The sequence below is a fragment of the Falco cherrug genome, chromosome 2 (genome assembly GCF_023634085.1).
Source record: "Falco cherrug isolate bFalChe1 chromosome 2, bFalChe1.pri, whole genome shotgun sequence".
Classification (NCBI taxonomy): domain Eukaryota; kingdom Metazoa; phylum Chordata; class Aves; order Falconiformes; family Falconidae; genus Falco; species Falco cherrug.
Genome location: NC_073698.1, coordinates 86,529,241 through 86,601,329, shown reverse-complemented (window position 1 = coordinate 86,601,329; position 72,089 = coordinate 86,529,241). Strand labels below are relative to the sequence as shown.

General features: G+C 39.5%; 1 protein-coding gene across 5 annotated transcripts; it reads right to left on the bottom strand.

Annotated features, from left to right (window-relative positions):
- Nucleotides 1–15,635: 15,635 nt before the first annotated feature.
- TAB3 (TGF-beta activated kinase 1 (MAP3K7) binding protein 3) lies at nt 15,636–63,393 on the bottom strand. 5 transcript variants are annotated; one of them, XM_055702013.1, is made up of 8 exons: nt 63,168–63,388; nt 35,514–35,704; nt 31,385–32,519; nt 31,067–31,144; nt 27,765–27,925; nt 24,457–24,550; nt 22,797–22,880; nt 15,636–20,189 (listed from the first exon to the last, which is right to left on the bottom strand). In XM_055702013.1, exons 2-8 carry the CDS (start codon nt 35,613–35,615, stop codon nt 20,041–20,043), a joined length of 1,803 nt encoding a protein of 600 aa, XP_055557988.1. In that variant the 5' UTR covers nt 35,616–35,704; nt 63,168–63,388; the 3' UTR covers nt 15,636–20,040. The 5 variants fall into 5 exon arrangements, 4 of the variants coding, with proteins under 4 accessions (XP_055557988.1, XP_055557986.1, XP_055557989.1 ...); XM_055702011.1 differs by adding an exon at nt 51,668–51,748 and having other exon boundaries at nt 31,067–32,519; nt 63,168–63,387; XM_055702014.1 differs by lacking the exon at nt 31,067–31,144.
- Between the last annotated feature and the right edge of the window lie 8,696 nt (nt 63,394–72,089).

The following is a 72,089-nucleotide window of genomic DNA, read 5'->3' as shown; positions in this document are numbered from 1 at the left end:
AAAAAATACTCTGCTTCTGCTCTTTTAGTCAGAGAATTGTTTGTTGTGTCTTTTACACCTGATGGGTTTTCCCAGACAAAATAGGGAAAGTTCAATATCTATAGTTTCATTTCTTATCAATTTGGAAAGGTGATTATTTCTGTTGAACTTTTCCAGAGATGACAGGGCTTCAGGTAGGGATCTTTAGGCAGTAATTATTTCTGATAGGAAGACAATAAATGGACTAGATATTTGCTATTTACTTTGATATTCAGCCTTGTTCTAAATACCTAATCATTATGTTTATGAGACAAAGTAACCTCTGTGTTTTGGCACTAAATTTTACTATTCATTCTCTGTTGTGCCTGGACTTGTGTCTACAGTAGCTTTCTCAATGTATATGGTCTGAATTGTCAAAACAAATAGATTGAAAAGGGTGCATTGAAATCTGTTGAAGGTGTGGATAAAAAAAATGCTTTTTCTTACTGAGAGGAGAACTGAGCACATGAAGACCAAAGAGACTTTTCCCACTAATACTCTTCACTGAATTTCCATTATTGCAAAGTTAGTTTAGTGCTGAAAATAAGAAATGGCACTCATGATAGAGCTTACTCATTCCGTATTTTCCTGTAAAATAAAATTAGCTTCTATAAATAAATAAAACCATACGTTTTAGTCTAATACCTTTTTAGTCTACATTGTATTCTCTTCAGGTACTATAATATAGATGTTTCAAGAATGCACACTGAACATTGAATCCTGGACATCAAGGTTATTGCATTCTCATAAATATTCATGTAAAGTATGTTAAGGATTGTCATACATCCAAACTGGTACTGGGTAGTTCTCAGTAAAATGTGTTATGCAAATCTACCTTGTTTTAAGGAGAGTTATGTGAATATGATAAATTCAGCTATCTTCAGATGACTTATAAAAACAGTAAGAAAAGAGCAGTGAAAAAAGGATGTCCAAACCAGCTTGGTTGCCCTGTTAAGGACTGCTGCCCAGGATTGCTTGTGTTAGTGGGTCATCCTGTACCAGCCAGCCCAGCTCGGCAAGGTGCTGAGCTCCCCAGCTGCCACCACGATCACTGGGAAGACGAAAGACATCTGCACCTTACAGCTACAAACCCACAGATAAAAAGGAATAGCAGGTTTTCTCCGAGGCCCACAACAGAATGACGATGTTCTGTGAACTATAGAAGTTTCAGTTAAAATAGAGCCTGGTGCCAGGTTTCCCCACGCTAATTCAGGGGCAGCTTCTTGAACACATCAGACCGCTCGAGGTCAGTCCCGTACTGCTGTGCCTTCCGGCACCGGCACCTGGACCCCGGCCAGCCGCTGGGGCACCCCGGCATGAGCTGTGGCGATGGGTGCACCCTTTCAGCAGATGCTCAGGCACCCCGCTGAGTCAAGGCTGATAACACCTCGCTCCGGATCCTGGCACTAGGACTGGTCTGAGTACAAGGAGATGCTCTGCAGCTCTCTCCTCTGGTGGAACATTGTACACAGGTCTTGGTTTTAGATCTGGGTTTGGTGTTTTGTATTGGTTTTTTATATAGATCTCATTGCAGATATTGTTTTCTCTTTAAATGGCTGTAGGGAAAGCATAGTCTATAATATTTGAGGCCCATTTTCATACAAAGTCATGATCTAGACCTCATAGTTTCACAAGCAGATGAAATAAGACAGCTGTTTATTTCCCCAGATGCTCCAGTTCAGGGCAGTGGCACAGAGGGCATGCTTGTGGCAAACTGGATTTTGGCAGATGTTTTGGAGGAAGGCAGTTCTTTCTCCCTTTGTAGCTGGGTTTTGAAACATTCCTCTTGTACCTCACCTTGAGAATTTTTACTCAAATCAGTTTTGTGCAGGGGGCTCTTTTTCAGTGAAAAATGTCATCGCAGGCTTGATATTTAAGTCATAATTTTTTGTGAGCATAAACTTGGGCACCCAACTGTAGTAAAATAATAGGTCAGTTGATCCTGCTTGACACCGGCTTAGTCCAAGCAATCTCACGGTTACTTTTGACTGCGTTGATGCATATCCAGTGTGGGGAATAACTGGGTTTGAATGGACTGAAGGCAAACATCTTTTACATTGCTCTTCTGTACTTTATAAGACATTCCATGTACCTATTTTAATTTCATTAAACCTGGTGAGGACCAGCTAATGCACATTGTATCTGTCCTCAGGGAAGGTTTTATTTTCTTTTACCTTGGTACACATTAATAATGGTATGCTTTGTTTGTTTCTAATTTTGATGTTCCAAGGGATAATTTCTTTAATTTCCAAGGCTTTTGTTACCTATATTGAACCCTCTCTTTAATAAGTTAGCACATGTAAATCAAAGTAGTTAATTCCTATTATACTGGATTTCCGTGAAGTATATTTCCCTAGTAGTACCTAGAAAGTTGATGCAGGGTTTTTTAACCAATACTATGACTTATTCACAATTATTTCATTCAGCAGTTGTTTAATGACTTGTACTAAGGTAAAGACTGCATAGTATTAATTTTACTTTATATGACTGATGAGGAAAAGAGTAATGATGTTTTCTTGTGTGGTGCCTCTGATGTCAGGGCTGGGTTTACACCATGTGCATGAGAGTACGGATTCAGCTCCTGGATCCATCACGTGTGTGCTGTGTGACTGTGGACCAGCCGTGCCATGTTTGTTTCTGTGATTTGCCCTTGAACTGGGGAAAGCCGTAATGCCTTGCTGCTGGCGAAGAATATTGTGGGAATGCGTGGGCTTCGATGCTGTCCTCTTGGAGGCCAGCTGCTTAACTTCTCAAAACCATTTTTCTTTGCTTGTTAAGAAAGTTACCATTTCATTATCCCAGCTCAGGATTAATGGAGCTGTTTGATGAGTCTGGTAGGGTGGGTTGTGAGAAAGGGAGGGAAAAATCTTTCCTGGTGTTCCTTTTCCTTATGTCTTATCTCGGCTTTACCGAGAGCCTCAGCAGCACAGCGCTGACCTCGAGAGGGCTACAAAGCATGTTTGTACTTGCTAATTTTGCTGCACCTGGTGAAGGACTGATGATATCAGCATGTCTGCTCAGCATGGGAGTTGTGGCACATGGATCTTGCTGAAGCTTATGTAAAACTGACCACTGCACCACTAGAACAATGAGGATGTCATCCTGAGATTCATCCATTGCACTTGCTAGACCGTTGCCTGTCTGTGAATCTAAACTCCTTTTATACAGTTACATGGTCAAGATGCACTATATCATATTCCAGAAATTTAACTCCTTTATATTTGTTTTTTTGTCAGGATTTGTAATAGGAAGCTTTTGCTGAGTGGCAACTTCAGTGTTAACAAGTATTGCAAGCATTGGCTGGGCATGGTTGATAGATTAATACCTGCTGCAGTCTCAGATGATGAGAACACAAACGCTATAGACATCATAAGCACAAGAAGTCAAATTCCAGAAGACAAAATGTTGGTTTCTTTTCAATTAGAGCTGCACAAGAAAATAATAAGTGGTGTTTCTGTACCCTCTGTTACCCAGTCTTTAGGCTGGTACACCTACGTCACAATGATCAACTTGTCAGGTTTCTCTAGGCACTTACATGATCTTCTACCTATTTTTCCTGAGCAGTCTGGTTCTTTTAGGATGTAGGAGCATGTATTTGGGCATTTGTAGAAATGCTGATCAGCTTCAGACATCTTCAGAAGCTGGATGATGCTGCAGAGCAGACTGTGTGAATTATTTCAGTGCCTAAAGGCTTCAATACCTTCAATTACTTAAGTGACTTTGACCAAGTAAATCTCTGGAGCTCTGGCAAGCCCTTTCCAATTCAAGAAATCTTTTACCAAGTTGTTTAGGTCCTACAGCTCACTGTGGACAGTGACATGAATATGGTTCAAAGCTGCATCGGTCAGGGAAGATTCAGGCTGGACGTTAGGAAGCTTTTCTTTACAGACAGGGTGGTCAAAGCCTGCAACAGGCTTCCTAGGGAGGTGGTTGGTGCCCCATGCCTGCCAGCGCTTAAGAGGCATTTGGACAATGGCCTTGACAACATGATTTAATTTTTGGACAGCACTGAAGCGTTCAGGCAGCTGCAGTAGATGATCGTTGTAGGTCCCTTCCAGCTGAAGTAGTCTATTCTATTCTACAAATCAGCAAAAGGAAGCAGCACTGGCTGTTGGGCACGGCAGGGGAGCCAAGAGTTGCGCTTCTTCACCCAGAGTATAGAAAAAGCGCTCAGCCCAGACCCAGGTGCCCTGCTTTTGCTCAGAAGGAGCCTTTCCCCAGGGACTTTTTTCACTCATGAGGTTCCAAATCTCATAATTACCTAAATATTAAAATATACAAGAAATCAAGCTGCTAGTTCTGCCTGGCAGCTTAGTATGTTACCAGTGTCACCTCGCATCTTGTCCCCTTGGCAATGCATAAGTAAACCTAAATGGCAGTTGTCTGATCAGAAGAAAAGAAGGGAAAGAAAAAAAGAAAGCCTGACCCCACTTCTGTCTGTTTGCTATTTGAGGTGAGCAGCAGGAGGGCTGAAAGGACACAGAAGCCAGAGGGAGGCCCCCATGGCCAGGCAGGGTGAGCAGGGACAAGGACGGTGCCTGGGGTGTGATGAGAGCGGCACATCCCCGTAGGGAACTGGCAGCACCTTGGGAAGAAAGTGAAGTTTTCTGGGCTTTAGCCAATTTGTGAGTCATGAACTAGTGGTAACCATAGTTTCAGAAACGCTGTTGTGAGGCCAGACTAACAGACCACTTTGTGGTTGGTCTTGGTGTATGCACATGGGAGAGGACAAAGGATGTCACCTCCAGATCCACAGGGCCAGGAAAAACAAGTTTTTACCAAGTATCAGAAGAGATGGTTACAGAGGAGACATAGGACTGGTTTCTAATTTTGTGTTGGAACCCCTTCTGCTGCTCAGGCAGTAAGGTAGAGCCTTAACATCGGTCCCCCCCCAGCCGCCCCCCCCCCCCCCGCCCCCCCCAGCCATTTCTAACTGCATCATGTGATTTTTTTCACACCTAGCCAAGGATAAAAGGCACTGTGGCATGTGGCAGAGTAATTCCGAAATTTTCACAGGGCAACATATCTGGTATTTTCACAAATCCCTGATGTCAGATTTCGCATTTGTTTTGGGGCCAGAGCATTGCCCCCAAGAAGCCCCTCTGTGCCGGCTGGCTGGCACGGCTGGGGCTGGGGGGGCTGCCCACTGCCGGCAGCAGCCCTCGCCGATCCAGCACCCCTCTTCTGCAGAGGGACAAGCTGTGCAGGTTTTCCAGGCAGCGGCAGCTCAGACCCTTTGACCGGGGCTTTGGATGAGGGACCACAGCTGCGGCCACTGCGCTGCTGCTGCCCCTGGAGCCTCACACAGGTGACAAGATGGCTCTAAATGGAGGTGGGGGCTGCTGGGCTGCTGGGCTGCGGCACCTGGGCACGGGCTGGCTGCCGGGAGTGGTGAAAGGACAATGAAAGCCACAGCTGTGGAGGTGGGAGAGGGATTTTTTGCTTTCAAACCAGAGTACAGTGGTTGTATACAAGCAGTGAAAGAAGGGAGCCTTCTTACTGCCAGCTCGTCTGAAATCAGCCCTCTGACTGCAAGTTGCGCTGTGTTGCTTGTATGGTTAGGTGCTAACACCTGGGTATTCTGCAGCTAACATCCAAGTGTCGTACATAATAATTATCTTCCTGAAATACGAATTTTTAAATTTGATTAATTGAGCAGGCTTTACCACCAGGACGTTTTTGGTTCAATAAAATTAAGTGTCTGCAGAAATTTCACTTAGCGTTTCTCTTCCTTACACATGCCTCATGGTGGTTAAACAGCTTTCTTCTAACTGTTATCTCTCTTTTATAGATTTAGTTTGGAGGGGTTTAAGAAATTAAGCACAATGCAACAAGTTACGTAATTTTAAAATTTACCATATAAGCATCCTTAAAAGAAAAAATATACATAATTATTCTTTATTTATAATATAAACATTGTTTATAATCGTACTTATTACTTGTTTCAGTCAAAACCAGAAACCTGTAGTCAGATGTACTAAGCTAGACCAAGAATTATCTGGCTATAATGCCATTTTTTACTCACCTGTTGGTGCATTTCCTGTTGTTTCAATACTGTAATGTATTTCTTATCATTTTAACACATGAATTCAATGCATGCAAGTGTACAGTTCCACCGGGACCGGCTACAAGCTATCAGTAAACTGGAACATCTGTTATATTTGTGTACCCACACACACATCTACATTACCAAACAGCCTGCTTACAGGGCACGTAAAGACCAGTAAAACCATCAATATTTTCCTATCAGACAATAATAAACCCAAACCAGATATAAGTACGCATCTTGTGGTTCATATCATGGATTCTCCCTTTGCAGTAGTTTTTCTTTTCTGAATTCAGTGATTTAACTGCAGTTGAAAAACACCACAGCAATTGTAAAACTCCATATATTGGAAGGTGAGAAACAATAGCAAAACATTCTGTTTGGGAAGTCTGTGCATGACACCCATATAATTTAAGATTAATTCGTATTGTTGTTTTCAAAATCTGTCATGATGATAAAACTGACAGCTGCATAGCAGGTTGTAACTGCTTCCCTGTCCACAGAGCTCCTGCCCTTGGCTCCTTCTCCTCCTCCTGGAAGATATGGGTCACTGTTTCAGTGCTCGAATAATACAGTTGTTCTTTGTAGGAAATGGCTGAAATCTTTGAAAAAGGCTTTGGGATTAAACCTGTCAGTAATTCTGTACTGCAGTGTGGGAATAAATGTAACCTGCTGGCTAAGAGGTACCTTTTAAAGGAATATCTGGGGTTTTACCATCTTATCTGTCAAAGCTGATGGGTAAAACTAAGTCATTTAGATTTAGTGGTATTAGCACACCTTTCTACAGAGTTCAGAGTTAGTGCAGCACAGCAGACTGCCTTAGCTTTTTGGTTTTTAAACAATTAACAAAAAAAGAAGGAAAGAAAAAAAAGTAATGGGGTTTTCAGTGATGGTGTGACATTTAGAGCCTTAACCTAGATTATCTCTCTTCCTACAGCATATGAAGGGTCTTAATCTGCTGTAGACTTTTCATTACTGATTTTTCAAATGGTGGCAAACCAAAGATAATATACCATGCGCTTTCTACTATGAGCTGAGCTGGTCTCCCACGTCGAGTCTTAGCCACAAGATACATGAAATGCTTATGGCTCCAAAGCATTTTTCCTGCTTGCAGGTGATGGCTCAGTAAGTGGTTATTCTGCTGAGTGCCAGTTCACCGGGTGTTGTGTAGCTGGATTGTTTCAGCATGTTATCTACTGACACTGCAATAGTAGTCAAACTTTTTTATTTTCTATAGGGTTTACAAAGCCTGAGTTTACTAAGTAGAATAATTAGTTTGCACTACATGGCCATCACAAAATTTTAGTGAAATCAGGCAGGTTTTTTATTGCATTTCCTTTAACACTGGACAAAGTGACCCGAGGACACAGCTGCACCACTGCTGATGCCACTGCTCGGGAGCTGGGTGCCGCAGCCGGCAGCAGCCACGCGCAGCCCTGGCTCCCTGCAGAATGCAAGAGGCTCGGGAAAAAGGTGAAGTCGGGTGTATTTCTGATAGTGTTTTTTTCTGTCTCTCCAGTGTCTATGTGTCTGGAGCAAAACAGAAGAGGTAAGGAAAAAAAAGGTCTTTCTGCAATATTTGTTTTAAATGAGAGGCAGTCAGACAATTAGGATGCAGACTGCTTCCCTCCTGCCCCTGGAACAGATAACAAAACAAAAATGTAATTGTTCTTCATCTTACTTTCCCCACTTTTCTACATCACAATAGATATATGACAGAACTAAACACAGGAAAAAATACCGTGCCCAGGGGGACTGTTTATAGACGAGGACACCTACAAGTAAAGGATTTTGGTATCATTACACTGTCAGCATTTCTTTGATCTGGCATGTTCAGGGAAAAAGATTTATTGTTATCGTGTTCTCAATAAGCCAGCGGCTGCACTTATGATATTTGCAACACAATCAGCACCCAGAAATTATATGCATGGATCCCCACTACTCTTGCTTCGCTGTTCTCCATTCCCACAGTCACTGCAGGCAGACATCAACAAACTGGGGTATCGCACACCTATGCTCCTTGAAGAAGCAGCCCGACGAAACAGGAAAAGTATTTAGTCTTAAGGTACAACTTACCTGATTAAAAGTAGGTGGCTTGTTTTTCTGTGAGTAGAGGGAAAGGGTCACTTCTAGGGTGAAACACATTTTATTTTACAAGAGACGCTAACACAGAGTGCTGGCTCTTCTCCGTATTAAAAGACCCAACATGAGTAATTCAGATATAGACTTTAGCCATGCAGCTCTCTAAGCTCAGGCGAGATAAACATCACTTTGAATGTCATTATTTTGTTTTACTCAAAAATTCCAGCCCAACCCTCTGCTCTTCAGTTGCATGTTACCTGTTTCATCTCATTGCCACCTCTGAGAAAGAGCATATAATCTCCTGCACAAACCCACACGTTCTTTTGCCCCTCACTGGTTTGATGAGTGTGTCCCTGCCTGGTCAGACTCTTGTGACTGAAGATACACTCAAACGACCATTTCAGAAATGACAGTGGCAGTTAAAGATGTTACCACAATTTTTGTTTCTGCAGCAACAGTGTATGCTACCCCCACCCAACTTCTTCTCTGGTGTGGGGTTGTAACCTCAGAAATGGTGCAGCCATCCCACAGCACCTGTCCAAACACTGGCTTTCTTTGCATTCATTGCATCTTTTTCGGTATTTTAGATAAGAATGTGTCCAAGGTACATGTTAACTCTTGGTAGAACGTTCACATTGGCACATGCCTGAGAAACATAAAATATAATAATAAAGGGAGGGGGAGATAAGGTTGTTGAGTTGCAATTTATTGCAAAATAATATTGAAAGGACCAGCTTATCTGTGCTTTATCTGACTGTCTTTTTATTGCCTTTGGGAAGAGTTAGAGAGGCAGTACCTTTATTTAAGGCAATGTCACTACTGTGACAATAAGGGACAACCACTAGTCACAAAGCTTGTCATCTGAAGTTTGTCAATACGGTAAGAAAACAAATAACTGCAAAAAATTGGAAAGCTAAAAACACAGTAAGGTTCAGACTGAAAAACCTTGGTTAGGCCTTCTCAGTAAGTGGGTAAAAAAATCTTTTTGTAACTGTGGTCTCATAACTGTTGTGCATCATCAGCGTTGCATCTCCAGTGTTTTCAGGTTGAAAGGAAGATGCTTGTAGTTCAAGTTTCCCTACTCTCTTCTTTCTGAGTGGTTCACAGAGTTTGAACTGTGAAGGATAATCCCTAGAATACAAAGTTAATCACAATGCCTTGAATACAGTATTTCATGTAAATAACTAAGCAAATGTAACAACATGTTTTTCTCTTGATGTCTTCACTATCACCTGACTCTTTTCACACCTGAATACTGAATATTATAAATAAATAAAAAAAAAACCCAACTGGCTGTAGTTCCTCACATTCTGTCACTAAAATCTTAATCTGCCAAAACATGCTTACTAGACCAGATCCATGTGAAGGATCCTTTTTACTTCAGCAGGACCTGCACACGCGGCTGTAGACCTGAGCTCCAACATACTCTCTAAAAAAGCAAGAGTCAGCTATGCAGCATTACAGGGGCACCGCCAGATGTCAGATGTCTTTAATGATAATACTTTGCACTTGGGTCAATGCCGTTTCAAAATGGGTAGTTCAGACCGGTAGCCCCAAAATCAGAGATTCTGGGAGGTGATCAAGATCATGAGAGGAACTGGTGTCTGAGGCGGTGCTGGGATTTCTGAACCCTAATGGAATGGCACAGGTGGTGGCCTCTTCCCATAAGAAACTGGCATGACAGGTGTATTAAACATATCTAGATTACACACACGCACATATCTGTCACACAGCAGCTCTTCAGCACTGGTCCAGTGACCTGCATGAGGCCAGCAAGGCCTTTGCCTGCAACTGGCAGAGTCAGGTGAAGAAATGTGTCAGCTTGAAGAACAGCTCAACTTGATAAAGGTCTGAATACCTGCAGAAGTTAGAAAGACCCAGACAGGACAAAATTCTTCTCTGGGGGACAGTAAGTTATTCCTCTGGATACTGAACAGGTCCCTCATTTGTCAGGGCAGAGAATTTCTTTCAAAGTGGTTACCCTCGTAGAACAAATTTGATGTCAGTAGAAATGACTGGAAAAAGAGTAAAGCAGTTATCTTTCACTTCCAGTTTTAAGTAACAGCTTTGAAAACTACTGGGAAACATTTACACACTCTGCATTTATTGCTGCAATAAATTTGCCTCCGTTTCTAAAGCCAGGCATCGCCACGTGGGAATTTCACACACTTGGTTATTTCTACAGCTCATGAAAAATCTGTATTTCCCTCCACGGTGGATTCACATTGCAACCAGAATACACTTAGCTAGCTTAGCCATATTTAGGATAACATCCTGCTGTTACTCTGTTGTCACTGGGATGATTATGTCTCTTGCCTGGGGTTTATGTGCTACGTTCTTCTGAATGACTGCACTGTCCAAAGTACACGTCTATTGCCCGTGGCACTGTGTTGCCAAACCCCGTAGGCTGATGGAGATGGGGCTGCAGCTGCTCCGTGCCCCCAGGTCAGACCAACAGCAGGTCTGAACGTGTTCCCCACGGGCACATGTACACACGTGGGTGCAACGCACAAACATGGATACGTATGGCTGGGCGCACAGATCCACACAGGCAGACACACTCAGCGTTTATGTGGACCCTGGATCCCCTCTCCAGTGAATCAGGATGGAGGGCTGTCAGCAGGAGAATACACGTACACATGTCCAGCATGGATCCCCTTGACAGCTGGGCTCAGACATGGGGTCTTCTCCAGGGGCTGCCCCAGGCATTGCCCTCCCCAGCTGCGGGCACCTGGCACACAGAAGCAGCTGTGTACGCTTGCACTTGCCTCCAAAGGCTTCTCAGTCTCCTTGTCAGAGGTAGGGTATCCACCCACCCTGATCAGCAAGGACTGGAGGTGTACAGCTTGGATCCTGATCTTATTTTCCATGACTCTAGCAGTGTGGGCACCCTGCCAGCGCAGCAAGCCGATTCCATTCGATTCCCAATAATGGAGAGAGTGAGGAGGGCACCAGGACACAGCGGTGCTGTGACCTGGGTGAGTGCAGGGAGCCTCAGCATTGCCACTGATCTAGGTAGATCAGAAAGACCAAGGAAAAATTACTATTGCTTCCAGTTCTAGACACCAAGAACGCATATAGCTGGGATTTGAAATGGTCAGCCTCTCATGAGAACAGAATTCCTGCTAAGGATTTATTAGAAAAAATAGACACTGTAAAGAATCAGAAAGAGTAGGGCTTCACAGCTTGGTCCCACTGGAGGAGGGGAGAAATCCAAATTTAGGGAGTAACTAGCAACCTAAGAACGAGCCCGTCAAAAAGCACATTCATACAGTTAAACCCATTCACTGCTTTTCTAAAAGATTAAATTCAGAGGGGGGAAATCACTTGCTTGGCTCTTGCACTGGGATACAAACTGCACCAGCCACTATTCCAGATGGAATAACATCTCAGAATAACATTTCAATAGCACAGGTTATCCTTCATGAGAGAACCTGCATGCACACAGCTGTTCAACACTCTGAGTTGTCTTCAAAAGTTCATGGTTAATCTGTTTAGATTTTTTTCACTTCTAAGAGTCTGCTTCATTTACAGAAGCGCTGCTAGAGGGAAGGTGATGCTCACACTTGCATTAAGAACTGTTACAGACCTGAGAGTTAGTAATTAGGGAAAATTTTGAACTTCAGCTAAGGAACCATCAAACACTTGAGGAAGCCTCATTGGGCCAAAGCAGGATATGTTTTACCTTGGACAAGAATTGGAAGGCAATCCACCAGGAAAACATGATAGAAGATTTAAAGGGCACATGGTATCATCTTCAGCAAGTTGAAAATAAAAAGGATTTTGTTTTCCATTTCTTGAAAAAACTGACTGATTGTTTTCTGTTTTAATACTGTAATACATGGACTACTAGATGAGAATGTTTTGCATGAAATCACTTAGCTTTTTATTTAATCAATTGTGTGGTAAGTAAGGCCAACATACATATTTAAAAAATAAACCTATTTCAAATATTTCACTTCAGTTGTACAAAACAAGGTATGCGTATTTTGCCTGGCAGTTGCTGTTTTACCAGAGAGAACAATTCTTACCGGCAGCATTGCCTTGAGTTTCTTAAAAGGGCTACGGATCAGGTCAGCCAGGCTGCTTCTCAAACGGTTTCATTAAGAAGCAATAGTAAAGCCTGAAGGACGTTTCAAAATGACATGTAATTTTTTAAGATTTGCTTTATAAATTTATGAAGTATCTACCTAGTTCTGTCTGTGTGGTATAACACCGACTTGAGGTATCGGTGCTGTGAAGAGTGTGAACATACACACAGCTCATCACCTACTCCCTGTAGCTTTGAAATTTTCAGAGTTTGAAAAGATAGTGATCAGCAACAGATTCATGATCATATATCACTTACCAGTTGAAAAAAGAGGAAAAAAAAAAAGATAAAAGAATGTCTGTTTGGCTTATGAACAATCATTTGAGACAAATGGTGGGGGGTGGGGGGGTGGGGTGAGGAGCAGGAGTTCGAGTTCCCTGGAACAGCAACCAAGCCATTTCATGAGGCTTGATGTGATGAAAGGTGACCAACGCTTTTCAACACAACTGTTTGTCACGCAAAAAGCAAAGCATATACAGGAATCTCATTAGGGGAAAGGATTCACAAGTTATCATAAAGACACAGGTCATTCGCTGTGAAGCTTGGTCAGACCCTGCTTACTCTAAACCCGTGTGTCTGTCTGGAAAGTGTATTTGACTATTATTCTCCCCCCCCGGGGGATGGGTCACAGGGGTACTACATGTCGGCCTGGATGCCAGGCAGAATCATGCTAGGCACTGTCCAGTGCACAAGGTACTCTGCAAAAAGACCCACGTCAACTGCCAAAAGCAAATTCAGCTTTGCCGAGTCATTGGAACTGCTTGAACAGGCTCAAAATAAAAGAAAAATTTCAGGTGAAACAACCCCCAACGCCAGGAATTTGCGAGGCTGGTTCAGGGTCCTTGGGAACAAACCAGCAGAGCGCTCTGGAGCGCTAGTGATGAATACTCACCCAGCTGCGACTCACGTCTTTGATCTAAGGCAGGGAAGTCCTTTTCAGTTGACCCAAATCCACAACTCCCAGGCAGCTCCTGAACCACCTCTTCCACAAGGGTGGGGACTGTTTAGTTCTGAGGGGTTTATTTATTTGTTTTTTCTCCAAAAGGCCAGCGATCTTTCCTGTCACGGTAACATCTATACGTCAGGTGACTAAACTGAAGGCAGGCCCTGTGAAGTGATAGGCAGTGGGTGGGTGTCCCGAAAGGCATGCCAAATAGCCAGCTGTCACTGGCTCATCCCATGACACCAGGAGATGACCACCAACTTGTTGCAACACATGATGCTTTGCTGTCGTGTACCAGCTGCACATCCCAGCACGTGACACCGGGCCGGAATACATGGCCATTTAATGCTTCCAAAAGACACCGTGTGTCCTGTTTCAGCCGGGCAGTTGGCCACCAGCAGTTTCAGGCACGCTGCTACTACTCCCAGTCTTTGTAACTAATGCCAGAATTTGGTACCAATCGTTATACAACATAGTGATGAGCTGTACCAGTCTGGAATCAGCATATTGCTTTCAAACCTATGATAACCTCCCCCACCTAGAAATTTTTTTCTTGAAATATTCTGTACTTTTCCTAGAAAGAAAAAAGAAATACCACCTCCACCTGCGTGAACTTTTCTCCTGAAACACTTCCAAAACCAGAAGCTCCTAGTCAAAAATCCAGTAGCACCTGTGTTGCATGTCTTTCATTCAGAGGCTTTTCAGTCTTGTTTCTAAAGCAGTAACAGAACTCCATCTAGGCTTTTCGTTTTGTTTTGTTTAGCAAACCTAGCATGGATGCCTTTGTCAAATTTGGGAATATCTGGGAATAAAGGACAATTAATCTGTCAAACTCTTCAAAATGGAACTTGTAAAATCATACGTGCAAAATTTTAAGCCATGCCTAACTGGAAAGAAGTTACCTGTAGAGTGGAGTTTTTTATGAATGTCTGGTTTTGTTTGGTTTTTTTTCTTTAAAGAAAACATGACTGTTTCCTAGACAGACAGAATATTTTATGCAACCAAGTGGCACTCTTGCAGGAGGCTTTTAGAGGCCTGGCCTGGTTTTCACCGTCACACTATAACATGTCACATCACCACAGAGCCTCTACCTAAAAAATAATACGGCCCCTTCTCCAACATTTTTACAAAATGTCTGGTAACCCATTTAATGTATAATGATTTGAATCCAGCTGTTAGGCGGTATTAGTTATCTAAGCCACCTCCTTCCAAAAAGTCTATTTACAATCAGAGAGGGTGCAACTGAAGGCCACAGAGTACTTACCCAGTGCTATGGACCACCTTGATTGATTAGAAGCAGCAGCACTTAATACCTGGAATGGTCACCAGATCACAGGACAAATAATTTCTCTAAGTGCCACAGGTTTAAGACATGCCGCAGTACTGTCAAAATGAAGTAATTCTTATGAATAAATCAGTAACTTTTATGCAATTATTTCAGGCAAATCCTCCTCCTCATGACTTCAGGGAAACAACAACAAGAAGTGGCTACTCAGTTGTTAAATCTAGTGTCTATTGGCTTTGTGCTTTCTCCATGAGCATATTTTATAGGTACCCTTAACATTTTTACCCCTTTTCTAAAGCTTCGAAACTTTTTTAAAAAAGGTAAGTTTCAATTGCAACAATTTCTGAAAGAACTAAATGCTTAATACACAAACCTGTCCTGATTTTTTTATAAATTCAATTTAGCAAAAGGAATGCAGAACTAAATTCTTACATGTAGCAAAAGGAATGCAGAACTAAATTCTTACATGTTTGCTGACAAAAGCTCAAAAAATCCAAAGTTGTAGTGGTTTGTTAGACCAGAATGTGTTTAACAACTGAAACTGTATGTGAACAAAAGCTACAGAGCTTTTTTTAGATTATGGTGAGCTGATGCAGTCATGGTAATTGAGAAGACAAACCAATAAAGAGAAATTGCCTGCATACTGGTTTATGCATTTCAAATTCTCCACACTCTCCCGAGCATTGTGTAAGAGGTTATAGCAGAAGATGGACTTTTGTAATCCAGATACTCAATACTACCAAGGTGATAAGCAGGAACGCCTGCAATCAAGGCTATAAACCGAAGGCCATCATCTCCTACAGTAGATAAAGCTACTCCTTTAATAACAACTTTCCATTAAAAAATCAAAGTGATGAGCTCAGCTTCAGTCTCTGAACATTCGATGTCTTGTTTCTACACCAGAAGCTGCACAGAACAACCACCCATCATCTAAATGGGACTCTTTCTTACACAAGCTGTCCACATTCACAGGAACAGGATCTGGACCCCAGTTCAGTATTCAGAAATTTCCTGACGAGAATCATATCGATCGAAAAAGAAACCCCCAAAAGCCCTGAAACAAATTTGCTATAGCTATGAAGTGGAAGACCAGAAACAACTGGGACTATGAAAGCAAAAAGGCTCTATTTTTTACATGTTTCTTACTACATACAAGAACAAATGCAGGATGTGATGTTTGCTTAGTTTTATTAATTTATTTTTGCAGGAATCTGCAACTCGGAGTATGCACTTTCTGGAGGTACCATGCATGCATAGCCTCTGAATGCTTTTATACAATTTCATCTCTTAGTAATAAGTTCATTCACAGCATACACAAATCTAGAATGTAGACACCATATATACAGGATTAAACAAGATCGTGTCTTCTTTTTTTAATGAAAAAATTTAACAGGGTTTCACACAGCAGGAAATATGGATTTAGATACACTGGTGCCACCATAAATAAATAAGTTTCAAGAACACATTTTTTTAAAATCTGTTTCAAAGGTACTGAAAATCCAGGATTATAATATTGCATTAACTCCATTGACTTCTGATTATTCAAACCCAAGAAAAATATTTTCATTAATATTTATGGACATAAACAGCAATGAAAGCCCCAAACTGAAGAAATCTGGCAAAATTCAGTCATGTCTAGCTTCATATAATATTGACATTTTGAAACAAAACAAATGCAGCAGCACAGAGAGAAAGTACTGACTATGAGATGTGATATCTGTGCATGTGTTCTCTTTATGGGATTTAGAGTCACTGCAGTACAGACCATGTAAATTCTGTGGTATCAAACAAGCTGATGAATTGTTCATGTCCAACTGTCCACTTCCATCAGGATAGTCATGTTCACATTCTAGGGTAAACCACTACATTTTAAAACAAAACTATCATCCTGATGACAAGCTTGTTTTTAACATATTTTATATTCTCACATTCTTTTTTAAAACATTCTTTATTGGTTTCATTTAGTTTTGTCCCCATTTCAACTCAAGTATTTTCATTTCAGTTTCAAGGGGGTTTACAATCAAAAGTATTTAGAAATTGAAATGAGAGATGTGTAACTGGGACAGATAAAGTAACTGAAAGAAAGTGTTTTGTTTTTTTTTAAATGTGATTTAGTAGCATATCATAATCAGAAAGTACTGAGACCAGCTCTTTTAAGAATTATTACACCTTTTCACCACACCTCCCATATTTCAAGGGAAACACACACACACCACAGACACACAGATACACAATTCAATCTGATCTAAGACTACATTTTACAAAGTACTTCTTTTTGCTTGACTTCCCACCCCTTTCCTCTTCACCCAAAAAAAAGACTAATAATTACATCAAATTAAAAGTAGATCCAAAGTTCAGGATTTCTTTTGGTTTACTATGTTCTGAATAATTTTCCACAAGCCCCACTCTAAATAAACTTTTAAAGAACTACAATAGTATTCTATAATTAAAGGGAATTCACCTTAACAGCACAGTAAATATAAAATAAGCTTTATAAAATTTCAGTGAACAGTGAAATCATTTTGCTTATCTGAATGTCCGAGTCAGTTACAAATTCTACCAATCTAGTAGCATGGTTGAGGGAAAGCTCAGTCATTACAGAAAGAAAGAAAACACAAGTAGTGCATTAACTCAACACGACGTCATCAGCATCCCATCATTCACACACACACACAAGTTTTATACAATACAGTGCATTTTGTATGCCAGCTGACATTAGGGTTTTATGTGCATTCAATAAATATTACATAAACCAATCTTTTTGGCATAATCTACAATTCAGTTGGGGTGTGAACAGCGTCACCTGCTTTCAGAAGGAAAATGGATCTTCCAATAATCAAAATACAATTTACATTCTAACTAGAAATATTCAAGCACCATGTAAAGTCTTTACTATTAACGTTTGAGTACGGGCATCTACAAATAAAGAATACAACAGAAGGGGTGGGTTTTTTGTACAAACAACAAATGACAGTAATTGAAAAACTGGAGTAAAATTATTGGTACAAATGAATTCATTTGCAATTTAACAGCACCCACTCAGTCTTCCAAAAAGTATCTTGCTGTCACAGCAGTCCTCCTTTTCTTCCCCTGGTGAAGCTATGACCAAGATTAGCAGTCTCCATTTACGGTTATTACAATTCAGGGAGTTATTGGACTGCATGCATCCCCCCTCCCCTCCCCCCCCCCTTCAAAAGTAGCATCTATTCTATCTGAAAATGGCACAGCTGTATTGATGTATGACACAGCTACTCTCATTTGCTGACTGTCATTTCAGTTGCTATCATTTTGTAATTCCAGCAAAAATAAATGCTTCTAGAACTTCAACAGAAGTACAAATGAACAGAAAATGGAAATAACACAAAGACATCATGACAGAAAAGTCATGAAGCTACTGGTATTGTTTTGAGTAATTCATTATACAGCTGATAACAGCAATGGTACTGCTTACCCTAGGTATAATGCTTCTGCTCATCTGTTTTCTAGTTATCTGTTTTGTCAGACTTCACTTACATGAACAAAATATTTTCTTTCTAACTTCATTTGACAGTAATTTTTTTACCCCTTTCCACACGTGATGAGCTCCTCACACAGTAATATAAATCATTAGGAAGGAAGGAAGGAAGGAAGGAAGGAAAACTAGCTCTGATGCCTTTGACTTTGTTTTGGTCATCAGTGGTATACACTGATTGCTGGAGATCTCTTAGCTTATTTAAAATTACACTGAAGATTTAATTAGTGCAAGAACATATTGAAAAATACCAGATAAAACATTGGCTCCTCATAGAAGATCACAGTTTCTTTTTTACTGTTATCTTTATAAACTCCAGGGAGAGAAGACACCAGATTGAGCAATGCCCACCCACCCCTTACAAACGCTGCTTTATTTTAAATAAGGATTCAGACACATGATTGTTCTACCACAACTTAACATGTTATCACACATCCAGTGAATTGTGGTAATTGACCATATGGATGCAGCTTCCACGAGCTAAGAACAATTTTAAATGAAGTAGTTTAAATCTCTTCTGGTAAGGTTTAGCTAGCTCATTTTGCCTCACAGCTGCAACGTCAATTACTGTAACTAAGCTGATGTGCCTGGCTGCATATCTGAATCTTGACAAAGTTATACCAGAAAAAGCTTAAATGCACTGTACCAGCTTCTGACCAGTACACAAGAACATCTCACCCAGTCACACAGTTGTGTAACATAATCATTCAGCTGCCCAAACCCAAGTCTGATTTCACAAGTATTGAGTGCTTTATTACAGCAACCTGAAGCATTCAAACAAATTGAACATCACCTTTATAATACAGTGTGTATCATATGCATAAAAGTACCACTATGATTTTCAGTTGCAAGTACTGTGTTCTTCAACCCATGGCAAATATTTCCTGACCAAAATGAAAAGAATGCAGTGTGTAATTTTTCAGGATCTGGCATCTGCTATTTTATACAGGCCAGTTTATTAACAATGTGCAAATAAACCTTTACTGAAGAGCTAATTGATTATTTTTCAGCTAACTTGGAACTGGGGCACAAAGTACCTTCTGTGCTGTAAACATCATGAATTCTTCACAAATTGGAAGCTGAAAAGGCCTAAGGAACTGGGTACAAACTCTTCTCATACACAACCATGGCTGAGCTCAAGTCTTCCAAACCAAATTTGGAGTAGTCTGTGTTTGGCATGTTACTGTGCTGCTACACAGCACAGGCTTAGAAGATTGTTGTACATAAAAGCATACTTTTAGCTTTGAAACACGACGGCCTAATGAAAGCATGCAGCAGTATTTTCATCCGTAATATGGTAGAATCATTCTTAGTTTATTACCAGTGTTGACACAGCCAGGTGAGCACTGTACAAGCAAAAGGGATTGTAAAAAATTACCTCTGATTAAACTCTCTGTAACACTCATACGGCATCTCATTTAGTCACCTTAGGTTACTATTTCAAACAGCAATTTTTTGTAGACATAAGTTACCCTGAAAAAAAGCAGCAATTACAAATACCCTTCTCCTTGTTTTTTATACATTGCAAAATTTATCATTGTATTTACCTGTCTTCTTTTTCAGTAGCTTGCAATCTAGAAGCACAGGGAGCCTTTGCTTGCCAGCTAGCTGTGGCCAGGTTAAGTCAGCTCTGGCTCTTCAGTTTTTCTGGTTAAGTGTAACATTTCACACCATTATTAAGAGTCCTATATGTTTTTTCAAAAAACCTGTTTGTTTGCTTGTTTTTAGAGCCACTAAGCAGTAACTATAACCACAGGACTAAACACCAGTAGTTACTTGCTTTCCTGTATACATTCTTCCCAAAATTAATCCTTTTACATTTTCAGGTTTCATGTTCTGCTTTGCACACTACAATGGGATAAGAAAGAATTTCACTCTTAATTTGCTTATTTTTAGTGTAGCACAAGCAGAAACATCTTAACACATTACTCCCACCCCTTGCAATATGAAGACTGTGGACTGGCAAAGGCTGGGTAGATGGACTGAAAGGTTCCCCGTGTTTCCTTCTCCTACAGCTGATGGCTTGAGAGCCTGTTTTCAACCCAATGCAGCCCCTTCCTGATTTTCAGGTGTATCGTGGCATTTCACACTGCTCACAGCGATTTAGTGCCGGATGATTTAGAAAGGTGCAGCTATCACAATTCCATGGAGCCCCTTCGAAGTCTTCATCTCTTGGCTGAGTCCGTGGAGTCTGTTTGGAGCTGTTTTGATGTTCTGAAAAAAGCCAAAGAAAAACATTCTTTTCTTATTTCAGAAGAGAAGGATGATAGGCAAGATCATACTACTAGTTTGTCACCTCAATAAACACTGCACCTTAAAATGAATGTGGAAAACTGTCCACGTAGGTAACATTAAAGGTCTTTGCTGAAGCACTTCCAGTTCAGTTTGTGAAACCTGAATACAGAAAGTATTTCACTTCTGTACAAGAGTCACTTAACCACACTACATTAAAAACAGGAACAGCAGTCAGCACTGTTAGGTCACTGATATTGCAAAAGGTTTAATAGCTTATAATACTGAGAAGTTTGTTACTGGCACTGCAACACCATCCTGTTAAACAATGACTTCATAGATGGACACACAGCAGCCTCAAATTCTAAATTCCAATAAACCTACTTTACCTGAAGTGAAAGATGAGTTTAACTTACTTCCTTCAGTCTGACAGAAAATATATTGTCTGCATTTTTTTTAGCACTTATCCAGGCTGAAGAAAAACAACATTAAAATAACACGATAGGCCTATTTCAAAACAAAAAGATTGTTTTTCTTCCTCAAGGCTTTGCAGCAGAGACGTGTGTATCTGAAGCAGCACTTAAGTCTGTTTCCATTCATAAAATCAGTATGTATGCAAATCGCGTATTAGGTATTAATCCATGGAAAGACTCCATTTTCTGATGTCTCCTACCACCACTTCAAAACCCCAGGTTATCTACTAAAAGTGACAAATACTCCTAGGACGTGGAAACAGTATTTTACAAAATGTTATTTGAAACAACATTAGCATGCAGACCTAGAAGGTAAGGTTAAGATATCCATCTGTTAACAAACATCTGTAGAACATCTTAATTAAAATAAAACTTGTGTTGTAAAAATGGACTGCAATTTGTAATTCAAAGTGCACACATTGTTATCATCTGCTAAGAAATCTAGCAGATGGCCGATGACAGTGCAAATAGCCCTTAGGTTTGTCTTCAGTGACATATGTAAAGAAAATAAAAGTAAACTCCTTGCTTAGATGTAAACCCCCTCTAGACCAGAGGTTGCGTAGCCACATTAACCGTGCTTGGCCTCAACAAATTCCTTCTAAGCAAGCAAATAGCGGGCACTAGACTGCATTCATGTTGACTAGCCAGCCAGCAGCACCGAGCAGAACCTTGTCTGCCCATGCTTTCAACAGCTGAATATTAAGAAAATGGAAGTTTTAAGGGAAAAAAAAAATAATTTGACAACTCCATGTTAAAACCCAAACTCAGAATACAGTACACCAGCCCTAAAGTGGATCTCTAATAAGTTGACAGACAAAACCAGGAAGCTAATCATCAAAGTTGTACAAATTCTTACAAGACACTATCTTTCTAACTGCCAAATAAAACAACTTATTTCATGCAAGTTTTGCACATTATTTTGCTTTGAAATGATGGATCAAACAGGCTAGTCTAATAAAGAGAATCTCTTCAACCATCACAAACAGCAGTGCCTTAAATCAACCACATGACCACTGAAATTTAACATGAATCCAGGCAGCTGTCTTTATGCCACTTCTCAGCTGCTGCTACTGTCTTTCCTGAACACTACCACATATGCAGAGAACTCATCCCAGTATTTTCTGTCTGTTTTTTGAACACCAGCAATAGTCCTGGGCCTTCTCTTTCTTTTAAATCTCCACATACTAAGCACTTCATTACACTGAAGGGTAAAATACTGGCTTCAAAAGAGGGGGGACAATTTCCTTCTATGAATTCAAAATTCAACTGCATAAACCTTTGTGAAATGCAGATTTCAGGTTGTAAAAGAAAAAAAAAAAGGTCCAAACCCACCTGAGCCAAAAGGTATGACTCTGCTCCAAAATCACTACTGAACGTGGTGAAGTTAGAGAGCTACTGAGTTACACAGCAACCAGGTGTCTGCTTAGGGTAAGCTGAGTCACTCTGGGATGTACTAACTGAATCTCCACTGGAGAAAAGGTGAGACTAAATACATAGCTCCTGTGCTTACATAAAACTTAAGTGTCCTCAGCTGGATACTATACAATTTTAGCACAGAAAATTTTCAAAACCAGTAATGAACTTGTACAAGTGGGTCGCTGTTATCTCTTTAGACCAAGGTGAAGGAATGTGTTCTGTCTCGGTCCTTAAATTGTCGGAAGCTCTTGCTGTGCTAAAACTTCAGGGCTACCGTGAAATTCAGTCTGCACAAAAATCTGCACAAAAAATGTGTGACCAGTCGAGTTAAAATACAATTAAAAATACAAATGCAAATTTTAAAAAGCTGCTGTGACCAACTGCACTTGCATAAGAGACCTCAACTAAACTATAAATCCTACCACCGCATATTAGAAGACAGCTGAAGAAACATGACACACAGCTTTTAACCCAGAAGCATTTTTAAAAAGCATAATTAGGAACCTCAAGTTAACATGTTTGTATATTTTCAACTCTTTCTAGTTGAATTACTAGTGAATAACAGTATTTACAAACAAATATTATCAGAACATTCATTTGCAATGACCTGCCAGAGGAAAACAAGTTGTAGCCACGATTATTGCACTTATATAAAAATGTTCTGGTTTGGTTTATACATAAAGAAAAGTTATTGACCTACCCTTTTTATATGGCTTTGGTGGCACAACAGGACCAGGCTCTATGTTATCATAGAAATTACATGCGGCTTTCGGATCAAAGTTCCCTGTCAGAAAAGTAAGAAAGCATAACTCAAAGGTTATTTGCATGCCTATGCCAGTAATATGAACATCTAGAGGCTTCAGATTTTATACGTTTTTTAATTATGACATTATATATTAACTTTTTTCTGAGCAGTTTTTTTATCACATATTTTCAGGTTTGTGTTGATTCCAGTAATTTTTAAGCAGGCTAATCCCATATTGAAGAATCATCTCCAGCTCAATGTTCTGTATTGCTTTAAAAATATGTGAAAACTTAAATCTTTCTGTAGGATGCATTCTTGGTAAAAAAAGGAGGACTACGCATATTCTAGTTTATTTGATTGTATTTATGTCAAGTTTCTGTGGCAGGAAGAGGATTTTTAAAGACTTAAGTAGATTTCTGTTTGCCAACTTTTTGGTTGCAATCTGTAGTTCTGGTTTGCATTATTTGGTCAGAGCCTTTGTCAGCAAAAAGTTAAAAATTTAGAGGAAAGAACCTTCTCTAAGGAGTATTTTTAATTATTTGCTCTTGACAAAGTCACTTTTAAGTCACCGCTTTCTTGGTAATGTAATTTAACTTGGCCAACAGAAATATTAGCAAGTCAAGTTCATCAGGTTGCAACTGAAAGAGACACCTTTTAGAGACAATTTGTTATTGATAATCAAAATTGCATTTTAAAGAGTCCAAGTATTCACATTTAGGCATATATTATATTAGAGTCATAGAATCATTTAGGTTGGAAAAGACCAGTAAGATCACCGAGTCCAAATGTAAGTCCATCACTAAACCATGTCCCTAAGCTCCACACATCTACAAGTCTTCTAAATACCTCCAGGGATGGTAACCACCGCTTTCCTGGGCAGCTTGTTCCAATGCTTGACAAACCTTTCAGTGAAGAAATTCTTCCTAAGATCCAATCTAAACCTCCCCTGGCGCAACTTGAGGCCATTTCCTCTTGTCCTATCGCTTGTTACTTGGGAGAAGAGACCCACACCCCCCATGCCTCCAACCTCCTTTCAAGTAGTTGTAGAGAGCAATAAGCCTGAGCCTCCTTTTCTCCAGGCTAAACAAGTCCAGTTCCCTCACCTGCCCCTCATAAAACCTGTTCTCTAGACCCTCACTTTCTTGCCCTACTTTGGACACACTCCAGCACCAAAATGTCTCTCTTGAAGTGAGGGGCCCAAAACTGAACACAGGATTCAAGGTGTGGCCTCACCAGTGCCCACTACAGGGGGACGAGCCCTTCCCTTGTCCTGCTGGCAGCACTGTTTCTGATACAAGCCAGGGTGCTGTTGGCTGCCTTGGTCACCTGGGACACTGCTGGCTCATGTTCAGCCAGCTGTCGACCAGTACTCCCCAAGTACTTTTCCCCCAGGCAGCTTTCCAGCCACTCTGCCCCAAGTCTGTAGCGTTGCGTGGGGTTGCTGCGACCCAGGTGCAGGACCCGGCGCTTCTCCTTGTTGAACCTCATACAATTGGCCTCGGACCACCAATCCAGCCTGTCCAGATCCCTCTGTAGAGCTTTTCTACCCTCAAGCAGATAGATACTCCCACCCATTTCTATATTTTTAAAAAAACAACAACTATCAAATCTATACCTCTAGACTGAAGGAGATCAACTTCTTTCAGTGTACAGTCAACATTTATCTGGAGCTGTCTGTTGAGGCTTCTTAATCTGGTCATTTCCTCAGGCTAGAAAGAAACAACCCAAAATAATAATTGTGGGAAAATCAGCATCTTATCTGGCATAGAAATAACATTGATATATCTCTGTTAACACCTTTATTAGACTTGAGTATAGATAAAGCACTGAAAAAAACCCCAAGATTCTACCTTCTGTCCTGTTCCCGCTACCCAACCTATTCCCTCAAAACCCATTCTTCTATTGGCATTTGGGGAAGAAAACAAACCAAACCAACAAAAATGAACAAGCTCCTTTAATATTAAAGCTTGTTAGTAAGAAGACATAGCTGAGCTCAAGTTTACAAAACCATATACCTTATAAAATTCTGTATAAATTGATGACTTGCTACATGGGTTTACATCAAGATGATCAGGAAAGAGAATACAAAGTGCAGGCTCATGTTAATTATTACTTGATTATAACTGAATAAAGTCAGAAGTTTATTGATTTGCATCACTCTAAAGAGTTCCAACATGCCAAACATTCTAGCCCATTATGTTTAAATTGTTCAGTGCTGCAAGACAGTAATTATTTTTCACAAAATAACCAGTTATTTAAGTCCATATATTTGCATATCATTTAAAAAACCCGTTACTGGAATACAAAGCGTTCTTAATGCTAGCAGCAGCAGTTATTAACATAATATGTAGAAATAACTACCTTATCCTAGGATATATTCCAGCATCGCAGTCACAGAATTACAGAATGTTTAAGGTCAGAAGGGACCTCTGGAGGTCATCTGGTCCAACTCTTTGCCCAGATAGCAGACAGCTTTTGAGTATCTCCAAAGATGAAGACTCCACAACCTCCCTGGGCAACCTGTGCCAGCACTCAGTCAACAACACAGTAAAAAAGTGGTTCCTGATGTTCAGAGGGACCCTCCTGTGCTTCACTGTGTGCCCACTGCCTCTGGTCCTGTCACTGGGCACAAACGGAAAAAGCCTGGCTCCATCCTCTTTGCACACTCCCTTCAGGTATTTATATATACATTGATAAGACCCCTTCTGAGCCTGCTCTTCTCCACGCTGAACAGTCCTAGCTGTCTTAGTCTATCCTCACATGAGAGATGCTTAATCATCTTTGTGGCCCTTCACTGGACTCTCCAGTATGACCATGCCTATCTCTTGGACACCATACTCCAAGTTTGACCTCCCCAGTGCTGAATAAAAGCTTGGAGTAACCTCTCCCCCCTTGCCAGCAATGCTCCTAACACAGCCCAGGGTATCATTAGCCTTCTTTGCCACATCATTGGCTCATTTTCAGCTTAGTCTTCACCAGGGCCTTTTCTGCAAAATTGCTTTCCAGCTGGTTGGCTCCCTGCTTATACTGGTGCATGGGGTTGCTCCTCCCCAGGTGCAGGACTTAGTACTTCCCCTTGCTAAACGGCATAAGGTTCCTGCCAGCTCATCTCTTCAGCTTTTTGAGGTCCCTCTGAATGGCAGCACAACTCTGCCAGTTTTTTGTCATCAGCAAACTTGTTGAGTGTACAATCTGCCCCGTCATCTATATCATTAAAGATGATGTTAAATAGGATCAGACCCAGTACTGACCCCTGTGGTACACCGCTAGCTACTGGCCTCCAACCAGCCTTTGTGCCACTGACTACCATACTCTTGGCCTGGCTGTTCAGCCAGTTTTCAATCCACCTCACTACCTGCTCATCCAGCCCATACTTTATCAGCTTCTCTGTGAAGATCTTACAGGAGAAAACGTTTTAGTTCATGAAAAGTCTTACCAAAGTCTAGGTAGACAATAACCACTGCTCTCCCCTAATGTACCAAGACACTTTTTTCATCCTAGAGGTTTATCAGATTGGTCAAACTTGACTTCCCCTTGATGAACCCATGCTGACTACTGCTGATCACTTTCTTGTGCTTCACGTGCCTGGAAATGGTCTCCAGGACTAGCTGCTCCATCACTTTCCCAGGCATCAAGACGAGGCTGACCAGCCTGTAGCTCCCTGGGTCCTCCTCTCTGAAGGCAGAAGTGACATTTGCTCTCCTCTAGTCTTCAGGCACTTCTCCCAAACACCATGATCAATCAAAGATTATCTAGAATAGCCTCACAGTGACATCAGCCAGCTCCCTCAGCACTCATGGGTGCATGCCATTCAGGACCACGAACTCATGTATGTCCACTTTGCTTAAGCATTCCCTGACCTGATCCTTTTCCACCAAGGGTGTACCTTCCTTGCTTCAGACTCTTCCCAGGGTCTCTGGGACTTGGGATTCCTGAAGGCCTATAAAGACTGAGGCAAACAAGGCATTCAGTATCTTAGCCTTTTCTATTTCCTATGTAACCAGGTCCCCTGTAAGCGATCGCCCCACACTTTCACTAGCCTTGCTTTTGTTACCTAGGTACTAATAGAAGCCCTTTTTGTCTTTGACATCTCACGCCACATTCAACTCCATTTGGGCTTTGCCTTTCCTAACCTCATCCTTGCACACTTGGACTGTGCCGCTGTATTCCTCCCAGGAACATACCTGCCAGATGCTGCCCTGAGACAGGCGAGACACACAGTAGCCATACTAGTCAAGCAGCTAACAGCCTGTACTATGCCTCCCAGCCTACATCTGTGCATTGCTTATGTCAACACAGTAAGTCTGAACTGATTTTGGCTAGCAACTGCACAAAGTGGAAGCTCTTTTTCAGTCAGATGAATTCTCTTATCAGAGCCATACAGATGTTTGGGCTAGAGTTGCTTGCAGGTGGAAGTCATACAAATAGGAAGAACCAATGAGGAAAAGAGGAGAGAGGTGTCAACTATTTGAGCTAACACCGCCACTGAAAACTTACTTGGTACATCCTGCACATATCAAATGGGAAACATAATTTATTGCAACTACTATGCAACTACTCAAACAAAATACCTTTTAAAAAAAGGTGAAAACTTGCTGCATGAACACCAAGCTGTACACGGCTTGGGCTCTTTAAATAGACTTGGACATACTCTTTTTCAGGTTGTTAGAAAAGTAACTATCTATTCAGTTCTGTGGTCCAGAAAAGAACGTATACAAGTTTCAGAAATTCTGTTGTGAACACTAAGCAAGCTGGACTCATGTCTGTTTCTTAAACTGTAAGAACAACAAGCCAAGAACTCTCAAAAAATAATCACCTCCACTGAAGATTTTATATTCCAAAATATTTTTGTACAATACTTTAGTTCATGAAAACATAAAAAAAAAAATGTATCTTGAATTAAAATACTAACAAATCGCTTACTGTTGGAATTGCAGTTGTACAGCTAACTCTCCGAAGCCGCCTCTGCATTAGATCGTGCTCCATACCATTGACTTCAGCTTTCAGGCGTTCAAGCTCTTCCTTCTCAAGCTTCAGTTCCTTTGCTAATCTCTCCATCCTTGCTCGTTGATGTAACAGCAAGGCTAATGTTTTATATGGAAGAAATAGTTACTAATACACAAAAACCTGGAAAACCAAATTCTTATGCTTAAGATTCATGAGTGACCTTTCTGGAAAAAAAAAGTGATCATAAACATGCAACCAAGTATCAGTGTGAAGATGCTTTCATGCCAAATGAACTACAATTTAGAACAAAGTTCTTCCAGAATAAAAACATATTTTAGACAGTAACTTGAAGTTGATATTACCATTTTGGTCAAAGCTTCTTTTTTTGCATTTGGTCTTTCTCGTCTCAAAAATACAAAGGCACCTGTACAAGGAGACAGCTTCTCAGGATGAAACAGCAACCTAGTTATATTAATATTGTACTGACAAAAAAAAAATAAAAATACCAGAGGTAAGATCAGAAGGTAACACACACTTCATATCTGCTGCTCAATAGCATCTGACACACTAGCCTTGTGACATCAACCAAATGTCAGTCCTGCATTGTTTTTTCACTATTACAGATTATGCTGTAACAACTTTAAGTAGTCTTAGCATTTCGGAGAGTATGATGAGTCTCCATACTATAAGTTCCCCAGTGTTCAAAGGTAAAACTATAGAATCTCAATAAAACAGACTAGAGAGCCCAGAAAATAAAAGCTGGGGGAGCTCAAGTGCCTCAGCATGTGTAATTCTACAATAGAGCTGATTCATCGTCCTATAACCTCTCTCTGCTGTTAATCATTCTCTCATATTTTTGTCATGGTACTGAAATTTATGACTCTCAGTCACAAGATGATGTTGGGTTCTCAGAGCAGCCAAAGAAAGAATTTTGACTAGGCAGAAAATAATATTCAGTTTTTGCAGGAAGAATGTTTATTGGTATTTCATCACGATGCAAAACTGGCCAAGTTTATTAGTCTGATGCTTAGCACTTTCTGATCTGGCTGTTTTTACCCAATAAAAGTTTACCAGGACAGAGAAAAATAAGAAAAATTCACTGTGTGTATTCAGGCAAGCGTGCCACTCATATAACAATGTTCCAGCAAACGGTTCAAATGTATGAAGACATTGTAGAATCTGCAAAATGCTACTTCATACAAAGTACCAGCCAGCACCTGCCCTTTTCTTCACCCCTATCCAGCACAGGCAAAGAAAAAACACATAATATCTCAAGAATACTTATACACTATCTAAAAAAAAACTTAGAAAAATAAGCAATGACAAGCTTACTGGAGGAGGGCAAAAAACCTCCTCAGTCAGGAGCATAAAAATGACAGTGTTGTTTATCAGATGCCAGTATTCTGTGCAAAAATGTAGTACTACGCATTGGATTTTGTATGGATCCACCAATTCGCGGCTAAAGAATAGACACTGAAAATCCTATCCATGAATAATACCATATTTTTTTACAAATTTTTTAAAAAAATTATTCTCTACTTTTTGAAGTAGCATAAGTCATCCAAGTAGAGTTTGAGATCACAAACTTGGAAAAAAAAATTACAGATACCAAGCTGTATGATTTTCTACTACTACTACCCAAACGGTCTATCTGATACGACTACATTACATAGCTTCACATTAGACTCTAGTACAACTCATCAAACATGACTCACACCGCAAGGAGAAAGTGGAAGTACAGACACCAGAACAGATTTTTGGTAACACTTTTCACAGTGGTTCATATTCAAAAGAAAACTAAATACACTTGTTCCCTATATTAAGCTGTTAAATATACTCCTCTTTAGGACTCCTTTGTGGTAGTAAAAAACGTAACATTTATTCTTCCACAATGTATTTATATAATGAGTTCAGAGTACAGCAATACCAAAGGCTGTAATAAAGTCCCAGCAGTGGTAGGTATTGCCCTGAAAAGCACATACTAACTAGTTTCATTAGTTTTGTTTTCCAGATACAGAAATGTATTCAAAGATACAAAGGCAAAACCAGATTTCTGTATTTCAGAATGTTTTTCTCAGTTATATGAAGCTACTTGTAGTTTCCTCACGTAACTGACAATCTGTAATGAAGCTTAACAGGAACACTACCACACAAAGCATATGGCCTAGGAGTTACAGGCCTACTAGCGTTCATTCTCTCTAAATAACATTTCTAATTGGGTCTACCAGGTACAGAACAGCTCTCTGTTGATGAGTTAGAATAGCTCAAAAGACACAAAGCAAAATAAGAAGTCAAGAACTACAGGGCAGCATTATAACCACTATTTCAGTTCTCTAAAGTGAAAGGAAGGCTAGAAGGAGCAATGGACAAATAGACTCTTTTCCAAACACAAATCCAGAAACAAGCACATTCTTTAAATAATTGCTGCCAATTATCATCCTGTCGTTACCCCAAATGATTGGTTTAAATGCTGGCAGACTGATTCATTTGCTCAATTTTAAATGTTTCAAATCTATAAAGCAGATTACTTGGAAAAGCAGTTTTCAGCTGAAGGTTAGATTTCAGCTTTTTAAAGAATTTTATTTACTAAATTACTCAATTCTTCATTTATACATGGCATGAAGACTAACTACTTCTAACCCTACAAAGCAGAACACACATCTTAAAATCTGTCTGCCAATCTCTTCCTCCTCTTTGAAAAATCTAGGAAGTGAACTTTTGAGTAAGTTCTTCAAAATAATTATTTTAATATCTTTCAAAAAAAAATATGATTTGTATTGATACCCAAAGTATTTTTAGCTGCAATCCTACCTCCCCCTCCTATTTCACTTAATACTCTTCAATCTAAACCAAACAAATTGAATTCAAATCTCTTGCAGAAGTTTGTGCTTCAGGTTTTATAAAGCACCCCAAGTATGGAAAAGATATAAGAAATTAAAACCCACTTGTAAATTTATGAGACAGTTCTTCAATGCAGAATTTAACAAACTGGACACACAGTATATGAACAAACTACTTAATTGTTAGCTGCAGTGCTTTATTTTTAATAAATTCCCCTAACTTCAAAAGCATACCAACTTCAAGAACCTCAGAAATTATTTATGTATTAGACTGATATATGGCAAAATTTTTCACAAATCGGAACAAACTCTCTTTGCAGATGATGTGTGGTGCAATTTCTATTCTCTGTACACGTTTAAAAATTCTTACTTAATAGTAGCAAAATCAAGCTGAAAATGCACTTTATAATAATACAATTTGCAGGGTGAAACATTTACCTTGAGTGTAAGCATAGTCATCTGATCCAGAACTAGAACTTCTCTGATACTTATGGCTTCCTTTTTCTCCTCCAGATCCTGGGATTACAGAAATAGGCTGAATAGGTTCTGGTGCTGCAGAACGCTCTTCTTGGTCCACTAAATTTAAAAGATTCTCAGTCGGTGCTCGACCTACTGTGATTTTAAAAATGGTTGGGTTTGGCTGAGATACCATTACCCGAGGAGACTGTGTTGGTGCACCTGCAGGTCCAGTTGGTTGAGTGTAGGTAATATATACTGGATTAACACTAAATGGAGGTTTGGGTTGACCCGACATACCTCTTGATGGAGAGCTTGAAGGAGGAGTAGTGGCTGCATACAGTGAGTGCTGGTTTCGTTGAGATGGTTGATTACTTATTGGTGAAGGACTTCTGTTCATTGCAGTCCCAGGTCTTTGTGGTGGCTCGACTGTAATTTCTATTTTATTCATGGAACCTTTGGATAAACTAGGTCCAGCAAAAGGAGGAAGATACGGCACAGAGTGACCACCTTGTTTTTGAAAAGTCTGGGATGCTTGCTGATATGGATGGGGTGGGACAGTTGAAGGACTAGGAGGCATGAAAACATGTGAACTCTGATGACCCAACTGAGGAGTCTGAACTTGGTGTTGAGGAGAACCAAAAGGTGAGGGACACTGGGATGCCGGTGGTGATCGAAAAGCTGACTGAGGGATCTGGGCTTGTTTAGGAGAATACTGAGAAGGTTGGTAGTTCTGTTGATGTGGATATACAGGTAAAGGACGGGGAGTATAATGTGGAACTGGGCCCTGTGGCGATGAATGCCACTGTGTATTCTGAGGAGTCTGTCGTCCTGAAGAACTCTGAGATGTTTGCCTTATATAAATAGAGCCAGGAGTCCCATAAAGATTGCTTGGAATCTGTGGAAGAATTTGTAGAGCTCTGGGTACACTCTGTCCAGAGGGGAGGTTTTGCGATACTGTAACAGTAATGGGATTTGTACTGTACCGAGGTATGTGCATATACGTGGGAGGAGGGCCTTGCATAGCAGACGTGTTCATTCCTGGTTGTATGGAAGATGGCTGTGGAGGTGGCTGTGGAGGAGGAGTAGCTGCATTTCTATTCTGGTCATTCACAAAAAATGGATTGTAACTAGGAGAAGCTGCCACAACAGCGGGAGCAGAATGTGGTTCTTGAACTAAGCATATCAGCTGTTTACCTGCTGTGCGTTGTGGATCAATATGTCCATCACTTGAACTGTGTACCAGTGTACGACCACCATTAAGTTGAGCTCCATCCCCTACATGATAGCTGGTATGAGGATGAATACCCAGATTAATGTGCAAAAGGCTATTTCTATTCATTCTGGTGTCATCAGGGCTATGGTACTCCATATATAAGTATTTGTTGCTCTCCTGTGCAAGGGCTCGACAACAGGCATCTAGGTTGTTGTTGTTCTAGGAATAAGAATGGGCACCTATTACTGTCAAATAGCAAAAGCAAACACCACTGCTCAGCATTCAAAAAGCATTCAACTGAAGCTGCAGTCTGGCCTAGGGATAACGCTACTAGGGATAATGTTTCACAGACATGAATTTTGAAATAAAAGGTAATACCCTGTAAGTCACAGTATGCAAGTAGTACATAGCTCACGTTGCATCTAGCAAAATGGTACAGTAACACTAGCTACAGTATGACATATTAAAAAAAAAAATCAAGTTCAGTTTTCGGGAAAGCAATAGTTAGAACTCTTGGCATCTTCTGCAAGGAACAGGTATGTACAATTAACTACTTCTAGTAACAAGACTAATCAAATTAAACTAGATCAAAATTGCAAACTCTGGAAAGTCAAAACATAAATGCAGATGACATTTTGAAGTTTACCTAAGTGCTTACTGCTTTCACCTTTATTATACTGTTTACCTGAGTATCTCTTTACCTGAAAGTTTAAAACCCCAACATTTTAAATCAGCTTCTCTTCGTAGAACAGAATTTAGTGCCTTAAAAATGAAGTCAGAGTAAGTACTGCTTAAAAAAGTAGTGGCAATTCCATAAAGAACTTTACAATTCTGAAATAATTTCAACTGCCTTTTAAGAATTTCAGCTTCAAGGCTAAAAAAAGTTTCATTCATACATCAGTGAGGAATAAATACTGTAAATGTTTGATTTTTCTGTGGTGTCAGCAGCTGAAACTATACAGTCAATAAATTATGAAACAAATCAGAAGTGTGACAGGGAATTCCCTTTCCCTTCTTTCCCACTCCACTAATTTTAGCTTAATCTAGTCTCGTTAAAAGAACATGAATGATAGCTTTTCCAAAAGAGTAAAATCACTAAAAAGCATTCCAGATTGTGGATTTTTTTTTTCTCCTCAGTTTCTCATGCAACAGCCTGCATCAGCTGTGGTTCAGTTTTTAATTTAAGCAGTAGTCAAATTAAAAAATTTCACTTTAAGTTCAACTACCTCTGGCCCTCAGCACACGAACTGTGTTACATGTGATCCAAGACTGGTATACAGCACCTCCTACCAGAAAAAGTGTGTACATATATATACACACAAAACACCCCCGCCTTCCTTAGTGTGCTAAGAGTACCACTCTAAGGAATATACATTAATAATGGTTTTGCTTCAATTTTAAACACTATCACTATATAAAGTTTGCATACATATTAACACTCATGTAGCCTTGCAATATGATTTTCAACAGCCTATCCACTGGTGGAAAAGTCACATTGGCGTTTCTTTTCTAAAGGACTAATACCTTGTCAGTCTTAATACTAAAGTGAAAATGTCTTTCCCAATATTTTGTATGATTTCACTATCAGATAAACACACATATTCAGCATCTTCTCAGATGAAGACTTACTACTAAACATGACAGAAGAGTTCAGCGCTTAATTATGTATGGCTCTCACTATGGATACCCTCCCTGACTATTTCCCCTTCATGCCAAGCTCCCCTTCTAGACCCCAGTGGTCAATGGGAATATCCAGGAGTATCACAGAAAAATGTAAAAACCAGAACATGTGGAAACCAGACCTTGTAATAGTAACCATCCCCACTGTGCCAAGACAGCAGTCTCAAAAAAGTTGACAGCTAACATCAGCCACTTGCCATCTAGACAGAATTTCATAGAGTCCTTAGCTTCCTTAGCTCACTTCATCAGGGTGGAGGTAGAGAGAATGTAGATAGGACAGGTCCTAATCTGATTTTCTCAGGGTATGGGAAGTATTTGTCATTTCAAAGGACCCTCAATTTTTGATGGGTCCAAAACTCATACCGGTTTAAATCTAGAGTATGTATAGCAAAAGGTTAATGGAAACCAGCTCACATATCTCAAAATATAAACTGGTTTGGAAACAAATTCAGCACTTGAAAAAATGACATATGTTTGCCATGTAACGTTAACTAGCTATCCAGAATGCCATATTATAGATATAGAACACCATATGCTTCTGCAGCATTAAGGGTTCTTCAATTTTATCAGTTTAAAGATGTCTGACAAAGTTCATCAAAAGGACCATGTACTTAACAGTACAGCACAGATGACTGTCAGGGTAAGTAAAGCTTTGCATTGCAGTGCTTCTCCTGCTTTACATTTGTATGAAAGCAATTAATTTGTATCTGCGTGGTTTAGAAGACACAATACAGAAACTACAGCCACAGTTATAAGTAAATCTACTCCTCTGCCAGGGACATGTAGGATACAAAGACAGCTTTTGATAGTCTCACAGGAAGCTGTTTATTGCATTGGGCTCCACCTTAGCCATGGTCACACAAGGCCAAACCAGATCTTACATGTTTCTGTTGCACTCCTGAATCGTCCCATTAACAGAAGGTATTCCCAGATGACCACGACTTTGAAAAATTATTATGTGTGGTCACTTATCATCACTTCCAATTTGTGATTTTATATGAAGGTGGAAAGAAGAAATGGAAAGCAGGGGTAGGGAAGAAAAGAAATGCCACCTGACCTGGAAACAGAAAAGTAAAATTAAAACTTTTGGACAGCTGTGGCAGAAAGATGCCATGAAGACAGAAAATGTTTAGGTTCCTAGCTAAGGCCAGTTCCTTATTTTGAAAGAATGAGTCATTGGAGTCATTGTTTGCCAAAATCTCCTCCAGTATATGTATGTTATTTACGTAGCTATCATCAACAATCATCCCATTAGCCACTTTCCTTATTCCCTGTACGCATACAGTCACAGGTCACATAGACGAGGTGGAACAGTCAGTGGGAAAAATACCCACGTGGGAAACAAGTGAAGAATGAAAAAATCTTTGTACACATCTCCTGTAAAAGGCAGGACAAATATGCAAGTAGCGGAGTCTTCTACCCTTTCAAAATAAAATCAGAACAATGAAAATCTGTGCTCCATATATACTACTAAAAGGAATCTGCATACTACAAAAATAAAATACAAAGACTCTTAAAAACTCTTTACCGTACCTGAAGCATGCACTGAGATACCACCCCTTCAGGTATCTCAGGGAAACGTTGTCGGAGATCATGGAGAACCTGCATGTCGAGTTGTTGACTGCCCTGCGCCATGCCAAACTGATGATGTTCCAGATTACCAAAAAAAATGGAAGTCAACAGGCCTTCCAATGATTATGGTCTTCTGAGGCTTCTGGCATTTTCTGGAAGAAAGAAAACACAATCCTTTAAGCTATCACAACAACTTCTCCCCCTTCCTCAGCTGCATGTGTGAAAGAATTTTTAGACCTAGATATCAAGAGAGACAAGGCTTAAACACAAAAGTGGGAATCACCATGTCTCAAATCCTAATGTTAAAACACTTCATATACCTCAGTTATGTTTACATGACATTTCACTGGAATGTACTCATTTAGGTCTTTACACAGCCCCATTAGTGGTACCAGGTAGGCATAACTTAATCTGACCTGCCTAAAATGGAACTGTTACACATTTACTCCAAGTGGAAATTCTGAACAGTCTGTAGAAAAGTCTGAAGTTATTACAAAGCACCCATGTCTTTGTTATTTACAACATGCTAAAAATAACAGGCTGGAAAACTAAGTAGCACAATTACCCAAAAATACTCCTCTAGTAACAGGGTTTAAACACATTACATCACTACCAATCCAAGAAGTTGGAAACAATTTTTGTCAAACACAAGGTTTAAACAGAATTTTAGAAGACCTTTTTAGGACTACGATAAGCATCTATTCAAGATTTTTGTAAAGCACCTTTTATATTCATAGAAACATGATTAGTGATCAAAAAACCCTCTTTTCTTTTCAGGATTCTTGTATTCAACAGCAAAAAGATTCTATCTGAACTTTAGTACTCCAGGACTACTAGAAGGCAAATACAACCTGAGACAACAAATACTTTTCCCACTTGTGGCTCATGATCACAGCAGTTATCAAAAGGCAGTAAAGTCTAAGTAAAGATTCACAAAGACTTTGCGTGAAGGTGGTGCATGACATAGGGCCTGTAACACATCTGTTATTGCTAAGCTTCAAAAGCCTTTCCAACGTTACTACTCAGTCGAATTCTTCACTGCAGAGAATGTAATCCTGTGTTCAAAAACAGAATTGAAAGTCATATGTCAGCAGAGCTGGTGTTCAAGTAATTTGGTAGCTACTCAAACTTCCAAGTTTAAATCATGTTTATCTCAACCTCAGTGCAGTTGAGGGTGTCACACAGTACAGGTATTCCAATCAGCTTTTCACTTGTTAGCTCAACTTCCAATAGCAGTCTAAAGCAGACTGCAACAAATTTACAACAGATCAGCACATACACATACCCTTACGTGCTAATAAACTCCAACAGTTTCCTGTATCTTTCCTAAGAAAGTCTCTTAGTTTTCGTAGGCAAGAAAATAGAACATATACCTTCAAAGAAATATGAAGTGTCAGGTTTAAGGTAAAAAGCTTTGCTTTGTTTTGTTTTTTCTTCCATTATGATTTTGAGTATTTAATAACCATGCCTTTCTTTTCTCATGTTTTTCTAAGTAGTACTTCCTTTCTCTGAAAAGGAGCAAACCAAAAACTATGACCACAACAAAAGCAGAAGTCAAGTCCACTCCACTATCTGGCTACTATGTACGTGGACAGCTCTGAACTGACATTAGCACCGATTAAGTAACACATACGCTTACAGGAAGGGTTGCTCTACGTCCTATCTGATATATTCTAGTATCCAGTATTAAATCTGTCAGATCACACTCTTTCTCAAGATGAGACAAGTTTAAGCAGTGCTGCTGTGATTTAAGAAATACTGCAATAAACTTACACTGTACAATCCCAGTGCAGTTCTGTCCACTACAGTAATGCTGCAGACCCCTTTTATTTTAAAAGGAAATTAATTTTCACTGACTACAAGAGCCAGCTGAAACTTCATTATCTACATCTACACTCACAGTACAGGATCTTCTGTAAAACATACTTTTCATAAATGACAAATATCATGCTTTGATAAACAATCTACCACTAGCATTCTCAAAGAAAACCTGACAGCAATCAAGTTGTACGTGTTTCTAGACAGCTCTCCTTTTCCCAGGAGGCAGGAAATGAAGAGCAGTAACGGAGGACAGCCACTACCAGAATAAACTGCAGTTAACCCCCCTGTGGAATAACAAATGACAGTATCCAAAAATCTGAAATAAAAGATAATAATTTTAAGAATTTAATTTAAATGAGCAAAGCCCTTCGCATCACCTCTCTTCAAATGAAAACTCATGGGTGAGCAGACTGAAGATCCATCATCAATACCTACAATGTTTTTCTACAATACTTTTACAATCTGAATAAATAACTTCTTCTATGCTTTTCTAACAATTCCTGATCATGTGTGGTGAGTAGAGATGGAACACTCAAAGTAATTTGCACCTATTGGCCAACTACAAATTTTATCAGAGTTCTCGTCTAAACACAAAAAATGGAAAACAAATTTCCACCCTCATTTTAAAGAGTTGAAGCCTCTAGCCTTTACAGTTACACAGATCCTTGAAAAGTCTATAAGAAACACAAAATAATTGTCTTGAGAAGCATGAACACACAATCATTCAGAACTCCTTGGATTGTATGGCTACACTACTGTGGAAATTTATTATTTTTCAGCCAATACCACAACATCCACTCCTGCTGCATCTAGGAGCCCAGCATTTTGTCCTGCCTATTCTGCTTGACCTGCCCACAACTCACTGCACATTTTCCACTCTAAGCAGACACAAACTGGCTGGAATACAATACTTGCTTCCCATGTTGCTCCATAGCAGCGGGCAGGTGGAGAAGCAAGTTGTTCAGAGAGCCAAGAGCTTACAGCACAGACTATACAGCTAAGATGCTCAGACAACAAGAACTCCCGCTGAGCCACAAGAGCCTAAGAAAGCAATCCTTCAAAGCTTCTTTCTTTCACAGCATGCACAGGCTAAGGCACATGCTGAGGTGCACTACACTACCAGCCTTACAAATACTGAAAGTTTACAGAGCAGAACACATCAAAAACCAACCCAAAGTCACAATGAAAGCAAGGAGCTTCATCTGTAACTTTCAAAGATGAGGACACCCAAACTCTACTTGAGGAGTATTTCACCAGCATGGAATGAATTTACATTGATACATACACGGCAGTTCTAACAGAAAAACCAAAGGATATTGTTGCAGAATTTGTTCTGCTGTGTTAACGCACAGATGACCTTGGGAGCCACTACTGAATCCTGGGGATTATGCAAAGCATGACTCAAGTCCTAAACAAGTGCACTACTCAGTTTTCCACACTTTTTACACACCCAAATTATATGTACAGAAAAACAGTATCTTTTAATCTTCCTTCCTTAAGCCATCTGCATACCCTGCAAATTCAAAAGTCATTACAAAAAAGTTCCATCTATCAACTGATGCCTCTTTTCTGAAAGAATGAGTAAAAAATTAGAACTACTATGGTGTTGATACTCCCCACAGATAACATTCTGTATATAAATATATATACACAAAAGGAAAACCACCTCACTACTGATATTTTTGAAGCACTAAATCACTTAAAGATACATGAATCATCAGTTATGAGATCCAATTGAAAAATAACAGGTCAATATGCACTATCCAGGAGTTTATAAATTATGTACTGATGCACACTTACGCAAGCACAATGTCTGCAGCAACTAAAATAATTCCTGAGTGAATTTCCAGAAAACAGGTTACCTGGAAGAGTTTTTCAGGCCTCATCAATTGCAAGTTAAAGAGTTTTATAACAGCAGCTGCACTTTGAAAGATCAGAGGAAAAACCCACCACAAAACATAGTAATAAATAAACCAGTTTATAAAAGTAACACTTCATAGGCATCGTGCTTCTATATGTCTTGCATAAATTCTTTCATCTTAAAAGATTATTATTTAAATTTTTAGATTACAAGGATGAGAAAACACAGATGGATTTAAGTACAGTCACATAAAGAACCTCAGTTTTTCCTCTGAACACAACACAAATGTAATCCTTAAATTTCACTGTCCTGACTTCTAAACAAATGCATGCTGATGTCTACAGATAAAAAGTGGATTTACTGAATGACGGTCGTATGAACTCAACCCAATATTTTTAAATTAATCAATTTTTTCTTCCTTGTTAACCTTGTTTGATCGAAGTGTTGAAGCAGAATTTTGGTCTCCAGATTCATAAATGCAGCACAAATTTTTTACTTAAGCACTCATAAGGCAATTCCTTCAAACACTTGCACTGGACTGACAGGCTTTTAGCCAAGAGGTAGAAAAGGATTCAGGGAAAGCTAGCAAACCTGGATGGTCTATTCTGTCTAAACATTGCAGGAACTGGAGTATGAAGATACCATGAAATTCAGGTGGACAAAACAGTAAAACACTATCAACTTCTTAATTATGAAATCTTCAGAACAGAAAAAAACAAAATTAACACAAATCAGGAAGCTGAAAAGAAAAATCAACATGCATAACATCTCCACCCAGCAAAAGTGATTTTGACTTTAGAGCCATTTAAACTCATTTGCAGTGAATATGAACTAGCAACTCCAATGAACACTTATACAATCCAAACTCATGACAGCAATTCCTAATTGTTACGTTTAAACATCAAACTCATTCCTGCTTATATTTGCTACTGGCATTCAGGCAGAAAAGTTCTAAGTAACACTGGTATCAATGCTACTCAGAACTTCATTCCTGTTCTGAGCCAAACAGAAGAGCAGTATCAGCGTGAATACCTCCCCTGAACAGCAATTTTCCTTATTTCTCTGGTAACCAATAGAGGGAGAACTGCGAAGAGTGAGCACACGAATTGAGGAACCAGAACAAGATAGGAAAATATAAAATTCAGTTTCATTAATCTAGATCAGTACAGAATTTTACTTTCAATAAAAACGGTAGGCTAAATAAAAATGAGATCGTGTCCAAAAGAAAAATATAGTGTTCTTTAAATGGAAGAATAATAATAAAAGCCTAACGCTCATTTGTAGTAACTTTACTAAAATATACCATTTTGTTTTCAAAGCCATGCCAGACTAACTGGCTGGACAGCAGAGTTCTGAATCTGAGTAACGTTTTAGATTTTTTATTCTAAATGCATTTATTAAATGGAAAGAATTGTGAGTGAATCTTATGAATTATATTCCTTCTTGAGGTAATGTTAGCTACAGTTGAAATTACTTTTTCAGTTTTGTCATTGCCTTTTTCCTACTCATTTATTTGCTGAAGTTGGTCTCAAGAATAAGTTATTCCATCTTTTCTGGAGAGAAAAAAAAAAAAAAGAAAAAAAGAAAAAATCATCTGCTCTAGTCTGAAAAGCCTTTTAGAAGAGCACAGACCGTTCATGCTCAAAGCACAAAAAACCTTAGCATTACTAGGCTTGTTCTACAAAGTAGTATTACTAAAGTATACAGCAAACAAGAATACACAGAGTGCTTAGGAAGTATGACAGTTTTATATAGATCATGACTTTTATATCTATATAATTTAAAAAAATTAGTTGCTTATTAAGAACATGTATTAGGACATTTATGTTTTGTGACTACTTACTTCCGTATTCCTAAATTCAAGATGTCTTATAGTATGGAAATAATCCTACCAAAATGTCATCCAGGTATTGCACTCCAGTGTTCCTCTTTACCAGGCACAGTGCATAAGAGATTCTCAAAATAATCTATTATTTTCCCAACTGTGAAAATTATTTCATTGTACTACTACAACACAAAGATTTAAGCTGTATTTGAAACTATAGCCTATCTTTATTAAACCCTATATTTATAGCTATAATGTATAAAAACATTATTTATATGGCCCAAGAAAGATGATGAAAACATTCTACCTCTCACAAAAGTAAAATATCATCTATTTCATCTTCAGCACTCAAATTTAACTAGTCCAAAGCATTTATAATTGTTTGGGAATAAAAAAAAAAATCTTGAGCAAGTTAAGTCCCTAGAAACTCTCTTACTGCAAAAGGATTTCAAGTTTTTATTTACACATACATGTATATAAATTCAAAACTATTCAGTGAATTACATGTTAGTTGCAGTTTCTTGAATGAAGTTACCCTATAAGCAAGGACTGCTTAGGGGGTAATGTCAATTTACTTCTAGAATAGATGTGGACAAACTTCCACTGCCTCCAGAGCCATCTACAGACCTGGTTACAATTCTCCAAGGATGCCAAGATTTGGTGCATATGGGGCAGCATGAAAAAGCAGTGAGATCAGTTGTAGTGAATTACAACTCATACACAACTGAACAGCTTTCTCTACCTTTCTTCCCACTCCAGTCAACTCAGCTGAACTAACTGAACCTGCTAAAACAGTTAAAAAAGAAAAAAAAAAATAGTTTAATAAGCCTACCCTGCACAATGGATGGCTCACTGAATAACACACCATTGTGGAAAGGAATTTAAAATGGTAAAAAGGGGAAAGGGATACAGGACCAGGAGCAACACCTCTCTCTCTTGAGCACAGGTAAGCCAGCTGATGAGTTAAAGCCGTAACAAAAATGCACTTTCACCTGAAGCAGAGTTAGAACACAAGAACCGAAGCTGTTCTTGTATGAACAGCACTAAATCAGGATGGGGATTTTGCCAAGTGTTGTCAGTACTGGAGTTAGAGAACATGACTGTGGCGCTGCAAGAAAGCTGTCAGCTGAGCTCAGAAGGTACACACACCACCAGCAAGAGGTCTGAACTGAAACTGTACTTCAACCTCCATGTCGCTTCCCCACAGGCCATGCAATGCTGTTCTCTACAAAAAAATCTTTCTGAAAACTGTGATGGGCCAACTGATTATAGGCAGCCAGTTCCTTATCACTGACAGAGCTATACCTTCCACATCTCTGTTGACACATTGGTTACATGCTTCCAAAGGCTACAGTACCCTCCATACACTGCATGCTGACAGTAAAACGTGAGAAGACAACAAAGGAATTAGTTCAGCCAACAGATTTAGGAAGTACTTTGTTAGACAAGGTATTAATATCTTTTAGTTTTAACCTAACACTGTGGTTTTAACAGATAAATATGATTTCAGCCGAAGTCTACATTACTACGTGACCACAGCCCAATTCCACTTCTGTATTTCAATACTCAAGCAGATGTAAAGTTGTATAATTACTGCGGTGCTTCCTACAATGCAACTGCAAACACAAAGAGAGACTGCTAAATAGCCACATTTTGTAAATAAGCTTGTATAAAACCATGAAATCTGAAGATGACGATTCAAATTAAGTTGCCTCAAACACAAGATTAACTAAACAAAAACATACTTTAACATCCCAACCCACACATACCTACTATTAAATCGGCATTTGCACCCAATTATAGCCTTGTAAACATGCCTGGCACATGACCTGGCCGCAGATGCAATCAAGTAATCTCACCTCTAATCCTTGAGCAGCCTCTGGAACCACTGTTGGCTTAAATTCAAAGGTGCCCACACAGAATATTAAACTGACTGTAATAGTTTAGAGTCATCATGCTATTCTGACACTGGGAATAATAGAGAACAATTTTGTACACTATTTCCATTTATTTAACCATTCAAATAAAGAAAAGCAATTAACTCATCCCATATATGTCAGAACACACATCAGTCCAGCTGACTTCAGATTGCTCTTGCAGCAAAGGCACCAAACACTTTTATGGTAATGTGACACCTTTGTAAAGATTTGCTAGCTGGAAGATCTTAAATTCTCAAAGATAAGAGAAACCAAACTGTTATAAGTGTGAAGAGATCAATTTTTACTCACAACCATCTTCAGTCGCCCACTCGCACTGTTTAAACATGATGTATGACAAAAAAACCAAGGATAACTTTTCCCTGCAACTATGATTACATATAGCTAAGAACAACTATCCCACCTCACAAATCACAATAACCATTTGTTACAGAAGCTTTTTTTATTTACGGGGTGAGATATCCCACAGCTTTGGGACTCTATTGCTTCACAGAGTAGGAAAGACACGTACAATAGAGTTTAAAGACGTTCTGTCGGTTCATACAGATGTATTAAGTTCAACAAAGCAAAAGAAAAGCAGGCAATAGCTAAAGTTGAGCTCAGCAGGCTGCTGTCACTGCTCTGAATGCCTGGCTATGTCACTAAGAACACAACACAACTCCATGGTTTGGCAAGCTGTCTTATGACGACCGCTCATTCACTTGCATAAAAGATCAACAGATTCATAAAGCTCCTGGAGAGTACGAAGGCAATGTGAAGCACAATAAAGGGGTATACAGAAAACTAAAAATAAAGCTGACAAGCTATTGCTGCTGACCACTGGTCTCTCATGTTATGGTACAGTTATACAGGCTCACCTGACAGTTCCTGGTTCAATACCCCTGTCCATTTAGCCATACGGTAGTTACACAGCCATATAATAGTTACACAGATGATGGCCTAGAACATCTTTGAGTACTAAAATGGAATGTAAATCATTAAAGCCAGCACGATGAGAATACTGTTATCTCACACTGATTAAATGGGAGTGTAGAGCAACGAAGACATTCCTTCTCTTGTGTTTTATTTTCATTAGTTTAAACTTAAGCAATAATCAGTTTTATCCATGTTTGAAACTCCACAGATTCCATAAATGAGGAATATTGTGATACAATGTTGTGTGTCTTCATCACGCAAAAGCAGTGTGCAACTCTGAGGTAAGACGCACCTGGACGGAGGAAAACCATTTTTGCCACAACAGTGACACTGCCTAGGAACAGGACTCAAGCACAATAAGGTTTCATCTGTGGTCTGTGGGCAAGCATGTTATGACACAGGTTCTTGCTAAAAATCAAAAAGTCATAATCAATCACTATTCCCTCTTAGGCATGAATTTTGTGTTGCTTTGTGTGACATTTGCTTTTCTTTTCTCCATCACAGTCTACCATCCTTCTGAGCCACCAACATCTAAATGGATTAGTGTTATCTATTTACTGGGTTTCTTCTGCCATCTATAAGACAAAAAAAAAAAAAAAAAAGTCACAGGAACAACATAAGCAATGCAGTGTTTACACAGATTACAAAAACCCCAAAATATCAGGCACTGAGACAGCAAGTTGTGAGGTGGAAAACAAGCCAGAAGTATTGCTCTGTTAGATCTAAAGATCTAACATTTGCGAAACAACTCACACATTATTTAATAACCTTGGTCATGATTAAATGTCTGTCCCTTAAAGGTAGGACTAGTATTTGAGAATAAGAGACCATATTTATTCCACTGCTCTGGAAGTAAAAGGAGTGAAAGTCATCCCTACCCTATATACAAGTCACACCTTCACAAAGCAGAATTTACTTTTAATAACTACATGATACTTTGCACCACAAGATATTAAAAACTGAAGACTGCTTAACTGGAATAATTACACCCATTCTAGCAAGTGGTTAAGAGGTTCTTGGCCAGTAATTCCCCACCAAGTACATCACAGAATCATAGAATGTTTGGGTTTGAAGGTAGCTTTAAAGATCATCTAATTCCAGCCCTCCTGCTGAGGACAGGGACACCTTCCACTACCCCAGATTGCTCAAAGCCCCATCCAACCTGGCCTTGAACACTTCTAATGAAGTCCTTCTAACGAGGAGGTATCCACTTCTCTGATCAGCCTGTTCCAGTGTCTCACAAGAAATTTTTTCCTTATGTCCAACCCAAACCTACCATCTTTCAGTTTAAAACCTCTGCCCCTCATCCTGTCACTACAAGCCTTGGTAAAAAGTCTCCCCCCGCCTTTCTCAAAAACCTGTGTCTCACTCCATGGCACAACCAGAATGAGCTCTTGCTACAGAACAAAGTTACAAGAAAATTAAGTTTTTAAGGCAGTGAGATAGTTCAGGAATGATGCTACTATGCAACAAATACTAATTTCCAGAAGAGTTCCGTGGAATACTAGGTGCAACTATAAGTTGTAAAACACAAGTGAGTTTGTATGCCTCACAGAAAATCCTGAGACTACCACAAGAATCATGTTAGTACCAAAAGCTATGAGGATGATGAATTGGCTTTCTTACCAAGACATACAATCTACAATTGACAGAAAGTTTATGAAATACAGACTGTGGCTGGAAAAAAACCTGCTGTGAACTAGCACACTGTCAGATTTCCTAATCCATAAATTCTAAGCGTTGGCCCTGCAAAAGGCAGTTTTAAAATGATATAGTTTTTTTTGACCATTATATCCTATTTTGGGAATCAAAATGAGCCAGAAAGGATACAAGAAAACGTTAAAGTGCATATATACATAAAGCGTGGGAAAATGTCTACTTGCAAATCTATGGATCATAAACTTCAGCTTTTTTAAAGTACAGTCGCCTATTCATATTTCCAGGTTTAACAATTACTAGAAGCTGAGGTTTATACTAGAAGGAAATGGAGCTAACAAAAAATACTGGGCTATTGTTCAATACACAAGTTGTTCCGGAAAGTGGGCTTCCTTCTCCGAAGTCTGAGATTAACATTTCTCACAGAAGTAATGTCTCTGCATATTGCAATGGACAGTGTTACCTGCAACTCACCAATCTGAACCTCAATCAGCTCAACAGGAATTTAATGCTGTTCCAGCCTAAGAGATCTTTCATAGCTCCTACACAAGGTAAGTGATTCTCAGCATTAGCTCCTGCTCCTACATCACAAATTCATTGCCACACTTACAATTTGTTTCGAAGACATTCAGAACAGGCTTTGTTACAAGATACATTTACACTAGTCAAAAAAACAATGAGCCCTTCCAGCAGAAACTTCACAAAATGAAACACTGTACTTGCTTTTGCATGAGTTCAGAGCAGTAAGTATTCACTAAAGCCAGAAGTTCCAAGAAGTCTGAAGACAACAGTTATGATTTTAAAAAAATACGAACCAAATTGTCATTTGTTTTACCCACACATAGCTTGTAAAATTTCAGATTTAACTATACTCATAGATCAACTATTACACATTCAAATAGCTATTCTCATAATAGGCCTAAATGTCTCCCTCATTTTTCTTCACCTTCTCACTTTGATTTGGGCTTCTCCCTGCTAAAAATGTTTGCTCTGAATAAATAAATTGCTAGCAATAAATTTGAAATAGACCATTGACCATTTACAGATTAAAAGCAGCAAAATCACATTAGTCATCCAAGCTTGCTGATATTTCCGTAAAAGGCACGCTACTGTACTTCATGCATTAGGGCTATACTATTTGTATTATTAACCGGTTATTTGATTTACTGGGGTGGCTCAGCAAACAATTTCATGGTGAAGTAAAAGCTTGACCATCCTCTCAGAGTTATCTGATGTTGCACAAGATCTACAGAACTTGTAGAAAATTCACTCTTTTTAGTCAGCCATGCTATGAATTAGCAATAGGACGAGTGATTTATGACAACAGAAACCTAAAAAAATAAAATTTAATTGTTTATGCTATCAAAGAAAAGTTGAACTATTTGATTTAAGCCATTCTTAAGGTACGAAGAGGAGAAAAAAGTTCTAAATCAACTGCTTAAACATCAGGTTTCCTGCTCCTGACAGACTTTTTGTGATGGCTAACAGTGTTGTAAACAATAGTTAAAAATGAATTCTCTGTTAAGTCTCTGATGACAGACAAACCTTGAAAATACTCTATATTGAATACACCGACTGAATCAAAGATTTCTGTTTTGTTGGTAACTGCATATACGGAAGAGTGTTACAGCATAGGATGCAGGCAATTTCTGTAACACACCCTGTATTAACTTTTTTCTGCATCAATGAAGAAGTGATTGCAAAACATATTTACACCTGTAAAGAAGCATTCATTTTCCCATAGAGATAAAAGGAGATACTAAATAGCATTAATTACAATTGAAATGACCTATGTGAATTTATTAGCAACCCATGCAACTGACAACAGTGCAAAAAACAACATCTACTGCAAAGACTGCCTGCACACTACATTCACTATAACATTTATACCCAAGACGACCAGTTGAAAAAAGAAAAGAAAACAGTACTGGGAAGTGCGAACACCAATGCATCACTGGTTTTAGTCAGTCTACTTACTGCTAACCCCTCCTCACTTTGGCCACCTTAAACCAGAAGAAAAACCCTTGATTAGAAAGAAGTGGAGCTGAGCAAGGGGATGAGAAAAATCTCATTTCAGGATCCCTGGCAAACACACTGATGGAGGATATGACTCTACACAAAGGAGGGAAACAGACAGGCATATGTAAACAGGAACAAGAAAGAAGACAGAAATAAGGAGAGAGCAGATACAGAAAAAACAAGGAAGAGACAGGAATCAATACAGAGCAATGCAAAAGATATCAATAATACATAGAAATACCATATACTTCCTACACAACAGAAATCATCAACTTTCACTTTTGAAGTTTTGAATTAAGCTCTGGTGGCCTGACTGTGTAAATTTCCTTGACGTGATTAACTGCTACAAAATACAGCAGACATGTTACACAGCATGCCTGTCTTTTCTATCCTTGCAGGAGAATTTGTTAAGCTAAGGAACCATAACGTGAACCTTGCCTGTTTTGTGGTATCTTCTGGCAAGTCCTTACATGAATACCCACCCATAAGGGTGCCACAAGAACAGGTCATATTAAGAGGTTACATATAACATTATATTAATTTTATCTACATGTGTTTATTCCAGTATAACTTATTAACACATTTAGGTTATCTATAATCATGCATGTGCATCTATAGATGCTTCAATATGTGCCATAGTTGAGGAATTGCTATACACAATTTCTAGCAAAACAGAAAAGATTATCTTAAAATAAAAACATCACCTGCCACACACATGCATGTGTACATAGCTATTTTTCTATGTATATATACAAGTCATATAAGCCCTAGACTGAGCCTTTCCTCCCCCCGCCCCACCCACTACTTTTGCTTTTGGGGGCAGGGAGGGAAGCATGCCTTAAAATTAGATTTTTGTTTCTGCAACACTATTTGTTTTCTTTTAAGGACACATTTGTGTTCTACTAACATTATTTTAAGATGAAAAATTTTATCTCAGTTTAGCCCCAGACTGATTGTCTGGGGAGATGTGCCTTAGATACTACACAATGCAGACCTTTTGAAACGTTTTTGTTTTGCACTGGCTTCAGCATTCTCTACAAAGAATACTAATAGAACACATAAAAAGTCTGGTGGAAGAAAAGCCGTTAAGTTTTCCTCTTTCCGTAAGTAATGTCTACGTTATACCTGTTGCAGCAAGAAATGATGGTAGTATAAGGTAATGTTTAAGCAACTAACACTCAGATAAAGCTGTAGATGCCCTATCTGTAGAACTGCTTCAATGGCAAAGCTCCATGAGGAAGTCTAGATATTTCAGACCCACTCGTTCCATAATCTTAGGCCAGAAACAGGACAAGGCCAAACAGATAATGGGAAGACCAGAATATGAATACAAATGTTCATCCTAAGATACATTGATACATTCCTGCCAAAATTCAAAGGACTTGAACAATATCCAGTAGCTTTACTTGTTAAAAGCTTTAGAGTGTCCTCTTCCTTACAGAGAGCCTGGCACCAAATCAGGTGTTTTAATACCTGAGAGGGCAGGCTAAGAAAGTACAGATAGCAGAAGTAAAAGGGCAGCCACCGACACTGAACTTTTCCACACATGACATTTCTACTTCATATTGCCAAATAACTCTCATGATTTTTCTAAGGATTTAACATTAAATTAGAACCTTTATGAATTACAATCACTTGGTCATTCACAGCTATGTAACAGCACAAACCAATTCTAAAGACCACACTTTACGACATGCTTTCAGTCATGACTTTGGTAGGTTAAGGGAAAACTGTTTTTGCATTCCTGACACCTCAGTTACTCAATGACATTGTCTGCAAAGGCAGGTTGTCAGTATTCAGGTCATCAGTCATAATATTTGTTTATTTTTGTTGGTCTGGTACCAGGCCAGAAAATTTCAGATCCAAGCGGTGAGATTAACACAATTCCTGGCTGGAGCATGCATGACTTTTACATACAGATGATATAAAAAGGCCAGTTTTGTGATGATGCAGCCCTCTTTCACAGAGCCTGTGATCACAAACTATAGCAGAACACATTAAACAACTTTGTGGCTTTATAAAATCAGGCTTACAGTATAAAAATTAAAGGGAAAGAAGTCTTTTACTACTAGCCAGTCTTTCCACAGTCGACACTGCATGGCTGCCTGATGACAAAGTTATGAGCAAATTTCACTTTCATCAGGTAGAGCTACAGAAAAAAAATGGTATAAATCTAAACATGACACAAAATGAATGAAACACACTTTCAGGAATAAGTAGTATTTGGCTTTTCAAAGCATTTCACCCTAAAGTCTGTATACGTATACACAATTTCAGTTTTTAAAATACCTTACATTTATTCTATATGACAGATAGTCTTCAAAAGGGAAGTTCAACACGCATGTTAAACACCTAAAGCAATCAGCATCTCTCTAAAACCAGATCATTTCCACACTGATCTGCCCTCCTGTAGTCCATTAAGGTTGGTAGGATAATCTGTGCTGATTTCATTTCCCTTTTAGGAAGCTATCCTCATAATCCTGCTTTAGAAGAATAAAAAAAAAAAGAGGGGGGCTCAAAGACAGCTTCAACTTAAAATAGTTACTAACTCATTCTACTCTTAAAGAAGTTTGGATTATTTCACTTCTCCAAAACAAGAAGATGCTGTCCAGCAGCTCAGGGTAGGTGCATCTTCTAAAAGTGCTGTCCTTTTTTATTTTACCAGACCTCTCTGCTCTTACGGGATTATATAGGCCTTGTGGATAACTTTGTAAAACAGTAGCAAAAGAACTACTTGAAACTTTCTTTACGCTACACTAAAATTGCTCTAGTATTTGTGCTGCACTCAGTGCTATTCACCTTCAGAAGAACAGAAGGGTGCAACAGATAACCCATTCAATAGTCTGAGTAGTTGCAGATACAAGCTACAAAAATGTGTTTCTTTCACCTGATATGGTACAGAGGTTTCTTCGCTTAGATGCTGCAGCAAAGGAGGAGTGGTGAAAGAACTAACTTAATACCACACATCTCCCAATTTCTATACTGTAAAGAAGTGCCAGTGGCCACATGCTTTGTAGATAGTAATAAAGAGCACGCCCAGCTGTTCATTTAGACACTAAGAATATCAATCTGAAACACTGGTCTTTTGGTCCAACTCCCTGGGGTCTTGGAAGAGCACCATATGCCAAGACAACAGAGCAAGACAATCAAGTTATTTGTCTTCCTGCAAATCAAATGCAGCCTTGTATACAACAGGAGGTTAGACAGCAGAAAAATCTGAAGTTTAAAATAATTTGCACTCATCCCCCTGCCAGCCACACACACTGCCATCATATTCCCCTGAGGCCAGTAACTAACAAGACAAGTGTCTGCCCTAGACACAAGCAGCACAAAGTGACAGATTTGTACCTTTCAGAATAAAAAAAAAAGTTAAAAGTAAAAATGTTAAAATAACACTGTAATCTGATGCCTTGATTCTGAAATCATAGCGCAAGCAGTCACACTCTTTGCTTAACCAAACAGCCCAATGACTTCCTCAGATTTTTCACAAGCATTAAACAGAAACAAATCACAGCTCTAAGCACTTTCATGTCTTGGACTCAAGCATATGATTTGGGTTTTCTCTGTTTTTAGAGAAGAGGGACAGAGCTGAGAATCTTTGACATTTATACTACTGCTAAAGCACAAATCTTATTCAGAAGAGTATGTATTTTGGGTTTTGCGTCATTCTTCCCTTACAGAACAGAAAACAAAGCTACACTTCTGGACAATTAAACACTATTACTTTATTTTGAAACAGAATTCAAATCTACCTGAAAATTAGATATAAACATACTTCTAAAATGCATGAATATGCACATTTTAAGAATAATCCTGCTAAATAGGACTGTGTATTTAAAACTTATTTTTCAGTACCTGAATGGCCAGATGAGCTGAGCAATACTGTAACAGACCTGTTACATTAGACTACATACCACAGGCAGATTCTTTATTCCTTCCAATTGCTGGGGAAACATGCAAATTAAGCAGTCAGATATCTACTATAAGATGGCTAGTTCCTTTGATTCAGCATCAGGTTTAAAAAACAAAGATACTTTATCTTTTTAAAAAACCCTATAATACAAAGGTCAATGATTCTTACCTTAACAACTATTTCACATCACCAGTTTTCCATTATAGTAAACTAAATTCAGTACTGTTTAAATTCTGGGGGTTTTCTTGGCTAAAAAAAAAAAAAAAAAAAAAAAAAGAATGTAATATTTTTAAAACAGTATTTACCTGAGAACCACAATCACAAGAATCTTGTTACCAGATTTATATAGTAGTACAGCATTTTAGCAAACTTTTCCACCAGGTAGGATTACTAGGTTCCATTCAGGGTAGACACAAGACCTTGGACACTGGAGGCCCACTAGTTCACCATTATTGTCTACAGAGTTTAATCTATGGAGTTACTCTTAATTCAGCTACCTTATTACATATTTAGTCTCATTTTCAAGTTAATTGAAAATAAATTTCACACAAATTTGAACACTTCTAAAAAAAATGTTCGTTCAACTCTGTTCATAATTGCTCAAATATGGGATCTCTATCACTTCGGTAGTTTGTCAGGTTTCTACACTCAACCGCTCACTTTGATCAGAAGAGCAACTTTCTACATATTTGAAAAGTAAATTAACTGGACACAGACAAAATTATCTTCTAATGAGACGCTGCCTTTATAATAAACAAATTTACAAGTATATGTAAGAGTAAAGACATTATTTACTTAGTTATATATGCTCAATTCAACTGAACTGATTCCAGAACAGAGACTGCACATAAAGAAAAACATACATTTAAGGTACAAGTTCAAACACTGTAGTACTGACTATCTATTTATTTATGTCAAAGTATTCACATCTATACCAAACTTATCAATGATTGAACACCATCATGAAAGAATCATAACAAGCATGCTTAAATTGGACGAGGATTTTTAATTATTTATTGCAAAAAGCCACTTCTAAATTTCAAATTATTACTTTCAAATAGAAGCTGAAGAATTAAATGAAACCTCATTACTAGAATTCAAAATGACATGTTCCCAATTTACAGAATTGTTCATACAACTGCTTTTACCTAAATAAAATTGCACTTGCAAATGTATTTTACATTTCAACTCAGGTTTTAAATTACTAGTGTAAAACAAGTATGTCTCTTTAGAGAAGACTATATAATAGAATATACATAACCTAGGCTAGGCTGGAGGTCAGGAGAAAGACTGAACTTACTAGTAAATTCTGTAATATTAGAACTTCTGATTAAGGTGGTATTAAATGTTATTTCCAGAAAAAAAAACAGGCAGAAGAAATCTTTAAACATCACAAGCACAAAATAATTCAGAGAAGGAAAAAAAACCAACCACCACATTAAAAATTACAACATAACTATACCCAAATATCAAACTTCTTATAAATTTTTTAACAGTGAGCCTGGGCTGCAGTCTACTTCCCTTCTATGCAGATACACAGAAATATGTAGTTACAAGGCAAAAGAAATATAGAACATCCAAATCCATCCATTTTTTCTCCGACATATGTTGTAACAACTGAAAACACCAAACAAACAATAGTAATAGCGAAAAAAAAGAAAAGGGGTTTGCTGATGTTGTTGAACTCTGAAAAACACTGAAAATTGAAACAAGTAAGCATTAGGCACAAAAATCCCTTAACTTCAGGAAATCAGTTTTGGAGGGAAAAAACCCCCTCTTTATCCAGGGCAGTATTTATCAGTATAAAATGCTCAGCTATACAGAACAAACTATGGGTGTTTCCACAAGAAAAAATTATCACATAGGAAGTCTCATCTGACTCTTTCATAATCACTTCAAACCAGCAAAAATACAGTAAATCTGAAAAAAGAATTTGCTTCTCCTTTCCTTTGAATGCTTGCTCCTCCCAATGCACTAGCACAAATGTTTAGGGACCGAATGGCAAACTGAACACTACTGAAGCTAAACTTTGATTTACAAACTCTAAATACTAGCTCAGTCTGGATCAGCTCCTTGATTCACCTCAAAACCCCATGAAACCTTGTGCTGTAATCAGATACACAACATTGAGACATAAGCTGGCCACCAGAGGCGAGAGACAGAAATGTTAGATCAAAATGTCATGATGAGATCTCATCAGGAAGATCTCAAAAGCAGACTCTCCCTTCAGGTAAGACAGAAGTGGCTATTACAAATTAAGACTATGCCATTATAAAAGCACTTCAAGTTTGATGTCATTTAGCATATTTCCTTCTGGGACACGCAGGCACCTCACAGTTGCAACCAACCATGCAACCAATAGTTCTGGTTGCAACCAACGTTATCTGGTCGGTGATACCTAATGTTTTAGACATTGAAGAAAAACAGGTGACATTTCTGGAAGTCTTCTTTTCAAGATCAAATGATAAAACAATCAGTATCCCTGTGAAATCCAAATGATCTACATTCAAGCAAGCCAGGAACCTAAATCCTGGAGAACGACTGATTGTTCCCAACTTCCCTGAAAACCTTCCTGATTCTTCATATTCTTTTTTATTTGGAAGAATTACAAAGAGTTCTTAGCCTTGATCACAGGAAAAACAAAGCTATGGGTCCAAATGACCCAAATAACAGGGCAAACAATGCGAAATACCTATACTGTGCTTGAATAATGCTAGTATTTTAATATGAGAAGCATAGAAATTATATGAATTTAATCTGGTGTCACGAAAGAATTAAAACAAACACCTAAAAAGAAGTCTGCAATCCTCACAGATCCCTCCTGAAAAGTTATTCAGCAGAATGTTTTACAATTACATTAATATATTCAGGAGTTATTCATCTTAGAATATCTGTGACTCACTTCATAAAACTAACACAAATTACATGTACTCAAATACATGCATAATAACGGCCTATAATTCAATCTTGAGGTTTACACCTTAGTCAACTCATTTAATGTTTAAGCATTTTTTTCATAGCTAGCAATGTAACTAACCATTAAAGTACCCCTAGTTAAATACTGTTTAATACAAATGCAATACAACTATTTTACTGCTTTTTATGAACACACTCCTGAAATAACCACAATACTTTCTGAATATTGCAAAAAATCTAGCAATTTTTTAGAGTACCTATCTAATGGATAGTCTTTCTAGTAGCATTCTGTCATGCTATACATACTACCAGGTAAACAAGCAACTTAAGATGCCCATACTACATAACAGGGGATCATTGCTACTCACGAACAAATAATCCGAAACATCGAGTTCTTCTAATTGTTTGACATTTCTCCTAGTTTGGTAAAAAAATTAAATTTTACAATTATGTAACATGTTTACATAATTCACAAATTTCACTATACAAAGAAATAGCTTGCCCTACAAGTATACCATACACTTGCTGCAAAACCAAAACAAACTCCCAAAAAAACCAAAGTGCAGTAGAAAAAAAACCAAACAAGCAGACAAAAGAAAGGCTTAAGCAAGTCCAAATGCATTCCCCCTAAACATGTAGAGTTTTCATTTTTTGAACAGACTAAATAGCCTGTACCATAAATAGTTTCATTTAAAAATTAGTGCGGCTTGCATAAGCACATGGCAGTCATCTTAACCGTTTTTACTGATGGTAATTCAACCAACAGTGACACAAGAAGTATATAAACATGTTCCACTCAGAAAGCAGCATTTAGAGTCTAATTCAAAATATCAGTAGCTTTTACTGTAATCTACTACTAAAAAGTTTAAACTCAAATATTCTACAAATGGACAAGTGGATACAGTAAACTAATGATTATAGGCAGGCAAATTTATTCAGAGTAGCCCCAAAGCAGAAATTTGCCACTGTCATGAGACCAAAACTTTTACTGTGAGACACGTTTGTACTTTCTTCAATCTGTGTTCTATCACATAATAAAAACATAACAAAAAGAGATACTAAAATGTTATGTCATGACTACTTTTTTCCCTCATGAATGAAAGACTATGAATCAAAGAAAAATACTAAAACCTTCTCTCTTTTTTTTTTTTCCCCCCGCCTCTTTTTTTGGCTCTCTAAGTATTTATGAAACCCTTACCTTTTGGACCTTTCAAAACCCAAAAGACACTAAAAGAACTTTTTAGACTTCTTTTACAGAAAGATGGACTAAACAATGATTATGATGTAGATTTTAACAAGGAAGAAGGAGGGGTGGGGGACAAGACAGAAGGGGAAAAGACTGGGGTTTTTTCTTGTTTGGTTTTGTGGGCTTTTTTTAACTGAATTCAGAGAAGAATAGAGCCGAACAGCTTTTGAAATTTTCCTGCCAGTTCCCTAACACCACTTCCCTTTCATCCAGTTCTTAAGAGATATCAAGTCTGTGAACAACAATCCACACGGGGACTGCTTCAGTGAGTCCAAGACTGGCAATAAAAAGCTCTGTCCACCTTCCTCAACCACCAGAAGAGTAAGCAGAATGATCTTCTCTTTGTGAAGATATGGATTCCTTAAAAGGTGAGAGAAGTAGGAGCTCTCCCCTCCCCTTTTCTGTTGTTTCTAGGAGGGGAATTCTCTATCAGACTGGAAACACCAGTCCACTAATGCTGTGTTTTGACCTCTTACTAAGCAGATGTACATGAGAACAAAGTGCATCAGGACTTCTGAAAATCAGAAGTCCAGAACTGGACTGTACAAATAGGAAACAAACAACACACGCCTCCGTGCCCTGATGACATCTTGGTAACATACGCTCTTAGGAGACCTGTCATATATTTTTGCTACAACTTTTGCAGAAAGTGGTCTCAGTTAGGGAAAAGCAGCTTTCAAGTGACTGGGTGTTGCTCCAGAAACAGAAGTCCTGTTCATCACAGTACCAGCAATGTCTGTGTTGTTGGTACTAGCACCTCACTGAGTAACAATAGGAAAGATCAGTGAAGATCCCTCAATGTCCACATTACTATAGGAAGCTGTCAACCAGTTAATGGTACTAAAAATATCAAGACCTCCTGTACAGAGTTGCTGAGAGCAATTTTCCTGTTTGTCTTTGAAAAAACTTAAAGCTGTCCTCTACAGAAGCCACTAATTCATCTCCTTCTCATAGACCCCTGCTTCCTAGATGAATGAACTCTATTTCAACACTTGCGTGAGTTTTTTACTTTTTTTAAAATATAGTAGATAATTTCTGAAGACAGATTGAAAAAGCTGATCTTATTTCAGTCTCTCTTAGGCCTAAGGCTACCTTCAGCCTCATTTACCTCAACTCCCGAATCTGGAAAAGGACTGGCAGGTAGGACATTTACTTGACTTGGAACTTTCTCTAAAGCAAAAACATTTACTGTATCTAGAGAAAGGGCTTCAAAAGCAGAGGCAGATTTCATTTAAGGGGGTCTACATTCTGCCATTTATAAACTTAACTCTGCTGCAACAGATACCGTAGAAACTGCTTTCCCTTTCTCTTCCTTTAAACTGGATATTCCAAGTAAACAATAGTAAAAGAATATATTTACTACAGAAAGTGCTAATAAGCTCAAACCAACACAGAAGGAAACTGGATGTGAACAGGGACTTACCTCACAGTCACCACCTGCTACTGAAACCAGTACACATTGAAGGCTAACATCTTCAGTATAAAAGCAAGAGAAAGTACAAAACTGTATACATCATCCTGCACAATTATTCAAAAAGCTCATAACACATGAAGCATTTTCAGACCAACAGTGAGATCTGTTTTGAAACACCTCTATAAAACATTGATGCTCATGAAAGAAGGAACACCAAACAAGGTTTTATAACCACATTTTCAAAATGCTGTCCTAACAGCAGGAAACCAGGCAGAGATCCGAACTAAAGTAACTCTTACCCCATGGTATCCATTTGAAACTTACAAATGAATTGCAAAACCCATGCTCATCTAAAAAAGCACTGACAAATATGTCTCTTTCTGAACACAATTTCATATGAGTGTTCTGAGTTCAGTTACACTTACTCAGCAATTCCAAGATTATTCAAGTCACATCTGTACACTACCAGATCACCTAGCAACTAAAACCTGATTTGTACCAGAAAAGGGCATATAGTGGCATTTCAGCAGAACTACCCAGAAAATAATAGTTTTTACCACCTTCAGGTCAGCGCTAAGAAGAAAAATGGTACTTGATGTAGAAAAGCTTGCTAGTAGAAATTTATCCTAATAACATTTTTTGATCAAGTATGAAGCAACTGAGTGAAATTGTGCCAAATTAACACTTTGCCTTATCTGGACATGCAATTTCTGATCTGACATCAACAGGATTACAATGAAAATTACTATTCCGTCAAGATAATCTTAAGAATTTAATGAAATAAGGGCAGCAGATACATTTCAACAGCAATACTCTACAAAAGACCTAGCACCTGTCTTACTACTTCTGCAAGCTGATCTTCAAGAACATCAACATGAAACCCAAGTTCTACATTTCCTTCATAACTTGCACAATGTCCAGGTAAAAAAAAACACTCTACCACCACCATCAAACCCAAACCCAACAACCAACCAAAACCCAACAACCCCCTCTACTTGCTCTGAACTGTTATTGATCCCATGCCCAATGCCAAAACCCAAAGAAAACAAGACCATTACTCTTTCAAGTGTTAGGAATAAATGTCCACAGCTTGAGTCAAGCCAAAGTACATAAAGCTCCCACAGAACAATAAGAATTATACTTCAAGGTTTATACCAATGTAACAATTGCTATGACATACATAGAACAAAACAAGCCTTTCACCAGCTGTATTCAGGAAGTTGTGACATTGTAAACCAGTACAAATTGTTCAAACAGATGTGACTTCAGGACAAATTACCTTAGAGCATAACCAAGGAAGGGAAAGCTGCAGTGAGATTAAAATACTAGCACTGCTGTGGTTCTTGTTATTGAATCTGATAAACAATCAAGGCATCCAATTTTTTTTCTGCCACAACATCCAAGAAAATACTGACAGTATCATTTTTTTTCTAAAAGTATCCCTAGAACAACCATGATTTCACAGAAATTGATCCACTTTTCAAATTAATATACATTTTGTGGATATGCAATTTGATTTGAAAACATACTGCATCTAGAACATGACTGATTTAACATAATCTGATGAAAGGTGTTTTTAAGAAAACATTCTTAATTATCCACCAGCAAGCCCACATGCAGGTAGGTAAACATCTATAATTAAGCTCTGACAATCAGGTTGCTGAATACTATTATAGCAGAAGGACCTTTATCTCTATTCTTTGTTCTTTATCTTCACTCTGCTTACAAAGCCACCCTGCTTTATACAACCCTCTGAAAAGAGCAAAGGGTGAACTAGTTTTCCTTACAATAGAGCTAGGTTAGGAAGAAACCTGGTAATGCACTGAAGATGTTTTTAAAACACCACTACTTTAAATTCAGGCCCTGAATAAAACAAACCCCACCTGGAATTCAAGAACTAATGCTTATTGAGAACACAAAGCTGTATATAACCTTACAAAGATTTTCCACTTTTATACTGTAGTGCTATGCTGGCTGTTATGAAAGAGTACTTGAAGAACATTCAATGTAGTAATCAATGGGGTGTAAGAATACTGAAATGTTAATTCCAGTCTGGCATTAAGCTGAGACACACACAGAGTGTGATCTATCTAGCATAATTAATCTTCAAAAAGAGAAAAAGAACAAGAAAAAAACCAACCATTAAGAACTTGCTGCCCATCTTGATCAGTCTGGTTTATTAGTGGTATTGTAACTTTGTTTCACCGTCTTGTAACATACTGAATTTTGCCAGATGTATTTCAGCTTCTCATGTTGATAAAAAGGTATTAGTGATGTTTTTTCTGGTAGTTGTGCACATGAGTCTCCTGGATACTAATACCACAGTGCCACCTTTTCAGCACTGACTGACACACCACCAAAGTCACTGACCAATTATCCACCTCATACAGAGCAAGAGATACTCGGAACGGATACTCAGTACCACAGAACCATCTGCACTTTCAGGTCAGATTTACATCATTTGTCTGAAGCTGCAGAGACAAATTTGCATAGTATTACTAGCATATGCACAAATTGAAAGCCTTTCAAAGGACAACTTCGATACTTCAAGGTTTGGCAGAGTACAAGAACCTATTCTAGAATGTTTTCAACCAACACCTTCAACATTTGCATACATGAGTCTAAACAAGTATTTCAAAACTCTCATCCTTCCATTTAGAAAGAATGCTCCACACATGTGAATTGGCACCATGACATCACCACACATTCAATCTCAACAAGACGATTCCTGGTCTTTCACAAGAACATGACAGCTGATATCACCCTTCAGACAACATTTTAGTCTACTGTGCCCATAAAGAAAAAACATTTTACAGAAAATGTACATTATATAGATAACTGAAGGAGAGCTCCAACTTGCAAAAAGGGCCAAATAATACCAGAAACGTTTGGCAGGGATTTGAAAGTAATATCCTAATATCAGTTTATTGCACTGGGCAGCACCACCAACTTCCAGTTTAGCTTTATTTTTCTGTTTCAGTGAAGACAGTAATAGGGACAGGAAAAAATATTGCAAAACCACAAGTCACATATTTCTACCTTGTAACTTAAAAACACTTGCAGTTAAAAGTAGTCCAAAACGTGCTTACGAAAAAGTTTGAGGCTTTGCATAAACTCTCTCTTAGTTTCAGTCTCCATTTGTCACCTGCCTTTTAAATGTACCATGTAACAAAAATAACTTTTTCACTGCAAATACCTTTACTTCCATTCATGTGGGCAACATAGGTACACACACACCAGGCACTGCACCTACTTCAGCTCACAGCAGTGGAAAGAGCAGTCTACAGACACTCCTAGAACAAAATGTCATACTATAGTTGAGTTGAATGACTACACATACATGAGAGACTTGACATTATCCAAACTTTATTAGATTTGATAATTTACTTAATGTTTGGATCATCGCTAAAATATTTTTTGCGTTAAAGAAGTAAATCAAAGCCTTTTGCTTGTATTGTTAGCAATTTTGCTACAACATTGCCACTGTAAAAGTAAAAAGCTGAATTACCATTCCACTTGAAGATACAGCTCTTTGAAAAATAATAAATACGCAACTTAAGAAGATGTTTTATTGAGTTATGTATTGCAGTACATAAAAAAACCTAACTCTGACCCTAACCAAGAATACTTCTGCAGGTCATACTTTCAGGCTACTTATGCTATTTAAAAAAACATACAAAATGAATCATCACAGGTTTAAAGTCAGGAGAAGGTATCTACAGACCAGTGCAACCAAAAACTTAACTTCATTTAAGTACTACATGATTTTTGAGGGGGGACAGAAACAGGCAAGCTAGTACCAGATAACCTTAAGAATCACATTAATGTATTCTCTTGGATGACATGAAAGAAACCCTTTACCACTAGGTTTAACATTTACCATTACTCCTTTACAACTCAGTGGACAGACATCAGCACAGAAATACCACCAAAGTTGGGTGGAAAAGAGGACACACTTTCACAACACCTATTCAACCCATCTTGTCTTCATCAAGATAACAACTAATGGAAGGAAAAAGGAGCCTAGATGAGATCCAGGAAACAACAAGAGAGTGGACACAGAACTCACAATACCCTCTTTACATTTAACTGTAATCACTTACGCTAAAGGTTATACCCAAGCCAGATAAAAATACATCATAAAAGTATAGTTTCAAAATAAGCATCAATCACACCCAACTCACTGTACCTAAACGATTTAAGGTTAAAGGCAGACTTAAATGCTGTCTTTATTATCCTTTACTAATGCGTGTAAAATGTGATACGTTAATAATTTTATGGATGAACTGAGACAGTCTATGTATACATTAATAGAGGCTGTTACGGCATTTTTCAGATTGCTGTTATCAACTGACACCCTTCACAAGACAGGACAAAGGGCAGGCTTTAACAAATGTTGTGAAATACTTTATTTTTAAGAAGCCTGTTCCTCTCTCAGTACTAAGAGGAAATGAATTTAACATTTCTTCTTTTTAAATGAAATATGTTAACTGAAAATATACTTGAGAAGGGGCAGAAGAAAGTACTGCTCTTCTCACACATCTGGGAAAACAAAGCTATCAGAACAGACACTGACCTTCAACCATGCAGGCTTTACCTGTAAGTTTTAGGAGTTCTTTGATACTAAGCCCTCTGAAATCAGAACTGGCCAAGTGGACCTACTACAGAACATAAGCCTATAAACAACTACGACTCAATTTTATGACAGTGAACACCAGCACTAAAAATAACAGATGCCTATCAATACATCAGCAGAACTGGGTTGACCTATCCACTCTCAGTATTTATTTAGAATGGATGAAGAGAGAGAAAGGAAAGCTACCCTACAACATTAAGCTGAAAAATCTTGAAATGTAATTATAAAAGCATTACAAATAGCCATCTTTTTAGCCAGTTGTTTATTTAGCTAATATTTACTGTATTCATCAGCTATAAAGATATTAACAGACTACCAACAGCATCTTCACATTAGTTACCACTGAAACCTTCTAAGACAGTTTAAGCATATTTGCCTGAACGTAGTGTCTTGCTCAAAGTTTTTCAATTAACTTCCAGTGTGGCATACCTGGGACATTCCATTTTTTTGGTTACAGGGATTTCCTAGCAAACTCCAAAATATAGTTAGTGTCAAGCCATGTAAGCAATTGCTTTCATCTCCCTGCTTTCTCCTTGCTAAAGCAAGGGAAAGAGCAGCCAACATCACGTTACACATCATGTTTGAATGAGGGGAAAACACACCAACTGCATAGTCAAATGCTAACACTGGAACAGTATCAAACCATAAATAAGAGTAGCAGCCTTCCACCATATTCACCGACATCAAAAAACAAACCAAAAGAAAATCCGAGCTGTTCTTGCCGGCAGCCAACACAAGCAATCGGTAAGATCTCAAACCTGACCCGAAGACAAGACTCTGGCCAGAGCACAACTAAGGCCTCGCTACCTTTGGGGGCCTTCTATCTCCAGAGCCAAGCCACAACAGCAGCAGCATCATACTGCAGACAACACGTCAAAGAGGCAGCGGCAGCTCTTTCACCTGTGAAATTATTTGCTGCTTTTATTTTTCACACAGCAAGGGCAGCATCTGTGGCCCAGCAGACACCGCAGCCGCTGCCGATCGGCTGCCCGCACGGGATCCCCGGGCAGCCAACCCGCCCCCCTCTCCCGAAGGGCTCCAGAAACAAACCCCAAAGTTTTCTCCGCTCGGTGCGTGGGAGTGCGGCAGCAAAACAAGCGGCAGGATCAACACGGGCACCCTCCCGTCACCGCACCCCCGCCCCCGCGCAGCCCGCGCCCGGCGGAGCCCCCCGCCCCGCTCCCGGGGCAGCCCGTCTCCCCCCGCCCCGCCGACGGGGCGGCCGCCGGCTCCAGCCCGCTCCCACCCCGCCTCTCCCTCGGCCGGGGGGGTTAGGGGTCACCCCAACGGGGCTGGGGGGGGGCACGGAGGTGTCACCCCCCTACTCCGCCCTGAGCCTCCCTCCCTGACTGGGCGCCCCCGGCAGCGGGGCAGCCCTGCCCGCCCCCGAATACCTCCCCCTCGCCCGTGTCCCCGTCCCGTCCCCCCTCCCCCGCCCCGGGGCCTGCCCCCTCACCGTGCTGCGCTGGGGGCTCGGCTTCAGCGGCGGCGGCTGCATGCCCACCCGCCCGCCCGCCCGGCCCCTCGCCTCTGCCCCGGGCCTCCGGGACGGCGACCGTACCGGGGGAGGGGGGGGCGGGGGGGGACACACGGGAGGCGCCCCGCGCGGGCCCCCCCGCTCCTCCTGGGCACAAACCGGTTGGGGGGGAGGAGAGGGGAGAGAGGCGCGTGCCCCCCCCGGTGAGGGCGCGCGGAGGCGGGGGGGGAGGCGTTCGCCGGGCGGCACCGGCTTTCCGCGAGAGGGGAGGGGGGAGAGGGGGAGGGGGCCCGGAGCGCGCCGCGCGGCCGGGAAGCGCTTCCGGGATAGGCGGGACGCGCCGCACGCTCAGTGCGGGGCGCTGAGGCCGCCGGGCGCGCGGCGGGGGGAGGGGCCCGGCCTGCGCCGACCAGGCTCCGACATGGCGCGGCCCGCGCGCCGGCCGCCCCCACACCCTCGCGAGATTTGGCGGCGCGGCGCGGGGCGGGGCGGGGGTTTGAACGCGCGCGGTAGCGGACCGTAGCGGGGACAGTGCGGGCGGGCGGGCGGGCGCTCGGCCGGGGGACCCCTTGTATCCCCGTCCCCCACGGCGTCCCGGGGCCTCTGGGGGCCGCGAGGCCTGGCTGCCGGCCCCGGGGGCTGGTGAGGGCGCTGCCAGCCGTGTGTGGCGCACGATCGGCGCGGCAGAGGGGGCAGAGGGGTCCGTGGCAGAGGGGTGCGGCGCAGCCTGGCGGGGACGGAGGAGACGTCGGGCTGCCGGGCCGGCACCCGCGGCCCCGGAGCCGGAGGCAGCGGGCGGGCGGGAGGGGGCAGCCCTGAGGGTGAGGGCTTCTTGCCCTGGGCAGGTTAGGTGCTTTCCCCGAGCATGGGTAGGTGCTTAGCGAAACTTGGGCGTTATATATTCTGGATATTGACAGCAACAGTAAGGTGTGTGGAAGCAAAGTTCACAGCACAGTTCTTAACTTGAGCAGAAGGGGATCACTACCGGCATAAAAATGCCCATGTGCTGCGCTCCTGCCCGAAGCTGTCATCGCCCTGTGCCGTTATAAGCAGTGGTTTTGTGTCCTTTGCTTGCAGGACAGGCTTCAGGCAGTTGTAATGATACAGATTGATCCAATGTGGACTTTTCATTGACGTCATCAGAGGCTGTGATCTTCCCGTTGAGGCAGAGCCTTGCAGACGGTTTAGTGGGTGTACACTGATTTTTCATCCACAGGCTGGGCCTTAGTTTGAGATTGTGTTCTTCTGTTTGAATGCTGGTGTAAGCTGGTCTAAAGCATCTCCTCCCAAGTAAAGACCATGATTTGTATTTTGGGGTGTGTGTGTGGGGATGTGTGTGTTCAAATACTATTTTTTTTTTCTAGCTAGCATCTGTCTTGCGTAGATTTTTTTTTCTTCTTCTTCTTACTTACTGGTCTTCATCAGAGCCACAGAAACACTATTGCACTGAAATTAATCAAAGCAGATGCAGAGTTCCTCTAATGACCTTCTATCTCTGGTAGAGAGCTGGGAGGTGCAGGCATGAAGGGGTGAAAAGAGGGGGCATGTATCTTGTAGTGCCATTACTGACTCATCCATGTTATCTTCTGTATGCGGAGGCCTTGGCTCCTGTGTCAGAAGTTGCATGAAGTTAATTAAGGAATTCCTGTATTCCAATCCCTGTATTGGAAACAAGCCAAACCTGACTGACATTTCTGGAGAGGCAAGATGCAAAACCAGAAGTAAACAGGATCTTGCTGCATCAATGCTGTTTTCTAACAGAGACTGATTCTTATCCTGTGATTGGAATTAATATCAAGATGCCAAATACACATTCCTCAGAAAAAATCCATAATTTCCAAATACAACAAGTGTGTGCTTTTGGACCCAATGAATAGTTCCAGTAGCTCTATCTAGTCTCCCACTTTCTTAAAACATAAGGAACAGCCCTTTTTGTATAGTTGTTGATCCTTATGCACATGAGAGTCTCTGTGCTGTGCCCTGAATTACACATACTGGCCCTGGCTTGTTCAGCATTTTTTATGATGTCTAGCTACTATCTTCATTCATTCTGTCATTTGTTGCTTCCAGATCTTTCAAATCAACATCCGAGTCAAACCTTTCCCTCTACTGTTTCTCACTGTCTCTTGGTAAACTCCCTGTACTACAACTCCAGCATGTCTCAGCTAACCAGTGTAGTACATTCATCATACAAGTGAGCTCCATGGCTCCATCTCAGCTTGGCAGCAACCAATCCTTTATCTTTGTTTGGAAATGATGCTTTTCCTCTGCAATGACTGCCATGGTGGACTGTCATCTAGCAATTGGTTGATTTATATGCACCCATCCCACTTTCAAAGCAGGAGTGTTCTAACAGAAATTGCAGAGACTTTGTATTTTTCATCTGCCCGTAGCTAGTCATAGGTTTGAGAGCAGGATTATGCTACTGGCAAATTAATCAGTCTTGAAACTTCACAATTAATCATAGCAAAGCCAGTGCTCTGTTCAAGAATTTAGAAAAAATATCCTTATAGGTATTAGGTGCCTGATTACCCCAGAAATCAAAGATTGTATATGTTTTAACTTTGCTGAAGAAGTCTATGAAAGGAGTTCATTTTATTGCTCATTCAGTTATTTTGTCTCCTCTTACCCATATGACAGCTACAGCAATTGATTATATGGAAAAGTAGTATTAGGATTTAATGTATTTTTAGCTGCTTCTAATGGGTTTTAGCAGCTGGAAACCAGGAGAGCTGGCACTGAGTAATCAGGGCAGTTCTTAGACAGCTGTGTGAGGAACCAGTGTATCAAGGCTCTGAAATACATCACTATTTTCTGTATTTTAAAAAATGCAATATATGCAATGAAAAATTTGAAAACTAGCCCTCAATACTTGCAGCTCAGACAGTAACTTAAAGTAGAATCGTATTCATTGTTAAATCCCATTCTGTAATAACTTCTAGATGAAAATGCCCCTGGGTTTTGTGTGATCTTTTTTTCCCCCTAATTTAATGTTTATGGCAGTTATTACTACCCATCTTTGAAAGGCCTCAGGTTGGGATTGAAATTCCCGGCTACATTCATTTTTAGGCAGAAAAAAATGTACTTTTTTCTGCTCCCCTTTTCGCTTTGTGAACAGCAACCTAAGAGACCCATTTTCCTGTTTTGGAAGAACACAATTTTCTGCATGTTTGTGCCTAAGAACTGCAGCCAGAAAAGTATCTTGATAAAACAACCCTCTAGTATTCCACATGTTTTCTGTCTGAATAGTTCCTATACTGAGCTGGTTCCATTTACCAATCAAAACCATAACTTTTCAATGTAAGCACTATAAACTGAGTCTTGATTCTAAAAAGTCAAAACTGAGTTCTTTCTCTTTGTTACACTGTGGTCAGCAATGTGTGTCTTGTCACTGAAATATGCCTAGTGGTTTTATTTGGTGATGCATAAAGTAGAACTCAGTGTGCATCCATTGGTCACAGATTCCGTTACAAAAAATAGTAACATTTTTTTGGTCTTTGTGTACTTAAAGTAATGAGCATCATTATCAAAAAGCCAGGAATGTGTGTCTAGAGTAAGGAAATACCATTTTTTCATATCATTTTCTATATGAAAGGAAATTAACCTGGGATGAAGTCTAAGCAGAGTCATCTATAGGCCTGTAGTAATATCTTGTGTTAGCATGAGATCCTGCTGACTCCTGTGATAGTCTACTTGTGTCAAGAAGTTGCAGACTTAAGGATCTAAGCAGAGTTATTTAGATGGAAGCCTATAGAACCAGAGCTCACAGTGAAGGATATCTTTTTCTATAACAACTTTAATTCTGCCTATAGGATTTAGTCCTGATATGTCAGTTTGAAATTCTCAAATTGTCCAGCTATTCTGTAATAAATCCTGTGTCATGGGTTTATGAGAACACCTCAATTCTCTGTCTTTAATTACATTTTAAGGAATGTATCCTTGGCCTTTCCTCATGTGAAGGTGAATTCTGTGCCCTGAAAAACAATTTCTAGAGCACAATTCATCTACTAGATTCCAAATTTAGTCAAAATGTTTTGGACCTATGCATCACCCTTTGTAGTTTTCCTTTTGCAGTAAAGCGGTTTTGACTCTACTTAGGTACCCTAAGTATTTTTCCATTTCAAACTGGTGTCAGCCACATGACTCTGAGAGAATAGTATAAAATGTTTATTGTTTTAATAGGGATCACAGATCAACTAGTTGAGGTAAAAATGAAGACATCTTGGAACTTACGAGTATGCACAAGTTGAGAAGTGAAGATAAATCTCTGAGAAAATGGAAAAGATTCCTGAGAGCACTCAAAAAATATTACTACTTTGTCCTAAGATGGAATCTCTTCTACCTTATGAAGTGTAGATCTAAGCAACTGTCAGTGGTTACATCCTCTGAAGGGCTACCTAACACAGTTTGGGGAACCTGTTGGTTATGTACAAGTGTACATAATTATGTACATGGTGCCCGGTAAATGAGAAGGTGGTATCCCTCACTATTAGTTGTTCTGTGTCTGGTGTTCTCCACTTCAGAAGTACAACACTATGATCACATCTGTATACACCAGAATGTTTTCAAGGTGTGCCTTTGTGTTCTCAAGTTCTGGGAGTGAGCTGAGTAAGCAGGGACAGAACTCGGCTGCTGCTTTTGTCTTTTGACAAAGTACGATGCAGACACTGGGAAGAGCAGCAGAGCTCACGCCAGCATGCACTGTTTAGTTGGCTTTCACTCTCCTTGAACAAAAGCTATGGAGCAGTCCCCATTTTTCTGTTTGCAATTTCCATAGCTGTTTGCCGCTTTACAAATTTCTAGCCTGTGACTTGGAAGAACTAGATGCTACATGTAAGAAATACAGGTCTCTATAAGCATGCTTAAAAACTTATGAAAAGTTTCAAGTGTTCCTTTGCAGAGTCTTAACTGCTGCAGGCCTGGCATAGTCATTGTCACTAGAGCTACATGGTGCTGAAAGACTGATGAAACAAATCAGTAATAACATATACAGTAGGTGTCATGGCATGTTTTCTGAATTTTTGAGTAGGATATGTAGTGTGAGAGAAGTGAGAAGATATGCTTGCATGTATGCCTTTATGCATTTTTGTTGTTAGGATTCAAAGGCTTTAATAATACAACTCAAGGAAGATTTGTGATTTTATTCTTTTTTCTAAAGCAACATGAAGACCATATTAATATTTTGGATTTATATATATATTAAAAAAAATATATAATTTATATAATTCAATATATATAATTGATTCATGTGGGGGCAATTTTCATTACAAGTAACTTTGATGCTCTGGTCAATTCCAGTTTCTAAATACCCAGAGTTTCCCTGTGGTAGCAGGAATTTAAATTAATGACGTCATTTGCTCCTTCTGTGCCAGTGCTATTGTGTGGGACTACTGTACTCTATAAAATTAGCTGTAGTTTTTAATCTTAGGTGTGGCTGTACTTCCGCAGTGGACACAATGACTGTGGTGTAAATCCATTTTACTGTTTACAACCTCATGTGTTACATAGCTATACCTAGATTGGTAGGTTATTTGTAAAATTGCTTTTTAAGGGTTTAAAAATTCTTAGGGATGAAAAGGATACATTTATAAGTTATCATGATAGAAGATCACATGTGCTTTTCTTAACTTCGGATGATTTGGTGTTTTGCAATCCATTCAAGATGACAGTAATTTTTTTGTCATGATTCCTGTAATCAGATCTGTTAGTATCAGGGTGGTATTTCCAGTTCCCAGATTTTTCACTGAGGTGTGACATTTGAAAGGGAGATAGTACTTCTGAATTGTACTGGCTGCTTCTCTAAACTCAGCATCACATACCATCAGTGGCCCAGTCATTGCTCAGTGTCAGCTTATCCTGTGAACAGGAATACAGGCAGATAGCAGATTACCACATCATATTAGATATGGTTGCTGGTAAAAGCAGTCGGAATGATTGGTCGAAACACCCCAATCTGTAGAAATGAAATACACAGCCTTATGGGAATGCATAAGAATTCTGTGCAACATATAGAAAGCACTGCTGCCCGAGGATCACATGTTTCTTACTTTCTTTCTTGCTTTCCTACTCACATCTGTTGAGTAAGAGAGACATAAAGGGTGTTAGAGCTGTGTGGGTTGTTCCAGAGGGGAGGAGCATGTGTTTTTACCGTGATGCAAATGCTTCCTTTTGATACCTCTTGTTACATTCCTGGAAAGATACACAAGTATAATGGAAAATTATTTTCAAGCCATACTCTGTAATACTGCAGAAAGTTGCAACCGCGCTGCAGGGTACAAATAAAACACAAATACTTAAATTATATTTGGGAGGTTTCCTACTCATTAACTACAACACAACAGATCTCATTCTGTGATCGCTTGGATTGTATTTTACAGCCTACTATGGAATATTTACTTTCAGCCCTACTAAAATATTTTGGGACAGCAGTAAGACTGCTTTAGAAGGGCATAAGATATGCAGAAAACACTGTTAGCATTCAGTCTATTGAGCTAGCACTTACAGATAGATAGCTGGATAGATACGCAGGGTTTTCTGCAGGTTTGTACAGTCAGTGATGAAGTGTGTGCTGCTGAGTCTGTATTACTCCTGTTGCTGTTTCTAGCTGGACAAAAGTTAGCATGAGCATGCTCAGCTACACTACAACCAACTCTTGTTGCGGAGACGTTTGCACAGGGGCTGTGGTGGTGTCATCGTACATAGCCTGGGTTGGTAGCCAGAGATTAATGTAATTTATGACCTGCATATGTCACTATGTAGTAACAGAGGATTTTGTCTCAGGTCAGTAGATAAAGCCTGTAACTTCTTGGGCCTTGAAAAGGAAGCTTTAAGGTAGACCCCCATAATTAAATATTTAAAAATGTCTTGATCATTGTTTTTCAGTTTATGATTATCTTGCTAGTCCTGCATAACACCTTACAGCCAGAGTAGTTCTGTAAGTCAGCAGCACAACTTGTAGGGGAGGGGTGGCATTCTTGAAGAGCATGGGTAGTTCAGGGAGAGTAGAGGCCAAGATGTTTTTTAAATCCTGGTTTGTGCTGCAATACTTTATTGAAATAGTTCTTGGGGAGCTAACACTTAACTCTGAAGGTATCTGTGACTGCATTCCTTGTTCCAATCTTCCACCTCAGGACAATGATCAGTAAAGTACTAAACTCCCAGCAGCCTTTGATGTCTGTGAATATTGTAAAGTTCTGATGATAATCTAAGGTCAGAGCAGAGCACAAGACTGTTGGTGGTTCCCAAGGAACATTATGCACATTATGCCTTCAGTGTTTGTAATACTATGTCCTTCTGCAGCTTTGGCACTATGGACTGTTGTATGCAGCCATGTGATTCTGCAGTCGCTTACAAACTTGCCTCATGTACAACTAGGGGCACAACTTCTATTTGTCAGTCATACCAGGTCATACCTGGTGTTTGAGTTGTTGGTAAACTTGCTTGCTGAGTTGTATTAGTTTCCAAGTGGGACTTCTTTCAGCCCCAGCTAGATGAAAAGCATTGTCCCTTCTTTGTACCTGATGCTGTGGTCAATAGTAGCAGGCGCTTCCAATGTGGTTTACTCTAATTGAAGTGAAACGTGAAGACAGCTGATGCAAAAAAAGTTTTCACTTCTCGTTACATTTGTCTCACTGCTGAGGTCCTTTTGCTAGCTGCTACATATTCCTTGCTAATAACTTCAAAGCAATTAATGCATCAAGCCACACAACATCAAGTATCTATGATTCTGGTTTGATCCACTGACCACGGGTTGTTTGGGGAAAGCTAGTTACAGGACCTAATATAAAGCATATGAAAACTGGAAACAAACACTGCTGTCACCAGGCAGAATTAGATGAATGTTGAGTATTCCTATGGAAAATTCTTTTCATTGAGACACTCATAATAAAGATTCAACACCTTCCACTGTCTTTAAAGCTAAACACTTATCAAACTTAGTCCACCATTTTTCTCCTTAATGAAAAGAAGTAGATTCTCAGAAGACAAGGAAGAACTTATTGCTGCTGGTTTTGTGTGGAGGACTTATTTATAGAGTTGGGCAAGTATTCTAAAATGCATGGCTTAGATACATTTGTTCTGTACTATTAGAGACTGTCACAGTCCAGCCTTGTGTATTTTTCTCTACACAGGTTAGAAGAGTGTGGAAAAAAGTTCTGACTAACCTCTTTTGTACCTTTTGTCAGGTAGTGCAGGAATAAGAGCAAGCAAGAGGAAGGAAAGATAATTCTAGCAATTCTCCTGAGCTATATGACCAGGTGAAATCAGGGTGGGTGGTTTCCTTCAGGCCAGTAGTTTGGAAAGCAAGGCAAACTTCACAGGGGGGAAGGAGGAAAAAAAAAACACCTGAATGCTGAGTATCAGAAAGACATAACTCTGGGAACTAAACCCTTTTAGATAACCATTTAATCTGACATGCAGCTTTCCATTGGAGAAATGGAATGTCCTTTCCAAGCAATGTATTTTCCTTTGTGTCAAAGTCTGTTCCAACACAACAGTAAGTAAAAACAGTGAATGCAAGTTAAAAAGAATGAAAACGTTCATTATTACATTGAAATTAACGGAGAAGAGAAATTGAATACTCCATATTTCAGACAAATAATATCAGGGAGCTAGATGAAATGGTAAACAAATTAAGGTAAATACTTCACTAATTAATGGTAGTGTCACTATAAAGAATCATACTTTTCAACCTCTCCCTAGAATTGTTTTCTTCACACTCACTTTCAACTATATGTAAAGTGAGGTGGCTACTCATTTCCAAACCGAGATAGCTGTGTGTTTTTAATTTATGTTGCCACAAGAGAGCCACATGATCCTTTATTGCAGTAAAACACAGAAGCAGGTTATTGACATGGGTTACATTTTTCACAATAGATGGCGGCTAATAGCACTGCTGTTGAA

Excerpts from the sequence above, each read along its gene's own strand:
- TAB3 (XM_055702011.1), bottom strand. The coding sequence starts at position 35,615 with ATGGCGCAGGGCAGTCAACAACTCGACATGCAGGTTCTCCATGATCTC. Across the intron at positions 24,551-27,764 it reads GTACAACTGCAATTCCAACA|CCTGAGGAAATGACCAGATT; the intron begins GTAAGCGATTTG and ends GTTTCTTTCTAG. Across the intron at positions 22,881-24,456 it reads TGATCTCCTTCAGTCTAGAG|GGAACTTTGATCCGAAAGCC; the intron begins GTATAGATTTGA and ends CTTTTCTGACAG.